Genomic DNA, 72,089 nt, shown 5'->3' on the forward strand with positions numbered 1-72,089 from the left:
ATTTGGAATTTTCTTGGTCAAAATACTGGAGTAGTTTGCCATTTTCTTCTCTAGTTTATTTGGCAGATGAGGAAACTGAGGCAAACAGTATTAATTGACTTATCCACAGTCACATAGCTAATATTGGAAGCCAGATCTGAACTGAGGTATTCCTGATTCCAGGTCCACTACTTTATCCACTGTACCAGGATACTTTGTAAATGCTTGTTAATTGACTGATGACTGATTTAGCACCTAGCATTAATGCTCTGAGATGTTCTAGTATTTTTGATCCATTGGGATTTTCTTGAGGAGACTGGAATGGCTTGCCATTTCCTTCTCCAGCCCTGGGCATAATCGCATTGTAGGATTTACATTTGTTTTAGTTGGAGCTTAAAGTGTATCTGTGCCTTAGTTTCCTTACCTATAAACGAGGCTATGGCATCATTCTTAGTCTCTTTCTATCTCCTTCCAGTTTTATGAGTCTATGAATGATTTCTAGGAATACAAATACAATGTGCGGGCGGGAATGGGCTTTTCTTCCCAGGACGCTGTCCAACGTGCACCTTTATTGGGGTGAAAGTCACCACATGATAAAGTCTGAAAGATCACGTCCTCTAGTCACTGAGACTTGTCCAAGTCAGGAAGCCTGTCTCCTGTAGCCCGTGAATGTGTGGGATCATGGGGCAATGGGGTATGTGCCTGGGCAGGAAGAAGGTGGGCTTGGCTCTGTTCCCTGAGAGGAGGAAATAGGCAACAGGGAAAGTGGTTAGACAGCTATGAGCAGAGCTGGGTTTGTGATTCAAACTTGGACAAGTTATTTTGCCTTCACAGTGCTGGGTTTCCTCGTCTCAAAGGCTATAACTGGACTCTATGTTAGATCCTCTCCAACTCTGAGATGCTTCTCTGTTTTTTGGGGCCCACTGTACAAGTAGCACCTGGCTCTGCCTTAGGGGCCAGGGTCCCATAGAGCGATCTGAGAGCCTTGAGGGGCTGGTGAGGTCCATTTGCACCAACTTTCTATCTTTTCTTCTTCCGTCTGTCAACTCCTCTCCTATTTCCCTGCCCTATCTCCTATTGCTAGGGAACGCAGTGAGCCATAGCAGAGAATATGGTGGTAATGTTGTTCATTCACTCCAGTCATATCTGACTCTTCATGACCTTATTTTGGGTTTTCTTGGTAGAGATAATGAAGTGGTTTACCATTTCCTTCTCCAGCTCATTTTACAGATGAGGAAACTGAGGCAAACAGAATTAAGTGACTTATCCAGGGTCACACAGCTAGTGAGTGTTTTAAGCTGGATTTGAACTCAGGTCATCCTGACTCCAGATCTGTTGCCTTGTCCCCTGAACCATCTTGTATCTCATGGAGAATTTGGCATATCTGTCCAATGATTCGTTTATTTATTTATCAATCAGGAGCACGATGGTGTTATCGACAAAAACCACTAGTCAGAAGAATTGTATTCGAGTCCCACTTCAATTTATGACTCTGTACAAATCCTCTGACTTCCCAGAGTCTCAGCATCCTTCTCTGTAAAATGTAGATAATAATCTATGTATCCCATTATCTCACACATCCTTGCATGTTACTTAGATAAAACCATTTTTGTGACATCATTCTGAAAGCTGTAGAGGCTTATATTAAAGTAAGGAACTTATATTTAGAAACTTACCTATGGCCAGCATCAATTAATTAATTGAGTGATTAAATATTTGGTTAAGAATCTATATAACATGCTAGCTTGGAAGCAGCTAGAGAGATTCACAGATAAAGTCCAGTCCCCAATTTTGAGTCATTTGTTTCTAATTCCAAAGGGGAGAGTCTTCTCTAACCATTGAGAAGACAAACAACATATCAATTATACCTACAAAATTATATAAAAATTTCTATATTGTCTATTAGCATTAAAGGGGACAGATTGTGAGCAGTTTCATCTGTAAAATGAGTTTTTTTTTCTTTACAAATTGACCTCTTAATGAACTGTGTTAGCTCTTTTTGATAAGGAAAGAAGAAAGGAGTGAAGTATTCATATAATGCCTGTTATGGGATGTCTATCCCAAGACACAAAGACTTCTCCTGGTTGAATGGGAGAAGGAAAACAGTGAGTCCCAGTGGCCACAAAATAGGAAGAAACAGGCACTCTAGAGTGCTTAGAGCTTGCTTAGACATCAAAAAATGCTAACATAATCCACTGCATCCTGGGTCATTGCCAGTCATCCTGTCTTTGTCCTGCCATCGAATTTCAGTGACTGGCAGAGAGAGGGTGGCTGAAGAGTTTGTGCAGCTTTGGTTTACTCTAGTTCACACACAAGTTGGGGCATTAACCTGTGATGTCATTAGTTCTCTTCAAATATGGACAAATAACCGTAGCTATGGGCCAGGTCAATGCTAAGTGCTTTACCTTTATTCTCATTTGATTCTCACCAACAACCCTGTGAGGCAAATGCTGTTATTAACCCTATTTTACAGTTGAGGAAACTGAATTAAATAGTTTAAGAGACTTCTCCACATAGTTACATAGTTCATAAAATAGGATTTGCATTCAGACCTTCCAAATTCCAAATCCAGATCTCTTACACATTCCCCTACTTCTAACTACCTAGCCATTTTTATTCTTCTTTTTCCAGTACAACAATTATTTTTCTTGACAGAGAAAACAGAAAAAAAAATCATTCAGCAGTTCTTCAGTCATTTAGTCATATCTGACTCTTTATAATCCTATAAAGAGTTTTTCTAGAAGAGATATTGATGTGGTTTGCCATTTCCTTCTCCAATAGATTAAGGCAGACAGTGGTCAAATGACTTATTCAGGTTCTGTGAGAGGCTGAATTTGAACTCAGGTCTTCCTAACTTCTGACACTGAACCATCTAGCTGCCTCCTTTCATTAATAGGTGTACCTATTTATCTAAATAGGATTTATCTAAAATTTATTTAAATTTATCTAAATTTTATTTAGATTTATCTAATTTATCTAAATTTTTATTTATTTATTTAAGTTATCTAAAAAGAAACACACAAACCTTTGTAAAAATGATTTACTAAAAACTTACTATGTAACATCAGTGGAAACAACCAATCTGTAAAATCTTTCTCAAGCTACATTTCCTTCAGCTTATATAATTTTAAAAAAAAATATTTTTTATTTTTCTCCAGTTACATTTAAAGTAATTTTTTTACATTTGTTTTTTTTTTTTTTTTAAATTTTGACTACCAGATTCTCTTCCTTACTTCCCCCACCAACCTCCATTAAGAAAGCACATGTGAAGTTATAGTTTATATCATTTAAGGGACTAAGTTTTATTTTCTTGTGCTCTCTGAGTAAAGTAGATCATTTTATTTGTGCTTCTTCAAACCCACAGAGCAGGTGTTAACAGACCTGAGTCTAACTCTGTCACTGACTGACTGACTATAGACTTTGTTCTACATGATCAACAAAATCCCTTCCATTTTAATCTCTCTGTGCCCTCCACAACTTATAGCTCCAACATTTCTGTTTAAATAGTCTGTGTTTCAGTGAAATTCCTTTCCAGCCCTAACATTCGAAGATTCTCCAAAATCTTTTTATTATTATTATTATTTATAGTCTTTTATTTACAAGATATATGCATGGGTAATTTTTCAGCATTGACATTGATTCTTCAAAATCTATAAGCTTTTTGTATGTTAGAATTCAAAATTAGACAATTTAGTGACCACTCATACATATCACACTATTCCCATTGTGTCCATGAATTTATGGATTAACATCTTTTCTTAACTCCTTGAGGTTGTTTTCATAATATAACCTTTTCTTTCCATTTAAAAATAGGTATTGATATATTTATTTTTTGACACAACCAGAAGCTTCCTAATTGTGAAGATAATTTTGATATTTCTATTCAGTTTGATTGGCATTTATTCAGTTCATTGTGATTTTGTGGGGGACACAATCAGGGTTAAGTCACTTGCTCAGGGTCACACAGTTAGCAAATGAGGCAGGGTCTGAACTCAGATCCTCCTGATTTGGGGGCAATGTTATTTATTCACTAGTTCATTGTATTTTATTAAGTATCAGTAATTGCTTTAATGATTTAAGTATGATAAAATTATGTTTAGTTGACACTGTTAGGAGTTATGGGTGTTAGAATTAATTAACTCATTGTATAGCAACAATTACGTTATTTCTATATGATTTATAAGGAAGATTTGGATTTTTTTCATTATAGAGTCATAGTTTGTTAGTTAGCTAAACCTATTGTGATTTGTGTTAGAGAGAAGTCTATTGTATTAATTAATACTACCCTTAAAAGTATAATGAGAGCTGTGTGCCAAAAATCAGTTTCCTTACATTTCTATTCATTTATGCCTGATGTCCATAACTGCTTGTGGAAAGTCCCAAAGTCATGTTGATGAGCATCACCTTTAGCTAATCATAAGAGATTCCCCGGCTTTGGAGACTGACCAATCAAAGAATTGTAATGCTTAATTCTATGTTTAGTGATCTCTCTATGTCTATAAAAAGGGCTGGAATCTACAGCAGAAGGATCCTTGGTCAAAAAGATCTTGGATCCAATTGCTTAGGGACTACCAGTCTCCTTAATAAATTGCTTATGTTCTCAGAACTCTGCTTTGATTGTCTTTTGTTGCAAATTGAATTTTTTTCAACCCACACAATAAATCCCCATACAGAGCTCCCCACAGAGAGTATTCCCTCAAAAATAGTTTATCCATGGCCAACAAAAAGAAAGGTGTGTGCTTTCACATGATCTGGGAGGGCAGACTTTTGTTGTTGACTTTCCATGTTGACTTTGTTTATATCATTGTAGTCATTATGTAGGTTATTTTGGGCTGTTCTTTTTCATTATGCATGAAGTATAATTTTTACTTTACTTTTTTTGATTTTTTGTGATATGGTTAATTTGGAAATGTTTTGCATGATTTCATATATAATTAATATTATATTATTTGCCTTTTGAGTGGGTGGGAGAGGGTCTTGAAGGAGAGAGAGAATTTTAAACTCAAAATTTAAAAGATGTTAACAATAAATTATTATTATTTTTAAAAGTGACTTCCAAATAATTGGCTGTTTGGTGGCTATCTGACAGAAAGTTGAAGGCTGTCCTGAAAGGGAAGAAGAGCTTCTGCACTGGTTAAATGCTGGTTCCATTTTTTTCCCTTAGTGGAAACTCTTTAGCGCTGTGGTAGTCTGGTGCCCTCTCGTGTCCATATTTTGGAAAGGCTTGTTGCAGTCAAGTTACATTCCTCTTAGGTTATCTAACTCCAAAGATACACCTGTTTTTAAGGATACTTCTGGGGATATGCAACCTAGATGGGAGAGTGAGATATAGTATTCAATGGAAATTCTCCCTGTATTCCTCTCCAAACGATTTTGAAAATATCAAATCAAATAAAAATTTAATAATTCAGCATAATAATAATAATAATAAAGGTCAGGGTGAGACGTTTTTCCAGCTGAGGACTTGGGACGCAGGAGAGGATGCCTGTGGCACTGGGGTAGAGGCTGCCAGGAGCAGAGTAGTGGCAACAGGGTTACTAGCAGTGGCAACAATAGAGGCTCTTGCCACCAGAAATGGTAAGGGGATTAGATAACTGGTCAGAAAGCGATTCTGAGGGACCCTGCACTGGGTGCAGGACTGAATTCTGTTTTGCATCTTCATTGCCTTTTATGCAGTTTTGGGATGCAATTCTGGAGTGGAGAAGAGTGTCTGGTCTGTCATAACAAGGGAGCAGGGGTCTTAGTTCTGGGTCACAGCTCCAGGGTGAAGAGCGCTAGTGCTTGCAGTTACAAATGAGTAAGTTCAAGTCCTACCTAGGTACCAGTCCCAGTATTGTGGTTGGAGGAATGTTTGATGTTAGTAGGAATCCTGCAAAGATGCTACCTAGGGCAAGCCGTATGATAGGGTTGATAAGGTTCTATTTAGTGGAGACATAGGGAGGAATCGAAGTTCTTTTAGGAGGGTGAAGTGGATCACTTGTATGCTGTAGATTGCATGGATGTTATGTCTATGTACGCCAACATATTATGTTTTATGTAATATATACATATTATGTATTATGTACTATATGAGAGGATTAAAGTTGTGGACACTAGAGAACAGGATCCTTTCTGCCATAAGGGCAGGAGCCAAAATACAGATCTAGAGAACAATGACCACAGCTCTCCCTAGATTACACCACCTTGGAAGCACAGAAGACTTCTAGACCCTCAGCACTAGCTGTGAAAACAGCAGGGGACAAAGCCTGAAGTTTAGAACCGTGACCTCCCCCTCCCCCCTTGTCCACTACCCCCCTCTTACCATTAAAGGTAAGCACAACTCAACTCTCACATAACATTCAAAGTTAAGAAATAGTCTGGGGAAAAAAAGAATGACCATAAAGTGCTTCTGTGGTTACAGGGAAGCTCAAACACAGAAAAACACAATAAGGTGAAAATAGCTACAAGTCAAGCCTTAAAGAAAAATGCAGATTTGAGAGAAGCCCAATAAGAATTTCTAGAGCAGCTAATGAAAAAGATAAAAAAGAACAAAAAATTAAAAATCAAAAAGAGCATTAGAAAATTTGAAAAAAACTAGAAAAATGCAAGAGAATTATGAAAAGAAAATTAACATCTTGGTGAAAGAGACATAAAAAGTTATTGAAGAAAATAGTGCCTTTAAAAAAATTGATCAAATGGCAAAAAAAAATTTTTTTTAAATATCCCAACGTCACTGAGGAAAATAATTCTTTAAATATTGAGTGGAAGCTAATTATTTCATTCAATATTAAAACTGGTGCTGGATATTATAGAAAAGTGATAAAATAGGTGTAGTCCCTATTTTTATCCCTCTAGAGAAAATAGCCAGCTTCCTGCTCCCAGGAGCTTACAATAAAAAATACATCACCACAATATGACATTATTCCAATAAGCATTTATGTGTTCATTATATACAGGGGACTATGGTTGTGTCTCTCTCTCTCTCTCTCTCTCTCTCTCTCTCTCTCTCTCTCTCTCTCTCTCTCTCTCTCTCTCTGTCTCTCTCTCTCTCTGTCTCTCTCTCTCTCTCTCTCTCTCTCTCTCTCTCTCTCTCTCTCTCTCTTTCTCTCTTCTCTCTCTCTCTCTCTCTCTCTCTCTCTCTCTCTCTCTGTCTCTGTCTCTCTCTCTCTCTCTCTCTCTCTCTCTCTCTCTCTCTTTTCTCTCTTTCTCTCTCTCTCTCTCTCTCTCTCTCTCTGTCTCTCTCTCTCTCTCTGTCTCTCTCTCTCTCTGTCTCTCTCTGTCTCTCTTTGTCTGTCTCTCTCTCTCTCTGTCTCTCTCTCTCTGTCTCTCTCTCTCTGTCTCTCTGTCTCTGTCTCTGTCTCTGTCTCTCTCTCTCTCTCAAAATATATGTCATAGGCTTTGCCTTCCAGAAAGTTATAATGTAATGGGGGGGCGTATGGTGTACATGAAGGCAACTGATAGAAGGCAGAATGTGATAAGGGAAAAGATAAAATTTAGACAAAATGCTAGAGAAAGGAATGAGCACTAACAGCTTATGGGGAAAGGCATCTTGGAGGAATTGGGCTTTCACTTAAATGTTGCCAGGTAGGGGTTGATTGAGTGCCATGCATTGTGTGGATATATGAACAAAATCTTCCTCTCTCATTCTACTGGCTCATTCCCTCATTGTCTCTCTTTCTGTGTTCAAAAGCAGTCTGGAGCATGAAGAGGCTTAGATATTACTAAATTTGCAGAAATTATCTTTAACCAATTCTTTCCCACAGGGGTTGAAAGTGAAGAAAATTTCCTCTCCCTTCAGAGCTAGTTTGTTCTTTATCTCTAACATGTTTATTGGCATGGAAGAAAATCATGGTATCTATATTCTTTAATAACAATTTCAAATAGCATAAAAACATTTACAAACTTGAATTCAGCATAAAGCAGGCCATATAGCCAAGAAAATTGTATCTCTTCTCTCTATCATCCATCTGGTCCACTGTCTGGATGGGTAATGAAGGATGTACAAAAAGTAAACAGAGTGCTATTTAAATGAGTAGTGTTCCAGGGAAGGATGGGAAAAACTGGTGTCATGCAAACTCTTCTTAGAGAAACTGAGAAAGTTGGTAAGCTAAGGAAATAAACTCTAGAATTTGTTATGAATAATTGCATAAATATACATATATTGGATTTAACATATATTTTAACATATTTAACAAGATTTGGACTACCTGGCATCTAGGGGAGTGGGTGGGGGAAGAAGGGGAAAATTTGGAACAAAAGGCTTTGCAAAGGTCAGTGTTGAAAAATTACACCCATGCATATGTTTTGTAAATAAAAAAGCTTTAATTAAAATAATAATAATAATAATTAAAATACAAACTGAACAAAATTTTTAAAAGAATTTATCATGTACATGCACATAAATAAAATAGATTAATTTCAATAGTATAATGTTACTATTTGGCAGATATTCCCCATAATTTTTAATAAACTTCTTATAATTTGTGGGGATACACTGGACTCTTCCAGTGTTGAGGATTAAATAATGGCTTTGCATTCAGGAACGTCTTCTTCTGAATCTCACCTCTGATACTTATTAACTAGTAATAATAATATCCATCATCATTATAGCTGACATTCATATTACTTTGGACACCTGACCTCACAAAATAGCTATGACAATCAAATGGCATAAGTGGTTCAGAAATATTTTGTAAATTTCTATTAATGTGAACTATGTGAAGAACATGAGCTCTGGAGTGACTTCCAAGGAAATCAACTTCCATAATTTGTTAAATGATAGGGTTGGATTATTTGGCCCCTGAGGTCCTTCACAGTCTATATTTATGAACCTATGAAATCCTCCACCTATGATGGAGGACTCCAGGCTACATCAACTTGAACATAATCTCTGTCAGGTCTGCCCAAGCTGTAAAAACTTTGGACATGTCTTCTTGGTAATAGATGGTCTTTTGGTTGGAGGAAGGAAAAAATTATGGGGAATATCTGCCAAATAGTAACATTACTATTGAAATTAATCTATTTTATTTATATGCATGTACATGATAGATTCTTTTAAAAATTTTTTGTTCAGTTTGTATTTTAATTATTATTATACTTTTAATTAAAGCTTTTTTTTTTTTTTTACAAAACATATGGATAATTTTTTTCAACACTGATCTTTGTAAAATCTTTTGTTCCAAATTTTCCCTTTCTTCCCCCACCCACTCCCCTAGATGGCAGGTAGTCCAAATCATGTTAAATATCTTAAATCTAATATATGTACACATATTTATACAATTTTTCATGATAAATTCTAGAGCTTATTTCCTTTCATATTGAATATAAGAAGGTTTATTGAAGACTAAGGATGATGGGAACTGAGAAAGTTGGGAACTCTTACTCTATACCACAGTGTCAAGTCAGAGTGTGAACAGGAGTTTATTAGTCATTTACTGTGAGCCAGACACTGTGCTAAGCTCTGCAAATACAAATACAAGCAAAACAGAAAGACAGCTCCAATCCTCAAGGAGTTTGCATTCTAATGGGGCAGACAACATATGAAAGGAAGCAGTGAAGGGATAAGGATAGAAGATGATCTGTATAGGACAAGATGGAGAATTCCCAAGGAGTGTAGCGTGCTGGGAAATAAAGAGAGGCTGTTTTTGGAATCCTTAAATGAAGGCTTTGGGAGTAACAAACCCCACCCTCCAATTAAAGGGAGAGGCCCAGGGGAGGAGGGAACATTGCTTCTCTGTTTTTGTCATTCTATCACTCTTTGTCAGCCTAGTACTTTAAAATACTTTTCCTTTAGTCTTCTGTGGTAGCCCCTGAATCTTAGTCCTACTTCTTACTTCTGCTTGCTCTGCTTCAGATGAGGGAGATGTTTCTCATTCTATGGGATGTTTGAGCTGTAGGGCATCGATATAGTCTAAATGCCTTATTCCAGTAAAAGCAAGATTTTTCACCTTTAAATATCATATCTCCCATTTTGTTGATGAGGAAAAGTAATCTCAGAGAGGTTTCGAGTGATTTTATCCAAGTTTCTTCAGCTAACAAACAAGTAACAGGACCAAGATTAGAACTCAGGAGTCAATCAGACACTCCCAATGAGTCTTTTCCCTACTTAATATTCACTTAACAAAATCCTGAGACAGGGATCCTGAGGTCTATGAATCCGGACACTGGGCAGTGCCACAGGTCCAGCTCATTCCAATCTCTTCCTTCTCGTAGAACCTTTACTAAAAGGAGGATGGACTAATTGTAGCAATATGTAATGTTAGAGCTGAAAGAGATCATTTAAAATCATGTGGTCCAACTCTTTTGTTTGATTGAATTGAATCAGAAGTTTGGCAGGAGCACGGCCGTTTTGCTGTTCCTTGCATGTGAGATACTCTGAACATTTTCACTGATTGTGTCCCATGCCCACAATGTTCTCTCTTTTTGTCATCACCTCCTGGCTTCCCTTGACTTCCCTCAAGTCTCAGCTAAAATCCTACCTTCTGCAAGAAGCTTTCCTAGTCCTTGGGCCTTCCATCTAAACCTACTTCAATTTATTCCTTATATATCTTGCTTGTACTCATTGTAGTTCCCTAGCTAGATTGTGAGTTCCTCAAGAATAGTAACTGTTTTTTTTTTGTTTGTTTGTTTTTTTGCCTTTCTTTCTATCTCCAGCTCTTAATACAGTGTCTGCCTTGCAGTAGCTTAGCTGACTGATGGATGAAGTAACTTCCAGAGAATCCCATATACTCCTGAGTTTTAGTGACTTCTTGGCTAAGATGGGATGGAGTTGTGTTAAGTTTGATTTCTCCTGGGTAATTGTGGGTTTAACAATGGAGAGGGAATGTTGTATTAAGCCCTTCCCTTTTGTAATCCATTCTCCCCACAGTTACCAAATAGACATTTTAAAAGCACAAGTCACTTCCCTTCTTAAGAAACTTCTTTATCTTCCTATCACTTCTAGGATAAACTCCTTTTAAGCATGTAATATATTTTTATTCATTTTTATTTACTCATATACTTGGGGGCTGCCTGATACTCCACGCCCCAGTGATGGTAAGATCCTTGCAGATATAACAAGATTATGTGATGATCAACTATGATGGACTTGGCTCTTTTCAACAATGAAGTGATTCAGGCTAATTCCAACAGATTTGTGATGGAGAGAGCCATCTGCCTCTAGAGATATGGCATTGGGGACTGAATATGTATCACAACATAATGTTTTCACCATTTGTTGTTGTTGTTGTTTGTTTTTTTCTTTCTCACTTTTCCGCTTTTGATCTGATTTTTCTTGTGCAGCATGATAAATGTACAAATATGTTTAATTGTACATATTTAACCTAAATTGAATTACTTTCTGTCTAGAGGAGGGGGAGAAGATGGAGAAGAATGGTGAAAAACTGGGAACCCATTTGCAATATTTGAATTTCGAAAACTATCTTTGCTTGTATTTAAAAAAAATAAAAAGCTATTATTATTTTTAAAAAAGATCCTTGTAGATTAGGACTGCTTTGTTTTTGTCTTGGTATCTTTTGCACCTCATAAGTGCCTTAATGATAGCACTGCATTAAGAACTTTGTAATTATCATTGAAAATTGAATGGATGCCCGTCTGTTGAGGAATAGCTAAATAAGCTATAGTTTATGAATGTAATAGAACATTATTATTTTATAAGAAATGATGAGCAGGTTTATTTCAGAAAAGTCTGGAAAGACTTACTTGAATTGATCCTGAGTAAAGTGATCAATTACCTAAATTGATCCTCACAACAACCTGGGAGGTAGATACTCTATTATTATTCTTATTTTGATTTTACAACTGGGAAGACTGAGGCAGATAAAGTGACTTCCTCTGAGTGATATTAGTGTCTGAGGTTAGATTCTGCTACTAGGTTGCCTTGCACATAGTAAGTGGTTATTAAATGCTTCATCATATGAATGGAAGTGGAGACCAAAAAACAAGTCTTTCCGGGGAAGGGAATAAGCATCTATATAGCGCCTACTCTTTCTCAGACAGGGTGCTAAGCGCTTTACAAATGTTATTTCCTTTGCTTCAGTGACCTCCCTACATCTTAACACTAGATGCCATGAGATAGCCATCCAGCTCTATGACCTGACTCATGGAATCAGAAGTTTTGGAACTGGAAGACAATTTAGAGCTCATCTATTCCACTTCCTTTACTTTTCAGGTGAGAAAACTGAGTCCCAGGGTCTGAGCTACATCACTTTCTCAGAGTCACACAACTAGCATCAGGGGCCACACCCCATACTCAGTTTCATGCTCTAGATGAGAAGCCCTGTACAGTCTCGTGAGAAGTCCTAGGGGAGTGACAGGGAGTGCCTGGGTCACCAGAATATCATTGTATTTATACCAACAAAATTGTATTTATAGATCAACACAGAAATATGCAGGTATATGTAACCCAGTGGATGCTGTTGAATATCTGCATATGTTGGGGGTTGGCTATATGTGTATTGTTCTAGCTATAGACCTCTCCATTTTTTCCTCCTCATGAGTGTGCTGTTATTTTTTCCAACAAATCTCATAGTTTGATCAGATCTTATATGTCATCTAGTTCAACCTGTATCAAAGCAGGAACCCCCTCTCTAGCATCCCATCCTTAACAAGTTTCCGCTTGAGGAAATGGGTTCCAATGCCTCCTCTAGTGTTCCCTTGCCCTTTGGGATAGCTTTAATTGTTAGCAAGTTTGTTCGGACATTCAACCCTATTTTGTCTCAATGCAGCTCCCACCCATCACTCTCCCTGTGGAGCCCACGACGAAGGAATCTAATCCTTCTTCCATATCATTGCCCTTCATATACTCAGAGACAATTATCATGTCATCTCTTCTCCAGGCTAAGCATCTCAAGGTCTTCCAGTTAAGCCTCACATGGCATAGTTTCCATTTAAATTTAAATTCATTTCAATTTAGTATCAATACACTGATAGGAGTTTAGTGTGTACAAAGAATTGTCTCCAGCCCATTTATAAGCCTGGTCATCCTCACAAAGTCCATCTTGAGCTCAATATGCTTCCTAAAAGATGTGCCAGGACTAAGCAGAAGACTTTAGATATGGTATTTTTTTCTCAGAGAGATTAACTTTCAGGAGTGTCAATTAGACTCAGATTGATAAGGCAGAGGATTGTGTGGCAACCCTATACCTTTTTTCTATTTATCATCTACAAGTTCTATTTGGACCACATTACCTTATTGAAATATTTGGAGAGGATGGAGACTGTCTCAACTACCTAATTTTGCTGTTGAGTTGTTTTTCAGTGATGTCTAACTCTTTGTGACCCTATTTGAGGTTTTCTTGGCAAATATATTTTATTTTCTTCATTTAGTCTCTCAATTGTCTCTCCTTGTTTTCTTGGCTCCTGTATTACAGCCATTATAATAATATTGCAGTCCTTTTTGAGCCAATTATTTTTTACCCCAACCCTTTGTTATAACATCATATGTGGCTTTTGTTTTTGTATCTATTACCTTTTGGAGACTTGAAGTGATGTGGTGTGATGTTATGGAAGGAGTCTAAGATTTGGAGTCAAAAGACATGACTTTGAATTGTCCTTTTCTACCTGATATTTGTAGGATCTTGGGCAAGACATTTCTCTCTGCCCATTATGTATAAGTTTCCTTATGTGTAAGCTAAGGGGGATTTTGTAATTGGAGCTTACTGTAAAGGGAGTTTACTATGAGAGAAGCACTGTGTTAAGCACTGGGGATAAAAAGAAATGAAAAAGCAAAACAAAACAAATTAACAAAAACCCTTCCAATAGTCCCTAGCTGACAAAGAGCTCAAAGACAGCATTCAATCCACTATGAATAATTAAAACATAGACAAAATGAATTGGAAATAATTAACAGAGAGAAGACACTAGAATTGAGGACAATCCTGAAAGGCTTCTTGTAGAAAGAGGAATTTTAGCTAGGACTTGAAGGAAGCTGACCATGGGCTATGTCAAAAAACAGTGGATCTCTCCCTCACTTAACCTTTCAGGTACTAGTACCCTTTTCCTCTCACCCAAAGAATTATCTTTTATTAATTTTCTTTATGGCCTTATTGATGTATTTGTTGTCTCTCTGGATAGAAGGTAAACTCCTTGAGGGCTGCGGTTGTTTTATTTTTTACTTTATTCAGGACCTTTCTTGAACAATGCCAGGCACCTAATAAATGGTCAATAAATACTTGTTAATTAGTTTATTGGAGGAGATTTTGAGGAGGATATGAGTTGGATCAGTAGGTTGCTGAATAGCTTCCTTACACAATATTCTTTGATCCAAGTTCTATGATTCTGGTGTCTAGATAATTTTCTCTAAGATAATTTTTGACTCTAAAATCTTGTGATTTGATGGTCTGGACTTCAAAATATTCCATAATTTCAAACCTCGTATTTCTTCCCTTTCTCATCACAGACTCATGTTCTTTCTCTCCAAGGCTCTGCTTCATGGAGACCTCCAGTTATCCAGTCTCTACTTGGACCCTGAAAAACACACACACACCCTAAAGTAGAGAGAACATTGTACTCAGAATCAGGAAGACCTGAATTAAAAACCCAACTCAAGCATGAACTATGTAATTCTAAGCAAGTTGTTTATTATCTGTTTCCTCATCTGTAAAGTGAAGATTTTAACAGATAGGGACACATACGTGCACAATGTATAGAGAGCTGAGCTGAACCTGGAGTTCAAATCCAGCCTCAGATAACTTATTAGCCGTGTGAACCTGGGAAAGTCACTCACCTACCTTTGCTTGCCTCCATTTCCTTATCTGTAAAACAAACTAGAGAAGGAAATGACAAACCACTTTAGTATCTTTGCCATCTTTGTCATAAAGAGTCAGACATGATGAAAATGACTGAACAACAAAAAATAGCACCTGCCTCCCAGGGTTGTTGTAAGGATCACATGAAATGATATTTATAAAGCTTTTTGAAAACCTTACTCTATAAATGTTAGCTAGTATCACATATAGTCATCTGTAAATATAAAAACATATGTGTGTATATATATATATATTTATATACACACACACTCACACTATATTACACATACACACATACTTTATCCAGTGTACTATTAGCCTCTACCTTTCTTCCATATATATAGTTAAGTATATCAGCTTTCCATATGAGATGTGAACAAAGGGAGGGAACTGTGCTGGAAGGGGAAGAATTACAAAAGATTTCAGGGAAAATGAATAAGAAAGGCCCTCCTGGCTGGACTTCCAAATATTTGTTACCATATTTAACTACTTTAGTGCTCTACCTCTCCCCCCATTTACCAGCACATCCTCACCACCCCATAACAAGAAAAAGTTAGCAAAACAGAAAATTAAAAATATTGAATTAATAAAGTACTTTTCTAAAATACTGAAAAATGTAGTAAATTATTTTGCAGATGTCATGAAAATGAAAAATGAAAATTTCCATTCAGAAATGAATAAAAGAGATAAAAATAAAGCGAATATTATCAAATTATTTTATTTAGTTGTAAGCCTCCCTCAAGAACCCTTAGAATAGAAATGAAATGGATATTTAAAAAAAATTCAATTAATTCTCCCTCCCTCCCCCAATCTCTCCAGTGTCCCATTTCTCTGTTACTAAGTCTAACCCATAATCACCATGGAAGGAAAGTTGTAGCTCAACTGGGACCATTTATAAAGCTTCTTCTTGATGGCCCAGCTCCTTGTGCCATCTTCCCACTTATCTTTTCTTCATTTTGGATATATATTGTCTCCACCCAATAGAATATAAATTCTTTGAGGGGAGACACTGTTAAACTTTTGTTTTGGTATTCAAAGTATTTAGTACAATGCTTAGCACATTGTAGGCTTTTAATAAATATTTTTTGCCAAATTCATTCTGTCTTTCATCCTGCTCTCATTTGTGCTTGAAGAACTCCTTATTCCTCCATGCTTCTAGCCTTATCCTTTGAAGTAGTTATTTTACACTTTTTGGGTCTCCTACCCCCCAGTTTTGATCTCTCACCTTCAATGGAAAAGTTTTCTTACCAAAAAATATTGAGTCCATACTCAGTCACTTTGATTTTCATCTATTAGTTGTGAACACTAAGATGCTAATCAATGTTTAACAACCACTGCTTTGGGAAAAAAAAAAAAAAAAAAGGTATTCACAGTACACATTAAAGTTTAATCTGAGTTATTAGCATTTTCTCAAACTTTTTTTTTTTTAAAGTTCAATCAGCAAAACAATAAATATAGCTCTGATTTCTAGTATTTGGTTAATTTCCAAGGTGTAAAATGAAATTTAACAGTTATTCAGAGCTATCATGAGCTGGCTCCAGCAAACTCCTGAATATAACCCCTTTGAGGGAAGAGTTATACTTTATTTAATTGCCTAACAGTGCTTAAAGTGCATGCTCACTTTGTGTCTGTTGATTGATTTTTCTCTCTTTTGGTAATCTCTTTCGGATCTGGTTTGAAGGGATTCTGCAGACAGGAGTGCTTCTTAAAGGTGGAGTTCAGAGGATGTTTGCTTATGTGTGTAAAAGGATCCAGGGGCACACGAGTAATATCTGACACACCCTCACTGAGAACCAGATGATGGACTTTTCACTTCCAGAGACAAGCTCTCACAGGTGAGGAGGAAACAGCGCCACCTGTTCTCCCGGTGGGAGGTGGGGCCTTTTTTCTTACTGGCCCAGTGGAAGAGTGGGTGTGGGGAAGGAGGGGGAGGCTGAGAGAAAAGCCACCTGTGTTCTCCTCTGCCTCTTACCACAGACCTGGGATAGGACGATGGTTTAGATGAGCTCTAAAGTTGTTCCTCGTTTTAACATTCCACAATTCTATGTTTTAACATGGAAAACTTTATTCTTAACATTTCCCGTTGAATGAAGAGTGTATGGGGATATATAAATAGAAAGGGAATGGAGGGATGGGTGTGTGTGGAGAGAGAGAGAGAGAGAGAGAGAGAGAGAGAGAGAGAGAGAGAGAGAGAGAGAGAGAGAGAGAGAGAGAGAGAGGGAGAGGGAGAGGGAGAGGGAGAGGGAGAGGGAGAGGGAGAGGGAGAGGGAGAGGGAGAGGGAGAGGGAGAGGGAGAGGGAGAGGGAGAGGGAGAGGGAGAGGGAGAGGGAGAGGGAGAGGGAGAGGGAGAGGGAGAGGGAGAGGGAGAGGGAGAGGGAGAGGGAGAGGGAGAGGGAGAGGGAGAGGGAGAGGGAGAGGGAGGGAGAGAGGGAGAGGGAGGGAGAGAGGGAGAGAGGGAGAGAGGGAGAGAGGGAGAGAGGGAGAGAGGGAGAGGGAGAGAGAGGGGGGGGAGGAGGGGGGAGAGGAAGAGAGGGAGAGAGGGGGAGGGGGGAGAGGAAGAGAGGGAGAGGGGGAGAGAAAGAGGGAGAGAGAGGGGGAGAGGGGGAGATTTACAAAGGGACAGAGATAGAGACACAAAGAGAAAGAAAGACCAAGACCCAGAAACAGAGATAGACAAATACACACACACACACACACACAGATAGAGAGACAGAGACAAAGAGAAAGAGACAGAAAAAGAGACATAGAGATAGATACAGAGGGACAGAGATAGAGACAGAGACAGAGAAAGAAAAACCAAGATTCAGAGACAGACAGATACATACACACAGAGACACACAGAGACAAAAAAAAGATACAGAAAGACAGAGACACAGAGACAGAGAGAAGAGAGACAGAGACGGAGAGGCAGACAGAGAGATTCCGAGAGACAGACACAGAGACCCAGAACCTTAGAGTCAGGAGGACCTAGGGTTAGTACTGATTCTGACATATTTTGGCTGGGAAAGACATTGAGTCTTTCCCTACCCTAAGTTAATTCTCTAAGAATACAGGATGAAGGGAGCAGGTGCAGAGGATGGGTAAAAAAGGTGCTATGGGAGACTTGAGGAGACATCATAAGGTTTGTAAAATAGCTGCTATGATGCTACTTTTCATTTTCCCCCTAAATTTTCTTTTTTTTAATGATTAATTCGACAAACTTCAACAAATTTGAACATTTCTACATAAAAAGGGCAGGAAAAATTGATTTATGTGTGGTAATATGAATTTGTGTTATATACAGCTTTTTAAAAAAGTACAAGTTAAATTTATTTCAGATTCAATTTTATTTTCATTGCAAATTCTTTCTTCCCTCTCCACCCATTGAGAAGTAAAGAAAAATAAAGCCCATTAGAAATAAGTATATATATATATGTATATATTGATATCATTTTTAAAATCATGAGTCCTTTGGAATTTGGAGTTAATCATTCTTTTGAACAGAATTCCTAAGTCAGAGTTGTCTTTATAGGTTTTTGTTATTGTATAATTTTTTTTGTTCTGCCAACTTTACTTTGCATCAATTCATACAAGTCTTCTCAGGTGGTAATGGTTATTGTTTTGAAATCATTTCCTATGTATTCCTTATAGCACAATTATTATTATTTCATCACTTTCATATATGATAATTTTTTCAGCCATTCCCCAATTGATGGGCATTCTCTCCATTTTCAATTCTTTGATAATCTAAAAAAACAAAACAAAACAAAAAAACAAACAAACAAACCTCAAACCCCAAACAAAAAACCTCAAATGAATATTTTATACACATGGATCCTTTCCTCTTTCCTCAATATATTCTTTTCTAGTAGGAAATAAACCTAATAGCATTTCAGGGTTCAATGGTATGCTTTATTTACGTTTTCAACTTGATTGCTTTAGGGAAATAGCTCCAAATTGTTATCCAGAATGGGTGGACCAGTTCACATCTCTACCAACAGCACATTAAAGTAATTGTTTTCCCACAGCTCTTTTAGCATTTGTCATTTTTTTTGTCACCTTAGCTTACTTGATGAGGATACCTCAGAGTTGTTTTAATTTGCTTCTCTTCATCTCACATCATTCAAACAGTATACTTCAACCTATACCACACCATGCCCCAACTATCACTGCCATTCTCTCTTATCTTCCATCTTTCCTTGTCTACTGGCTTATTCTTGTCATACAAGCACACCCATATCTGCCCCATCTTAAAAAAAACAAAAACAAAAAACAAAACCACAACACCTCACTTGATCCAATCATCACTGTTAGCTGTCATTCATCTATCTTCACTTTTTTAGCTAAACTCTTTGAGCAAATCTGCTTGCTTTCCTCTCCTTTGCTTCTAAAACTTCTACATTCTGACTTCATCATGTAGCTAAAACCCACTCTTTCTAAAGTTGCCAGAAATCTTTTACTTTCCAAGTCTAATGGCCTTTTATCAATCTTTATCTTTCTTCCAGGCTCTAACACTGTTGATCATACTCTCTCCTCTTTGGATTTTTATGACCGTGCTCTTTTGTAGCTCTTCTTTTTACCTGACAGAACCATTTCTCAGTTCTTTTTTTTTTGCCTAGATCTTTGTCCAGGTTATACTCACTAACTGTGGGTATCTTCTAAGGCTCTGTCTTTGATCCTTTTTTTCCTCTTATATTTGGCTTGGTGATTTCATGAGCTCTAATGAGTTTGTTTCATTCTTTGTATTACATGCCCAGTAGATAGAGTGCCTGTCCTGGAGTCAGGAGAACCTAACTTCAAATCTGGCTCAGACATTTACTAGCTTTGTAACCCTGAGCAAATCACTTAACCCTCTTTGCTTCAGTTTCCTCATCTATCAAATGAACTGGAGAAGGAAATGAAAAATTGCTCCAATATCTTTGCCAAGAAAACCCCAGATGGGGTCACAAAAAGTTGGACATGACTGATATAATTAAATAACAGTGTACATACTCCAAATCTAGTAGAGTTCGGGCACATAATTGGCAGTTGATAAATGATTGGTTGATTCAAATATTTGAAGATCTATTACCCAGGTAGAGGAGGGTAGTAGATTCATGTTACTTAGTCCTAGAAGGCAAGACTGGTAAACGTTCCAGATTAACATATTTCATCTTCATATGAGGAACAACTTCGAACATTTAGAATTGTCCAAAAGTAGAATGGATTGACTCAGGAGGTTCATCTGATTCAGAAGTTTCTAGGAGGTCTTCAAGTTGAGGCTCAATGCCCATTTTTGGGGAGATATTTGTAGAAGAGATTTCTCTTTAGATAGAGGTTGGACTAGTAGATAGCTACTGATATCCATTGTGATTCTATTAAGAAGCCTCCTCATCTTGTGATGAAGAAATCCATCTGCGCTCAGAGAGAGGACTGTGGGGACTCAATGTAGAGCACAACATAGTATTTTCACTTTTTTGTTGTTGTTTGCTTGCATTATGTTTTCTTTCTTATTTTTTCCTTTTTGATCTGATTTTTCTTGTGCAGCATGATAATTGTGGAAATATGTATAGAAAAATTGCACATGTTTAACATATATTGAATTACTTGCCATCTAGGAGAGGGGATGAGAGGAAGGGAAGGAAAAAAAATGGAACACAGGGTTTTGCAAGGGTGAATTGCTGAAAATTATCTATGCATATGTTTCAAAAAGAAAAAGCTTTAACTGAAAAAAGAAGCCTCCTCAAGAGCATGTTTCTTGTCTTCTCAATGGATGGGGGAAGGGACGGAAAGAAGGAGAGAATTTGGAACTGAAACCAAAATTTTTTTTAAAAGAGGGAAAAACTGAGATAGAAAACAAAAAAATTGTCATACAATCTTAAAAGGGAAATGGTGGAGGGGAGAAGAAAAAAGTAAGTATGAGGAAGTTTTTGGCCTCTAATTGCATAATGTATAAAGAAGGAAATAAAATAATTTGGTAGAGACGTTCTTTTTTATTATCATCATCTGGAGTATGGAATTCTTAGCATCCATAGCCCAGCTTCAATCATCAGCTGGACTGGGCATTCCTTGTTGGAATTCTTAGGGGTTTCCTACATTAGGGATGTAAAACTCATAGTACCTTGGCCCAGTAACAGAGGGGTGGTTGGTGAATTCTCTACTTCTGGGCAAAAGAGTTTAACTTTTTCTGGCCACTAAGGGGGCAGTAGTGAGGGGAGGTGTTTCTGAGTAGTATCTTCCTACACATGGACACACGTGGCCTGAAAGTTCTAAATATGCTTTAAGGTTGTAAAGTGCTTTCCTGAAAGCAGCCTCATGAAATCAATAATGTAAGTATTTTTATCCATATTCATATAATCCATATTATTATTATTGTTTTACTAGACTTCATTTGTACAAGCATCTCCCAGTGAAGAAATTCTATCTGCCAATGCAAATCAATACCTGTTCTCCTAGAGAGACTGAAAGAGTTGCCTGATACACTAAGAACTTTTGTGTTTCCCAGGGTCACACTACCAACAAGTGTCAGAGGGAGAAGGACTTAATCATAGGTAATCCTGACTCTGAAGTTGACTCACTATTACATGCTATTCCTTACTCAAGTTAATAGGCAAGGAAACTGAGGTTCAGAAAAATTTGGTTACTTCCGTAAGGTTACACATCTAGCAAATGGTCAAGCTTATGCTTGAATCCAGGCTTGTCACCTTGAGTAAGTGACTTAAATGTTTCATGCCTCAGTTTCCTTATTTATACTAAAAGGGGATTGGATATGATAGCCTCTTGGGTCACTTCTATTTCTAAAATCCATAGTTCTGGGCACAGTGAAAATGGGCTGTCTTGTGAAGAAAGTGTTTCCCTCTCATCTTCTCATTTATGGAGCTGTTGGATCAGAAGTTGAAGACCTAATCAGAGGTGTTATAGAGGAGACCCTATCAGATAGAGAGGAAGATGCTTTCCAAGTCTAAGATCCCATTGTCCCATGAACTAGTTAAGTCACTTCTGACCAGGAAGAAGCCTGCAAGGGAGGCAAACCTTGGTTGTGTCATAGGTGGGGTTATCCTATGAGTCAAAGTTTGTGCCATGCAGATGTACAGAGTGACAGGTGCAGCATCTGCCACTGGTCCCCATAAAATTTGGGGGGAGGTGGAAGGACAAGAAGTATCTTTCCTTCCTCATACTAGTGCTACAATCAGTTTCTCTGTCATTCCAAGATCTCTATTAAGAAAGGAGATAGGAGGATTACTTTATCCCTTACTACCTTACCAATACTCCAGTTCCCCCTTACACATGGGCTACAGATTAAGCCCACTTCAATAGAGAAGACCTAGGTTTCTGAAGGTTTGAATACTGTCAGTGACTCCTTGGTTTGATCTTATCCCCATCTAAACTCTGTTTCTCAGGATGGGGAACTTTGTTTTCCCCACTTTTTAATATTCCATGTATAGAGAAACCCAGAGTAGTCTCCTTTCAATTATCATCCTCTATATTTAAGCTATCCCCTGTTATATTTTATCTTACTCTGCTTTCTCCCTAGCCTGCTGACATATTTGTATCTTTTGCCTACCTTTTTCAAGGTACCTCTCCCCAAGCCCCTCAAGTTTCCAAATTCTAGAACCATAATAAATTAAATACTGCTGTTGTTGCTAGAAAGAATTTGTTGAATACTCTGCTTATCTTAAGTGACTCCATTTAACATTCCAGTATATTTCCAAATGAAAATAGCCCTGCCAGGCTTCTACTTCCTCCATATGGTATCATCCTTCATTAGAACCTAAGTTCTTTGAATCAAGTCAAGTATTGCCTTCATTTTGTATTTGTATTCTCAGCCTTTGATTAGGATAGTGTTTTGCACATAGCAAATATTTAATAAATGCTTTTTTGTTCATTCATTCATTCATATATCCATTTATTTACGATCAATGGCTCTAAGAGCCAGGAGTGGATATTCTGTTTGGTGGATTCTCTGGAATTAAAGTCAATTAGATGTTTCAATGTGGGTATCCTATGAACACCTTGAAATCAACATGTACAAGCCCAAACTCATCATCTTCCTCATTCCTACTCTAGTTCATCCTCCTGATGTCTTTATTTCTGGCCAAAACATGATTGTTCTTCATCAGCCAACATTTAAATTATCTATTATTTTTGCCTCTCTCTTTCCATATTCAATCAATCATTACTTGTGCCAATTCTTCCATCACAATATCTTTTCACTTCAAATCACTTCCTCTATATTCCTGCTGCTACCTCTCTAGTAAAGGCACTTATTACTTAAAATCTAAAATAGAGAAATTACTTCTTCACTGATCTCCCTAATCACTGATCAGAGAGTGATGGAATCTCAAAATAATAAAGATCTTCAAAGATCATGTAACTAATCTGTACTTGAGCATGAATCTACCCTAAATTTCCATATAAAGTGGTGATATAGTCTACATTCATAAATAGGCACGCAATACCATTTTTTGAAGCTTTCTCCTTAAGACATCTTTCTTGATTTGGAGCCAAGATTTACCTACCTCACATTTTTACCTAATTTTTTTTTCTGGGAACAAGCTTTCCATATGAAAGACATTCAAATCTTTGAAAGCACCATGGCCTTTTCTCTTTCAGACTAACTATTCCAGTCTCTTCCCAAGTCTCCAGTCCATCTAACACTTGTGCTTGGTTAGTCTTCCTAATAGACCACTTTTATGAAGTCATTTCCTTGCTATTAATTCTTTAATGGCTGTCTATAGAATAAAACTCAAATCCATTACTGTGATGTTCAAAGCCTTCCACTATTGACTATAATGTATTTTAAAATTTTATTCATCTAGGTACTGCTTCCCTCCATGAACTCTCCAGTCAGGCTGGTCTATTCACTCTTTCCAAAACATGTTGCATACATAGTTCACACAATTATTCTGCCTCCCAATGCAAATGTCTTCCCTCTCATTTTTTTTCCTAACTAAATTCTACATCCAGGGGAAGTCATACTGCTTCATTCCATGAAGCCTCTTATGATGACAATGACTCTCTGTCCCTCCTCTGCGTTCTTAATTGATTACTTAAATCAGAACATGTATTTTTAGTTAGTTTTTCATGTGTAAATACTTTTCATATCTGCAAACTAGACCAGGCAGAACTTATGATTTTTTTTGTCTCACTATCTGCTGAAACCCAAACATAGTGAACACAGAATATCTACCTTTTGGATGTTTATTGATTTATTAATCCCAATTTACTTACCCAGATAGCTGAGTTCAGGGCAGTCAGGCTAACAGAAAGAAGATGCTGCTCCAAAAAGAGAATGATGGAGATTAAATGCAAACCAACATGTGCTATGTCACTTCATTTTTGGTTCTATTTTTCCTATGGTTTTTCCCTTTTGCTCTTATTTTTCTCTCCCAACAAAATTCATAAAGAAATATGTACTAAAAAGTTAATATACATTTATCATCAGAAAAAATAAAACAATTAATTAAAAATTAAAGAAAAAAAAAAGAAGATGCTGGGGAGATCAGTTCCAGTTTGCTCTGGAAATGTAGATATGGGTATGGGAAAGGAGAGATTGATAGAACCTCAAGGTTTTCAAAATAAAATAATATAGTCAACCTTGTTCCCTTTCTTTACCCCACTATACAAACCCCCCCCAATGCTGCCTAGCATTCTAACTTTTAGAAGTTACTATCTTCCCCAAGCTGGGGACCACAATAAATGCCTGTTGCCCCTAAGCTCACTTCATGGCTCAATTTTAAATGCTACCAACTATTTCATAATTCTCCCAGTTGTTAGTTAATCCCTACTCTAAATTTTCTTTATTATATTATATATGTGTCACATACATGTATATATGTAGACACATTTATGCAGATGGACATATATGTATACATACATATGCATACACATTCACCTGTATACATGGTTGTTTCTCTATAATAAGATATAAGCTCCTTGAAGGCAGAGACTGACATTCTGGTTTTTTTGGTCTTGTATCCCTAGTACTTAGCACAGTACCTGGCATATAATAGGTGCTTAATAAAATGTGTTTAAATGAATTGAATTCTCCAATATAAGTATACTGGAGAAAGAGACAAAATGAGAGTCTAATCAAATACCTTGCATCATTCCACAGCGATCATTTCATATTAACCATTGAAGATGATGGCAATGATGATCTTTGTCTCTTCATTTCTTATGTAAGAATGCCTATAGAGGAAGAAAATTGGAAGGTGTTCTGATGGCAGTAAATCATTCACCTGCTATCAGAAATAGATAAAAAATCTAGTTAATCAGAGAGCTGAGTCTGAGAAAAGGAGTCCACTGAGAATATTTGGGAAGCTCATGTCAGAAAAAGAAGCGGAATTCTGTTTTTCAGAGAACTGAGTGCTGTCTCATAATGAAGATTTTTTCCCCTGCTAATTAAAACCTATTACTAGTGCTTCTAGATTCCAAGGCCATCTGAATTCTGACCCTAATACAGATCTTTCTTCCGTCTTTCTTTTTATCTGTTGAAGATACTCATCCTTCCATGATTTGCAACCTGGTATTATCCTCAACCCTATACTCTCCCTCACTTCCATCTATCCATTCAATTGCCAAATCTTGGTCTTTGGTGTAGTTTAATTAGACCAAACAATCATTGAAACAAGGAGAAAGGGGAACAGGGGAAGGAAGACACAGATACCAAACATTTATTAAAACAGTTGCTTATGTGTGTGTGCTGGGAAGGGGAGGAAAGAGACCTCAGAAGGCTGAGTAAAATCCTTGGGGGTGGGGAAGATCATAAGAATTACCAGAGTAAGATGAGGGAAGGAACATTGTTCTTGTAGGGGCCATTTATCCCAATGAAGTCTCCTTACAAAGATTAGAGATATCCCCTTGCTGCCTTTAACTTAGAATTATCACATTTTAGAGCAGAAAGACACCTTCCTGATCAGGGATTCTTTTCTATGTCCTAGACACTTTGGTGTCAGCTGGTGAAGCTGATGTACCCTTTTTCAGAATAATGTTTTCAAACGTACACAGTAAAATACATAGGGAACATATATAACTATGAATTATAACTGAATACAGTTAACAAAATAGTTTAAAAATAGTCCAACAAATTCACAAACTCCAAGTTAGAAACTCTTATTACAAAATGAAGAGATTGAGAGAGAAGTGACATGACCTCACCAAAGTCACACAGTGGCAGGGCCAGGATGAGAAACTCTCTAGTTTCCTGATTGTGGACCAATCATATTTCATTGCTCATGAATGTCCTCTCATGAAACCTATTATGAATCATTTCTATAACCATTCTTGAACCTGTTTCTATTTAGAGGCTTCATTGTTCCTTGAGGGGTAGCTAGGTCCCTGGATTCAGGAAGGCTCATCTTCATGAGTTCAAAGCCAGCCTCAGATCTCACTAGCTGACCTTGGGCAAGTCATTTTTTAAAAAATTAATTTTATAATTATAACATTTTTTGACAGTACATATGCATAGGTAATTTTTTACAACATTATCCCTTGTACTCCCTTCTGTTCCGAATTTTTCCCCTCCTTCCCTCCACCCCCTCCCCTAGATGGCAGGCATTCCCATACATATTAAATATGTTATAGTATATCCTAGGTACAATATATATGTGCAGAAACGAATTTTGTTGTTGTTGTTGTTGTTGTTATTGCAAAGGAAGAATTGGATTTGGAAGGTAAAAATAACTTGGGGAGAAAAACAAAAAATTCTAACAGTTTACACTCATTTCCCAGTGTTTCTTCTCTGGGTATAGCTAATTCTGTCCATCATTGATCAATTGGAATTGGATTAGCTCTTCTCTGTGTTGAAGATATCTACTTCCATCAGAATACATCCTCATATAGTATTGTTGTTGAAATGTATAATGATCTCCTAGTTCTGCTCATTTCACTCAGTATCAGTTGATGTAAGTCTCTCCAAGTTGGGCAAGTCATTTAACTCTGCCTCAGTTTCTCATCTGTAAAATGAGCTAGAGAAAAATTGGCAAATCACTCCAGTATCTTTGCTAAGAAAAAACCCAACTCAAATGTGGTCACAAAGAGTCATATATAACTGAAAAATGACTGAAGAATAAAAATTGTTTCCAGTAGTAATACAGACTACTAGATAGTCTAGTGTTGGACTTCTTTATTGGAAAATGAGTAGATGTCCATCAATTGGGGAATGGCTGAATAGTTACAGTATATGCAAGTAATGGAATATTTTTATTCCATAAAAAACAGAACAACCTGATTTTAGAAAGCCCTGGAAAGATTTACACAAATTGATGCTGAGTGAAACAAGCAGAACCAGGAAAACACGGTACATAAGAACAGCAACATTGTTTGATGATCAACCATAAAAGACTTGGTTCTTCTCTGGTTCAATGATATGAGGAAATCCCAATTAAGTTTGGATGGAAAACACCATCTGCATCCAGAAAGAGAACTATGGAAACTAAATATAGATCAACACATGCTATGTTCATTTTTATTTCTTTTTTCTTCTATTTTTTTTCTCTTGTGATTTTTATCCTGGGTTCTGATTTTTCTCTCCCAATAAAATCCATAAGGAAAATTGTGGTTTTTTAAAAAATGAATGTTTTTTTGTGTTTTTTTTTTAATGAATCAGAAAAATAGAAAATGATTTTTTTTTTGTCTTCTAGCATTAAAGAGAGAAGAAGGGAGAAACTCTTTGTCCTTGAATGCATGAGTTTAGTCCATGTTCAGCCACATCATGATTTTCAGAATTTAAGAGGCTTGGTTATATTTTCCAGCCCATCCCTTCTTTCTGCAGTCTTCTCCCCAAATTCAAGTTTTTCCCATTTATCTACTTCTGTTTCTTTCCTATGGTATTCCTCTTCTCTTCCATACTATTTCTTCTTGCTCTCAAATGATCCTTGCTTAGACTTTCCCATTCTCCATAGAGAGCTCAGTCTACCTAGCCACTTTTGTACTTCAAAAAGATAAAGGACATTGGAGCATTAAGATATAATAGATTTGTAATCAGAGAAATTAATTCCAATCTTGACCCTTCTACTTCCACTAATTGTTGTGTGACTTTGGAAAAGCTGTTTCTTTTTTTCTGGGCTTCAGGATACTCATTCATTTGTACAATGAAGGATTGGACTAGATAACCCCAAAAGTGACTTCTCAGGATTCTATGGAAGAGCTTGATTCTCTAATCAGGACCTAATCAGGTATTTCCCCATCATGAGCTCACTACATTGCAATGCTTCATTGCCCACAGGCCCTCCACCTTTATTATAATCACCTCCTTGGGAACCAAAAAGTCTGGGTTACTTTATAGAGGGAGATAAAGATAAACACCTTTCTTGGTAACTTGCCAGCTCTAGATCATGGAGCTTAATGGTTTTCACACTCAGAGAGCAAAAAAGAAATTTGACAAATCTGTCAAAAAATTACAGATACTTTGAGCCTGGTTGTCCTTGAAGGTCCAGGCATGGAGCTCATGTGAAATAAAAATGAGAGAATTTCTGGGTTTAATGGAATCCAATAGATTGTCAGTTACATATTGGGTGGATCATTCCTGTCCCCCTTCAAAGTTCTGCTATTCCTATTTTTTACTCAAGTACTCAAACCCCCCTACTCCCAGGGAAACCTGCTCAAATCCCCTTAAAGATAGTCAGCCCCCACCCTATGATTCATTATTGACCAGGATACCTGGACCATCCCAGATGCCAAGCCTCTAAGTCAAAAGCCATGGGTGGGTTTGGAAATCCAAGGAACCCAGGCATTGTAAACTACTAGGAGGTGGGAGCCAGGGCGCTGCCATCCTGAAGTTGGGTGAAGGAAATAAAGCCAAGAGGGAGGCTGCCAGTCCTGACGGGGTGAGTAAAGCCAGAAATTTGAGGAAGGATTGTGGATATTGTTGTCACTGGGAATTAATTAGGACACCCCAATCCTGGGCCACCTCATTGCTTTGGGCAGGACTCAAAGACCCTATAAAAGAAGAGCTGGCTTAGAGCACTCCAACTCATCTGACTTCTGATCCATCTTGCTGGTGAACTTGGGTAAGTCTGAGAATTTCATATTTCAGGGAACAGAGATCTCTCATTGCTTCTCTCTGCTTCCCCCTTTCTTTACTTTCTGTTTCATGCTGACTGAACATACCTGGGTATGGTAGCTAGTCAAATGGGGTTGGCTTTGCCTTTGGGATCATCTCCCTCCCTCTCTCCTTAGACCCCAGGGACTTAATTTTTTTTTTCATCTGAACTGGTATCCACAACCATCAATATTTTCAGGGACTTTGGTCCAAGCCAACTCATGCCAGATAATTTCTTTGGCTACAAATGAATTAAGATGAAAGAACAGCATCTACAAGGAGAATTATAACTTTCTTACCATGGTCTAGATCTCTTGAAGAACTTGTGAGCAGGAAGAGGTTGTTTCCCACAAGATGTGGGGATTCAACTGACACTTGGTATTCTGGGGGGGCAACTTTTAGTCAGGGATATAAAGAAAGAGTAGGGTAGAAGGTAGGTTAGGAAACTGGAATAAATGAGGGCCAAGGACAGAAAATCAAACTGCCATATTGACTCTGAGATGCAAAAGTGGTAAGGAAAAACAGGAATTAATATAAGACAACTAGTAGAGCCATTTAACCTGGGATCCATGAATGTATTAAAATTTTTTAGATGGTCATTCTTCAATATAATTATTTTCCTTTGTAATCTTATGTATTTTATTTTATTCTGAAAAGTAATCCATAGACTTCATGAGAATGCCCTAGGAATCCATGACACCCCAGAAAGCTGAGAGCTACTTTTCAAAGGCTAGATAGTATGTTGGAAAAATCATTGAATTAAGTCAGGAGACCCTGGCCCTGTTGTTGGTGTAGACACACACTGGTTGTACAACATCCCCTTGCCATCTTTGGACCTCAGTCTTTTCATCAGGAAATTGAGGGGATCTGACTTAGTCATTCTTTAAGGTCATACCCAAATCTCAAATTCTGTGCTCTATGCCTTTGTTTAGAAAGCAGTTAAGTTGCTGACAGAGGCAACTATATGTTCTACAAATTTTATCCTTTGACCCAGTTTCCTTCATGTCTGTCTCCCTCTCTTGTTCTTAAAGTTACAGACTCTCCCAGAATGTCTCAGCAACAGCAGCAACAGTGTTGCCCCCCAAAGCAGCAGTGCTGCCCCCCACAGCAGCAATGTTGTCCTCCACAGCAGCAGACCAAGCAGCCCTGCCAACCTCCTCCTAAGTGCGCTCCCAAGTGTGCACCCCCTCCCTGCCAGCAGAAGTGTCCACCTGCCCAGAAGTGCCAGAAATCAAAGCAGAAGTGAGTTCATCCTTCACTCCTGAAGGGAAAACAGAGAGCATCTCAACCCCAAGGCTTAACTGCTCTTTCTCCCAGCCAGCCAGGTACTCACCTGGCTCAGGCCCCAGCATGCCTGCTCATCACTGCTTTTGAGTTTCTGAAAGCAGCGCCAAGGTGGCGGCTTCCTCAATCTTCACCTGCTATTACAGTGGCACAAAATCCCTGACAAGGATCACCTTTGTTGGGAGCGTCTAGTCATCACCACTGACATGTATCTACATCTTTTGTCTGGCTTCTTGGAATCCCTGGGCACTATGCCTGGATGCTCTCTACCATCAATCTTTGTTTTCTGATCCATTAAAAATATAATTGCTCTAGCACTAATTTCTATGCCTCCAGTTTTATTTTAAATTTTCCTATGATCCTTAAAGGTTATTCATACCATATTTTTGCATAATTTCTAACAAAAGCCACTCTTCTTCTAGGTAGATATTAGAGAGTGAAAACAGTAGATAATTTTATATACAGATATTTAAAGAATCATGGGACTGTGGATTTAGAACTGTAAGGTACCTCAAAGGTGTTCTAGCCCAATTTTCCCATTTTACAGATAAGGAAACTGAGACATACAGAGCTAAAATAACTTGCATGCTATAAGATTGGAGAATTGGGAGTGGGAAGGAGTCGGGGAGCATATCATAAGTATAAGTCCATACCAGTGCTTTCAGAGAAGGAGTAGATGATCAATATACCAACACTTAAGAAAAACACATATATAGAGAGAGATAGGAAAGAAGGAGAGTCATGTCATAGAATCAGAGACATATGGAATGCAGATGCTAAAAAGGACTTTCAAAATCATCAGAATCATCCAGAATTTTGCATAACTTCATATGTGCTTGCTTTAAAGAGTGGCCATAGGAAGAGAATCTGGATCTCAAAGTTTTAAAAACAAATGTAAAAAATTGTTTTATGTGTAATTGGGGGAAAAATAAAATATTAAATTAAAAAAATCTTCCAGGTCAACTATTTCATTCTACAAAAGGGGAAACTGAGATCCAGAGTTCAAGCCTTTCTTGAAGTCATCAGTTACATTATCTGCTTCTTCTTCTGCCTTGGAAATTAATTCGTTTGTTATGCACCCAAGTTCTAAAGAGCTGAGCAAATATAAAGGCAATAATCAGAAATGTAGAATGTCCCATTACCAACACGTGCCTCCCATTAGGGTTTCTATTTCCACACAAGAGGTAAGTAGCCTAGATAACATGGTATATTGGAATGAGAAAAATATTGGTTCAAGTCCCAGTCATAGAATTTATGAGTTGTGGGAATTGTCCCCCCATTTCCCACAAATCTGCTCTTTTCACAAAGAGAGGAATTTGAATAGTCTCTCTCTCTTCTAATCCCAATCCCAAGTAGGAGAGCTAACGGTAAAATACATGATTAAATATTCTTGGGAAGGGGATGTGGGGTGGAAAGGCAAAGACTGGAGAGACCCAAAACTCCACTGAGTAGCCCTCAAACAGTTGAGAGGTGGGGAGGTGGCAGAATGGATAGAGAGCTGGAAGACCTGAAGTTGTACCTTTCCTCAGACACTTACTAGCTGTGTGAACCTGGACAAATTACTTAATCTTGTTTCTTCAGTTTTAGTGGGGATAAGAAGAGCACCCATCCCCAGTATTATTCTTAGTATAAACTACTACTACTACTACTACTACTACTACTACTACTACTACTACTACTACTACTACTACTACTACTACTCACTGGGTCCCTGGGTAATTCCATTCTCCAATAGCCCAATACCTTTCATGTTATCTTTTTAGCCATTCCTTTTTTGCTGCTCCATCTGTGGTCAAAGTCACATGCTATAGTGAAAGAGACCCTGACTTTGAAGCCATGTCAGTCAGTCAACAAGCACTTACTTATTAAGCTCTTCCCATCTACCAGGTATGCTAAGGGACACAATGACAGATGAAAATGTGATCTCTGACCTCAAAGAACATGCATTCTAATGAGTGAGACTACATTTAAATAACCAGGTATTTACAAGATATATGCAATGTTAATAGAAGGCTATCTCAGAGGGAAGGCATCGGCAATGGAGGGAATGGCCTCCTGAAGAGTCATGTGAGGAACACCAAGGAAGCTGGGGTAATTAGATGGTAAGAGTGTGTGAAAGGGAGTAAAATGCAAGAGGCTGAAAAGGTAGGAAGGGGTTCAGGCTGGGAAGGTCTTAAAAGCTAATCACATTTCAGTCACTTACTGTGTGGATCTCCTTGATCTCAGGCTAGTTACTTCAAATGTCTTGGTCTCCTCATCTGTAGAGTGGTAATAATAATCTCTCACTATCTATATTGCATGGTTGTTTTGAAGATCAACTGAGAAGATATATGTGAAATCATTTTGTAACCACAGAGCACTAAGTTAATATGAGCTATTATTTGTTATTCATCATAAATATGTAGTAGTCGAGTAGTAGCATGGATTGTTTGTCTTTCATTTTCAAAGAGGACCAATGATATCATAGGTTGATGTCTAGACTTGTGGGTGAATTGGATTTTAGTGAAGCAATTGCATAAACTCATTAGTCTTACTCTCTTACAGAGTCATGTAGTGAACAGAGTTAGCATAAAAGCCAGGAAGAACTGGGTTCATATTCTACCTTTGATACCCAGTGGTTAACTCTGAGCATGCCATTGAACATTTTAGTGTTTGGGGCAATTTTCTCAAAATATAAATTACCAATTGCCCATCCAAATTATTAGGGAGGTTTTCTCACCTAGGAGTTCCCTGTCCTACTGAAATCATAAATCTGGTTTTTGTCCCTAAATGAGTAGTTATTGAACACCATTTATGCACTCAAGTTGAGTGAGGCATTATGGGAGATTTTACAGTTTAGAAGGGAAAACAAAACTGACACAGGCAAGACAATAGGAAATAATTTTATACTGTATATAATTAAGGGATAAATTGTGTGACACAGCCCCTAAGTGCTGTGAGATTTCAGAGTTGAGTTTCATGAGGGCTGGGACAGTTTGGGAAAGATTCACAAAAGCTGACAGAAGAAGGTCAGGTTTAAGCTGGCTTAGAATTTGGATAAACAAGAAGAGAAAAGGACATTGCAAACTATGTGAATGAGGGCAGGGAGGAAAGATCTTAACTTTAGAGCTGAAGAGAGTCTTAAAATTCATCTAGTTCAATCTCCTCATTTTATAAAGGAAAAAACTGTGTTCCAAAGATGGAAACTGCTCTGAATAAATTCACACTATAAAGTCACACCTATTTGAAATCAGGTCTTTTAACTTTAAAACTGGGGTTCATTATCATATACTACAAGGGAATACTTTTTTTGTATATCCTTTCTTTTATTTATTTACCCCCATTAAAAAGTATTTTTTCAATTATATGTAAATATTGTTTTCAACATTCATTTTTGTAAGATTATAAAATCCAGATTTTTCTCTCTCCTTCACTTCCCTCCTTCCTCCCCCAGACAGCAAGCCATATGATATAGATTATACAGATATAATTATGTTAAACATATTTCCATATTTCTCATGTTGTGAAAGAAGAATCTACAAAAAAGGGAAAACCTATGACAAAGAAAAACTAAAAAACAAATTTAAAAAAGTGAAAATAGCATGCTTTGATCTGAATTTAGTCTCCATAGTTCTTTCTCTGTATGTGAATGGCATTTTCTATCACAAGTCTTTTAAAATTGTGTAGAACACTGTATTGCTGAGTAGAGCTGCGTCTATCATTGTTGATCATCATGTAATGTTGCTATTACTGTGTACAATGTTCTTCTGGTTCTTCTCACTTCATTCAGCATCACTTCATGTAAATCTTTCTAGGTTTTTCTGAAATCTACCTGCTCATCATTTCTTATAGAACAATGGCAAGGGAATACATCTTTTGTGACACATTGAGGAGACTGGCCTGACTAGAGTGGAGGGTATGTTCTAGGGAGTAGTGAGAAGTAAGGATTTAAGATGTTATTTTGAGTATTCCCTTTTGCCCACTCTTTCCTCAATCAGAAAGGCTTGGGTTGGTCAATCAGAATTTAGGGAAACCATTCAGAAGAAAGCTACAAAAATATTAGCTGTTACATAAAGAAACAGAAATTCTCTAGAGTTTTTCTAGATGCTATAAACAAGGAAGATGACTGGCACATACATACATAGATTCTTGTGTTCCATACCCAGAAGCAGCTCACTTATTACATTGTTTAGAAACTCCCCTATCCAAGAAGTCTTCTTTATTTATCTCTCTCCAATCTTCACCTCCAACACCTGATTCCAAGCCCTTCTTTATTCCTTAAAGCCATCGAAACTTATGTCCACATTAGTGTGCACTTTGTCATATATAGGTTTGTTAATTTCCTTTAGTCTTTCTAGGTGTGGAGGTTCCATATGTTTAGTTTAGTTAGACTTTGAGCTCTTTGAGGCTGGGAACCATGCCTTTCATATGTTCTTCTTACCCAAGTCCTAGCACAGACCCTGCTATTGAATGGCATGATCAATTGTTCTAGATTTCAGGATTTTTAAAAAATTAATTTTTATAATTATAACATTTTCTTTGACAGTAGATGTGCATAGTTAATTTTTTTTTTACAACATTATCCCTTGTATTCTCTTCTGTTCCAAGTTTTTCCCCTCCTTCCCTCCACCCCTTCCCCTAGATGGCAGGCATTCCCATACATATTAAATATCTTATAGTATATCCTAAGGATTTTTTTTTAAACTTCAGAATTAAAATACTGGGTATTTAATGGGTTCACTGAATTGATTTGAATCTATCACACATCCTCCTTAAATTCCCACATCATGGTGAAGTAGAAACTTCAAATTGATAGAATGGGTTAGCTGTAAAGCAACGTTACTACTCTGTATCAATAGTTCTTCCAAAACACCAGGATGCCAATAGCTGATATTATAATAGTTCTATACAAAGTACAAAGCATTTTAAAAAGCCTAACAAGCTTGTGAGGTTAATAGTATGTAGAACCACAGAATCTCCGAATTGGAAGGGACCTCATTGGTTATGCAGTCTGGCCCATGCTTGATCCCCTTTAAAAATATTTCAGCTTCCTTTATGTATTATATATCCGAAGAATGGCTTACCAATGACAAACCAAAAATAATGCTTATTCCCATCAGGTTCTTTACTTTATATCATTAAAGTAATGGGAGGTGATTCATGGGAGGTGATTCACATACTGAAATTAAGTAAATGCTTTCTTACCCCCCTTTTACAGACGAGGCAACTAAGCTCTCTAAAGTGGAATCATTATAGCCCAATGTTATAGCTAGTAAGTGTGGATGTAGGATTTGAACCAAACTCCTAGCTTACATTCTAATATTCTGTTTTACACCCACACACCCACCCACCCACACACACACCCACACACCCACACACCCACACACCGTATCACACCATATGTGATGAAAAAGTTCAAATTTTATTTGCCCATTTCCAACGCACACAGCTCCCTTAACTACTAGAAGAGTTAACCTATGACTCTCAAGAATCTTCCAGACTCTGTGTGTGTTTGCATGTAGGTTTGACCCAGTTTGTTCAGTCCTGCCCTGTCTAGCAGTTGTTTGTACATGTGATAGCTGCCTGGCATTCCTCAAGTTATCACTGTTGTCCTTCATCAAAGAAGTATCTAACCCTCTACATGTCAGGGCATGTGGCAAAAAACAACTGGATCACATCAATGCTGTGTGTGTGTTGTGTGTGTGTATGTGTAGTTTTTGTAGTCTTTTGTGTATGTGTGAAAAGGTTTTCTGATAGAATCCAAGTTCATGTAATTATGATAATTAAATCCTGATTTCTTATAAGTTTCATAAAAATGCAGAATCTTAAAAGTGGAAAGGATCTCCTTGGTCATGGAGTCTAACCCCTGCCAAAGAAGGAATTTTTTTAATGACATTTGCTATAAGTGGTTATGTAGACTCTCCTGAAAGATTTCCAGTGACAAAAGTCTTCCCTTATTAGCAAGGGGAGTAATGGGAAGTGTAGTTTTTCTCAGCCAGAAAGAGGGAATGAAGGATCATGGAATAGGGAAACACCAATAATTTTGAGAGTCTAAGGCTTTGGATTTGGGGATCTGAGGGCTGGCACTAGTGCCAACAGCCAGATAATTGAAATGATTATGCTGCTATACTGCTACACTGAACTGAATATAATTATGAGCAATTGTAGTCTCACCTAACTCAATGAATTGCTTTTAGGAGAGCTTTCTCTGTTCAGATTTGCTGCTACATTGGGACCAGGGAAAGTCATACTCTCTTTATTTCCTCCCTTCTCTGCCTTGCCATTGCTTGACAAACTATAGCATCATTAATTCACCAGATACATACTAGCTGTGTGATCCTGAGCAAATCATTTAACTCTATTTGCTTCAGTTTTCTCATCTGTAGAATGAGTTGGAGAAGGAAATGGCAAACTACCCTAGTGTCTTTGCCAAGAAAATCCCAAGTGAGATTAAATGTGTACCAAAGCATAGTATTTTCATCTTTTTGTTGTTTGTTTCTTTTCTCCTTTTGATCTGATTTTTCTTATGCAAAATGACAAATATGGAAATATGTTTAGAAGAATTGCATATGTTTAACCTATATTAAGTTGCTTGGTATCTTGGGCAGGAAGTAGGAGAGTGGAAAAAATTTGGAACACAAGATTTTGCAAAGGTGAATGTTGAAAACTATCTTTGCATGTATTTGTAAAAAATAAAATACAATTGAAAGAAAAAAATCCCAAATGGGATCACAGAGATTCAGACATGACTGAAAAATTATCTAATCCATCTAATTTAACTCCCATTTTACAGATCAGGAGATAGCTTGAAAACATAAATGGTTTGTCTAGAGATACTCAGCTACTAATACAGATAGTAGTCAGGGTATGGATTCAAATGTAGGTCCTTTTCCCACAAAGCCAATATACCTTCATATTTTCAAGTTGTCTCATATAAATAGCTGCCTTCTTTTCAATGGACAAATATCTTAAGTGTATGGGGTGTTTAAGGAAGACTAGACCCTCTGATATAAGGACTTGCTAACCCCTTTTCAAGGCTTCTCATCCACCTTTGATATTGATTTGTAACTCAAATCTCACCCGTGGCTCCAAGAAGCTGTGGTTCTTGCAGCAGCCATCCCTCAGTAAACCTTCTTGTTGAATGAACTAGATCAGGTTACCCTCAACGGACAGATCTTAAGACCATTATTAAGTCAAGGGTATGTCTACATGTATGTGAAGACGTCTTCCTACAGAATGGATAGATGCAAATAATTTGTTTCAATGCCCACGAAAGTGGTTGAAGAAGGAATTGTGGAGCATTTATAGCTTGGTCAGACTTTGAAGATGACAAGGTCATCCACTTCACCTCAGGCCATCACTAGTCATTCTGACTTTTGTCTTGGCTCTGATTAATCTGGAAAAGAGAGTAAGGCTAATGGCTTTGTGCAATCTTGCCTCACTTAAATCCAATTCACACACAAGTCAAGATGTCACTCTGTGATATTATTAGTCCTCTTCAAAAACAAAGGACAAATGATAATAATTAGACTATATAGTACATAGAAATATAGATTTAAAAGTTGGAAAGCTCTGGGTTCAAATTCCACCTCAGACACTATTAATTGTGTGCCCTTGGATAGACTGATAACATCTGATATTGTGTATGTTTTTAATCATATGCAAAAAAGTTTTTCTGAAAGAATCCCAATTTCTGGCATTTTGAGTATTTATTCCAGATTTTTCATAGATACCATAAAAATACAGCATCTCAGAGCTGGTAGAGTCCTTCTTGGCTTTAATTCCCTGGATTCACAGCTAGAGTTCACTTCTCTCTCACTCAGTTTTCATTTGCAACATGAATATGATAACAGTAGCAACATTTCCCTTAGAAAGTTGTGAGGAACAAATGAGATATTTTATTGAAAACCACAAGTCACTACTTAAATGTTGTATTATCATTGCTCTTATGATTATTGTTGTTACCATCTTGACCTAGAGCATTAGATACTCTGCATATGATAATATTTGTTACACTGTCTATAGGACTTTAGTTGGAAAAAATTCTAATTGATAGTTTAGGGACACCTGTGGGATAATTGCAGACTCTACCAGATTGTCTGAGATTCTAAGATCTCACTCCAGATCACCTTCAGGAAATATTTGACAGGTAAGGAAACTGAAGCAAGCAGTTAAATGATTTGTCCAGGGTCACATAGCTAGTAAGTGCCTGAGATCAGGTTTGAACTCAAGAAGAGGAATCTTCCTCTACTACCACTACTCTATCTACAGAACTAGCAATTGCCCTTTTGAAATAAAAAAAAATAAATAAACAAATGTGACACTTTTTCACCTAAGAAATTTTTTACACAATCCCAGATTTATAGGTATATAAAATAAGTACATAAATCAAACATTTACTGATAATAAATCATAAAGAAATTTATTTTAAAACAATTCTTTGGCATATATATGTATATATATAATTTTATATTTATTAAAGACAAAAGCAAAGTTGCATGCTTTGGACATGCTTGTTTATTTTTACATAAAGAATCAATTTTTGGCATAATATATGATACCTTTTATTGTTGCCGAATTTTTTGAAACTCCCCACATTCAGTTATGTGACCCTACATGGAGTGCAACCCATAGCTTAAGAAACTTTGTTCTAACCCAATAATGTTGTTTATAGATGAGGAAATTAAAGCTATCCTGGAGAGAAAAAGAGATTTGTCTAGAGTCACAAGGGTAATTGGTGGTAGAACTGAATATAAAGCTAGGTTTGGTTTTGGATTTGTTTATTTTTTTTATTCTTATATCATTCTTATATCATAACTTATTCAGCCATTCCCCAACTGATGGGCATCCACTCAGTTTCCAATTTTTTACTATTACAAAAAAGGGCTGCGACAAACATTTTTTTTTTGCACATGTGGGTCCTTTTTCCCTTTTTCATGAATTTTTTTGGGATACAGATCCAGTAGAGATATTACTGGATCAAAGAGCATGCAGTTTGATAGTCCTTTAGGCATAGTTCCAAATTAATAATGTTCTAAAACATCTACCATATGCCAGGGACTATGTTAAGCACTGGGGATATAAAGAAAGACAAACACCCCCTCCCCCAAACTAAACAACTTTTGTTCTCAAGGAACTCGTAGTTTCAAGGGGGGAACTCTAAAGTTCTGGGGAAAAGGCATTAAGGTCAAGGAGTATCAACTTCTTATAAAAGATGGAACTTTAGTAGAAATTTGAAGGAAGTTACTGATGTGTGTGAGAATTATGGTTCATAGATTGTTTGAACAGACTTCAAAGAGATTATCTTATATTCACAAAAGAATATATTAATGCCATAGCTGATACCATTGTTGTACAAAAAGGCTTACGATATGGCATAATCCTTTTCATTATATCAGAAGTATTCTTCTTCGTAGGCTTCTTCGGAGCCTTTTATCATTCTAGCCTATCTCCTGCCTTGGAACTAGGAGGTTGCTGACCTCCCGTAGGAATTAAACCACTAAATCCCCTAGAAGTTCCTCTGCTTAATACAGCCATTCTCTTGGCTTCTGGGGTTTCTATTACATGAGCCCACCATAGCCTTATAGAAGGTAACCGAAAACAAATAATTCAAGCCCTCTCTATTACTATTGCCTTAGGCCTGTACTTCACCGCCCTACAGGCAATAGAATATTATGAAGCACCCTTCACTATCTCAGATGGAATCTCCCGCTCTACATTCTTTGTAGCAACAGGTTTGCAATGTCTAGCAATTAGAAGAAATTGGGGAGTTTTTTTATACTGAAAATTTGGGGCTTCAGTCTGCAGACTAACAGTGCAAAATAGGTAAATTATAAAAGAGAGGTGAGGAAGGAGCCAGGAAGGATTATTATTTAAAGGAAGGAGATAAACAAGAAGTCATGATATAGCTTTTACTGAAAGATAAAAAAGTTAAGATGGGGATTTTACAATAGCAACAGATAAGAGGTTTTATTGCTCTACCTTCCTTAACTAGATATGCAGTTTTGAGTAGACCCTGTGCTCTGACCCATCATATTCCCCCTTTCTGTTTTTTAGGGAGAGGAACTTCTGAGGGCAAGGGCTGGGAACCCATCACCAGGAAGTAGAGATGAAGAGAAAGAGAGTTCTAGGCATGAGGAAAAGCCAGTACAAATTTACTTATTTATTTTTGGCAGGAGACAATTAGAGGTTAGTAACTTGCTCAGAGTCATACATCTAGGCAAGACTTGAACTCAGGACCTTCTGCCTCCAGGGCAGGTCTGTTTCCACTGTAGTGAATGACAATTTAGAGTGAGGGGAATGGGGATTTTGAGGAACAAGAAGGTCAATGTTTCTAGATCATGGAATATATGGAATAAGGCATAAAAAGGTTGGAAAGGTGGTGGGGTTGGGGAGGGGCAGGAGGGAGAGTTGGGCTTAGTTATGAAGGGCTTTCAAAGTCAAGAAGAGGATTTTATATTTGATCTGTCACTTTTTTATATATGTCACATTTTATATTTGCTCTGTCACTCACTGCTTTATGGTGATGCTGATGATAAATATGATGATGATTAATTATAATAAAGTATTATGGTAATGACAAGGAATTATGATGGTGATGACTGACTTTATTAGCTACATTCATGTTGCTATCCCTCACTGTAATGAATTCACTGTTGCTTTGTGTCTTAATAGACAAAGTTTTATGTAACTTTTTAGTTAGCCAACATTTCTACTAGGAAGATAATGATATCTTGGATATCCAGAAACTATCCATGTGACCTTTGTGGAACTTGTAGGGATTTTAAAAAAGAAGTCAAAGCTTTTAGGCATGCAAATCCATGAGGTAAGGGTAGGGTATTAATTATCCACAGACTTCCTCCCCAGGGGCTACCATCACCTTCTGTCCATAGTGAGTATTTAATAAGTAGTTGTTAAGTGAATAATCAGAAAAGTGGATGATTTAATAAGGAATGAATGAAGTATTTATTAAGCATTAGCCATATGCAAACACTACATTCAACTGGGTATACACATAAGAAATTCAGAGTTTACATTCTAGCAAAGAGGTAAGATAGATGGAAGGTTTCAGATACAGATCAGTTGGAAAAGTTCCATGGTCCTTAGAGATGGAGCAACAAGCAGATGGCAATGCTTCTTTAATGATAAAATAGGAAACAGAGTTCTCTTTTTTATTAATTTTATAATTATAACTTTTTTTGACAGTACATATGCATGGGTAATTTTTACATTATCCCTTGCACTCACTTCTGTTCTGAATTTTCCCCTTCTTCCCTCCACCCCCGCTCCTAGATGGCAGGCATTCCTATACATGTTAAATGTGTTATAGTATATCCTAGATACAATATGTGTGCAGAACTGAATTTCTTGTTGCACAGGAAGAATTGGATTCAGAAGGTAAAAATAACCTGGGAAAAAAACAAAAATGCAAACTCTTTACACTCATTTCCCAGTGTTCCTTTTCTGGGTGTAGCTGATTCTGTCCATCACTGATCAATTGGAACTGAATTGGATCTTCTCTTTGTTGAAGATATCCACTTCCATCAGAATACATCCTCAACAGTATCATTATTGAAATGTATAATGATCTCCTGGTAACAGAGATCTCTTAAAAGAAATGTGCTAAGGAACCAACTCTTGATTTTGATCATGAGGAATAAAGTTCTGAAAAAGGACAAAGAGGAAAGGAAGATCATGACTTGTTCCCTATTTGACCAAAGGGAAAATTTCATAATCAACAACAGAAGCAGCAACTGTACAAGGCAGAAATGAATAAGAAGATGAGGGTTGGAAGGAATAGCCACAGTCAGTCTCTGTGCCTGATACACAGCAGGCATTAGATGTCTGCTTGAAGGGATAAAAGAATGATGATTCCTGACTGAATTTAAACAAACAAAAAAAGGAAATATGTCTATGCACAAAGAACACAAAAAGAATTCCCTGTGAAATGCTGAATCATTTTATACTTCTTGTTTTTTTGTTTTACAAAGTATTTTAAAATGCTACACAATACTTTCAAAACTGTCTCATGTATCTGTGCTTCCTTTGGAAATAAATCCCTTCAGTGAAATTAACAACAACAACCAAAAAACTCAAAATGTTCCCTTTTCTCTTTTTGGCATCACTTGCTAAATCCCACCTATAGAAAGGAAGAAGAGGGGAAAACTTTAAAACAAGTAACTATGCCCCAAAATGTATACTTTTACATTTTGTATCATCACTTCTCTGTCAGAAAGTGGGTAAAATGTTTCATCATGGTTCTCTAAAAAACATAATTATCATCTCATAGTTCATCATTACAGTCCCCTAGAACTTCAAAGTTATTTTTGTTTGTAATATTGCTGATCTTATATAAAATAATTCTTTGTTCTACTACCCAGGATCCTCTGAAAACATTTCTTCTATCATTTATTCTAGCATAATAATATTTCATTGTATTCATATGTTACAAATTTATTGAGTACTCCTCAATTAGCTAAGAGGCAATCTTAGGCACAGCATTAGATTCTCTTTTCTTTTTCTTTCTTTCCTTTTCTTTTAGTCTCCCCTTCAGGATCAGGAAATTTGTTGTGTAACTCTAAACCTAGGTTGGGTGGTAAAACAAATAGAATATTGGAACTGGAATAATAAAGACTTAGTTCAGGTCCGGGCTCAGACACTTACTAGCTATGTAATGCTGTGCCAAGTCTCTTAATCTCAATTTTCTCAGTCGTACAATGGGGATACTAACAATACTTACCTCACCAGGGTATTAGGAGGATTGAATAAGGGAATGTTTTAGCTTTCTGTTAGTATAGTTTCTGGCACATAATAGATGCTTAATAGATACTTACTTCTTTTCCTGCTTGTGACTATTCCATTGTCTACATTATCCTCCCTCTTAACCCACTTCTTCCTTCCTATCCTTCTTACTTGTTTTCCTGTTTTATGTGTTTCTATACCAAATTCAATGTATGCTTCTTTGTTCAGTTCAGATGATGCTCATTTCCCCACCCCTTCCTCCATGTTTTTATCCTCCTTATATACCCCAGTTATGAAATTTTGATCTTTCCTCCTTTATTTTACATACTAGTCTATTCTTTTTATCTTCCCTTCTCTTTTTCCTCTTAAGTCTCTCAGAATAGAACAAATCCACTCCAAGGGACCTCTACTTTTTATATTTTACTCCCTCAATAGTTTTTGAAGTTTAGCTTTTTATGAAAAATTATTCTTGGTTGTAACCTATTTATCTTCTCTCTTGGATTGTTATTTCCCAATATCTTTTACCTCTTTTCATTTTTAATAGAAACGGCCAGGTTTTGTGTGTTACTGACTAGCTCCTTGGTCTTGAATAGCTTCTTGTTACATGCTTTTGATATGTGTCCTTTGATACGGAAGTTCTGGATACCATCTGGATACCAGGGACTTTTTCTTTTGAGATTTCTTTCAGGAGCACATTAGTGGATACTTTCTATTTTTACTTTGCTCTCTGGTTCTAATAAATGTGAGCAGTTTTCATTTATGCTTTCTTGAAAGATTGTCTAGATTTTTTTTTTTTTTAATTAAAAATGATTTTTAATGATAGGATTGGATTGGGGCAACAATGCCTCCTAGTGGTATAACAATTTCATTGTCATGTCCACCATAAAAAGGCTACATTAAAAAATTTTTTTTGGTTTGTTTTGGGGGAGGGAGAGTTGAAAACTTGAAACCCAGAACCCACTTCTCAGGTGAGGTACGATATTTTCTTGTATGTTTTCTTTTGGTTTGCATAGGGAACAATGTTTACAGTTGTGTGTATAGTGGGTGGGAGAGGGAATATAACAAGAAGTGTATTTTTTAGATAATTTTAAAATGGTTAACAATTTTATAAATCACTCCAAGGATTCTGTAGCTGCAGATTCTCACTGTGAATCCCTTGCTTGCCTATGCACAAGTGCATTTAGAATATAAAATATTCAGGTTTAGTACTTTTGCTTGTTAGTTATTGTTTCATATGTATAACATTTTGGTTGTGATATTAAGTGATGGAAGAGTACAGTGGATGTGAACATGGGAAGTAATTTTAATAATGCATAATTGGTCACAAAGCTAAAGTTGCAGTAACCAAATTTTGCTGATTTATTTAAACACTGTCTCATTGCTTTATATGCATTTTAATATTTGAGTGTAAAGATATTTTTAGGAGTATTTTCAACATTCATGTTGGTAAGACTTTGTATTCTAAATTTTTCTCCCTCTCTCCCTATCTTCCTCTCCTTAAGACAGCAAATGATCTCATATAGGTTAAATATGTGCGAGATTGTAAAGATTGTATGTATTTCCAACATGGAGCTACTGACCAAACTAATGTTACAACTACTTTGAGGTGGCCAAATATAAAACAAAAGCCTTAATTAAAGTGGTTCAATTTTGTATAACAGCATCAGCAGTTCAATAAATCTGGATTGCCATGCCAAAAAGCAAACAAACAAACAAATAAATAAAAGACTTTTTCAAGTCACAGACTCTCTAAAATTAGCAGGCAGGTTTTAATCTCTGAGGTACTACAGATACAAAATAAACATGAAAAAAAAATAAGCTGCTATTAAGCAGCTTACATTGTTTCAGAAGGGAGAGAAATGAGCATTTATTTACTGTCATCTATGTGCCAGGCACTGTACTAAGTACTTTATGAATATTATTTGATTCTCACAATAATCTAGGCCAAGGTAGGTGCTCTTATTATTCCCTATTTACTGATGGGGAAAATGAGGCAAATAAAGATTAAATAAAGGTGTCCACAGTCACATAGCTAGTAATTGTTTGAGGGTTTATTTGGATTCAAGTCCTTCTTATTCTAAACTCACTAATCTTTCTACTGTGCTAGCTTAACAGTCTATTAGGGAGAAATAATGTGTGCATAAATATAAATATAAAACATCAGGTAAATACAGGTAAACTTTCCAGAAAGAACCAATTAAAAGGAAAATAAGGGAAGAACTATTGGAGGTGACCCTTAAACTTGGTTTTGAATGGAGCAAAGAGTATCCAGAGGAGGAGGTAAGTAAAGAGAACATTACAGACAGAGAAGAAGTCCTATGCAAAAACATGGAGGCAAGAGACAGAATACCTGTATGGGAAAGACTAAGCAGGACAATTTGGCTAGAATACAGAATAAGTGAAAGGGAATATTGGAAAATGAGTCTGGATGTATCAGAGGCAGATTGTGAAGGACTTTTGAGAGAAATCTGCAAGACTTAGCAAATAGTTTGTATATGAGGTGTTTTTTTCTCAAGAGGAAAAATAAATGGATATGATGAGACTACCCTGGAGACATCTGATCCTTTAAGCAGAAGCACAATATGCAGAAAGCTGAAGGGTGAGTTGGAGATGACTGGGTTAAAATCCTGCTTTTGACATTTATTAATCATGTTATCTTGGGTAAGTGAGCAAATCTCTACAAGCCCAAGCATTTCCCTAGGGCTTATCTACTAAGTCATAGATAGATTGCTATCTGCATTGGTATAGGGAGTTCCTTTCACTAAACTCAAATATTAGGCTTTTTTAGATGCCTGGGCTGGGCAAGAAGTTTCTATCCTCTATTTCTTCACTAGGCAGTAAGTGAGTGGAAGGAAAACCTAATAACATCCACAGGGATATTATAAAAGTGATTCATGATAAGGTACAAATTGAACTCTGGATGACTTCTGAGTTTCCTCCCAACTCTGAGATTTTGTGATTCTGAGGCAGCTTTAGTTGCTCTCACATTTATAGCACCAAATACTTGTATTGTTAAATATTTCTTGGGGTCTTTTTCTTAAGTTGAGTCAGTAGAGGTAGGGAGGAGGAGCTCAAGAGAGAACCCTCCTTTCTTTTCATTGATTGGCTGAACTGACCATCAATAGTGGATTACTATCAGATTGAGAATTGACAACTCCACTAGATAATGGCATTGGGGTTATTTGTGAGGTTCTATTAATATAAAATTCCTGGTTATTTTCCTCGCTAGGACATGGCACTATCAAGACAGTCTATTACAAAAGTCCTGAAGACTGGAGAAAGACACAATTATATAGTGGAAAGCTCATTGGATCAGAAGTCATGAGTTTTGGGCTCACACCTTGGTTCTGTCAATTATTACCCATGTGATCTTGATGAGGGTTGGGGTCCCTTTAAGATTCTTTTCTAATTGCCCAACTCATGAGTAACCTTGATTCACAAATCCTGGTCAAAAGCACCCTTTGAATATCCGGGCCCAGCCCCCCACTCTCAGCTCAGCTTCCCCCAGCCCTCACCTGATCTGAGCTAACTGAAAAGCCCGCCGAGAACTTAGGGTACCACCCACCATCTTTTGGGTATAAAAGAGGTGAGCTGGAACGCCCTCATTGCAGGAGCCCTCCCAGCCAACACATGGTAGCCTTCCAGCCATGTAAGGGTCCCTGCTGGCCTAGCAGCCACCTTCGGCCCTGGTGTCTTTCTAACTTAAATTTACTTCCAAATTCCTACAATAAACCTTTTATTTATCAATCTAGGTTTTCAGGCCTGTAAATTCATTTTATAGGAGACACTGCACCTCATGGGATTATTTATGTGCCGAGAAATGGGGTTCCCCCTTTCCTTTCCCTCATTAGTCTTAATAGAAAACCTAATCTCCCTAGCTGTTTCCTTAATTGTAAAAATGAAATTAGATGATACATCTAGGCTGGTCAGTCAATAGACATTTATTAAGCATCTACTAAAAATAAAAAGTAAAAGATGAGGTCAACCTCAAAAAGCTCTAACAGGAAGACAAAAAACAAAAGTATGTACAAATAAACTATTGTTGTTATTGTTGTTTAGTCATTTTGTGTCAGACTTCTTGATCACTTTTTTTGGGTTTTCTTGGTAAAGATACTGGAGTGGCTTGCCATTTCCTTCTCCAGATTATTTTAGGTGAAGAAACTGCAGGATTAAGTGACTTGACCAGCCTCACACAACCTGTGTCTGAAACTGGATTTGAACTTAGAAAGATGAATCTTCCTGATTCTAGGCCTCTTCCATCTATCCATTGCCTAACCCAGCAAAGGAAACTATGAAGAAAGGAAAGGTGCCCCTTCCAGCTCTAATTTAATAAAACATATGAAGAAAGTGAGGAAGGACTGCTTAGGAGAGTAAATGTAGTAATATGAGCCTATTACAAAAGAGCTCTGTGAGAGGGAATCTGGGGAACCAGATGCAAGGTTTTTACTGTTAAGGATGTTAGTAGTCCCCTAGGCTACATCAAGATCTGATCTTAAGAAGATCAAAGGATCATAGATCTAGAGCTAAAAAAGACCTTAAAAGTTCTCTTCTCTTCAACTTTCTAATTTCACATTTAAGAAAATGAAGCCTTAAGAGGATAGAGACTTTAAGATCATTTGGGTAATTAGTAGCAGAGATAAAATTAGTATTCTACTCCCTCTTCTTCCTCTCTCTTTCCCTCCTTTCTTCCTTTCTTCCCTCCTCTCCACCCTCTCTCTCTCCTAATCCCCTCTCCCCCCCACCCCCGTGTGTGTGTGTGTGTGTGTGTGTGTGTGTGTGTGTGTGTGTGTGTGTAATTTTTAAACCTTTGTTATTATACTTAGCATTTTCCATAAGCTTAAAGTTCATCCTGGGATTTAGCCTTTCTTGACACTATTCTTATAGTTCTATGTCATTATTTTATGTTTTTCCTTTATTATCCAACCTTCTTTCCATCTTTTGTGTAGATCATCATAGAGTTGTCTGCACAGCTCAGATTAGTCTCTTTCTTGACTTCTCCCTTTATTTCCTCACTAGGATGATTAGAAGATTAGTAATCATATTCTCAGAATCCAGTTGTCCAGAGCCTCCTGATTTCCTTGAGCAGCAGTCTTCCCTGTTAGTGTTTCATGTGATAAGATCACAGGTTCAAACTCTACATCAGCCACTTTCTAATTGTGAGGCTTTGGACAAGGCATATGACCTTTCTATATTTCAGTTTCTTAAGTTTACAAAATATGAAAAGAGTAGTTGGACACAATAATCTCTGAGGTCCCTTCTAGTTCTTTACCTCTTCTCTTTGATATCCTGAACTCCTAGAAATCTACTTCCTTAAAGTACCCAGTTGACTTTGCCCAAGTTTACCATCCTTGACTATCTAATACAAGCTCTGAGATGAGTCACTTTTTCTCAACATTTCTGTGATTTTCACTTCACCAGTATGGGTGGTTATCATTCAGTCTTTCCCAATATTTCATTCATATTTCAAAGGATGAAACTGCTAGCAAAGCAAAGCAAGAATTTATTAAGTGTCTTTCTTTTAGCTGAATGAGAATTTTCAGATTCAAGATTGTTGAAGTACTACATCATTTTTGGGCTGTGGTAGCCATTCCTTCCATTTAATTGGACAACCTGAGGGCTATAAAAATAAAGGAGTGGACTTAATGGTCTCTGAAGTCCATCCCAGAGCTAAATTTGTGATCTATATATTTTATTTTTAACTAAATATTGTTGGTACCTGTTGCTTTTACAGTGCCTTAATTTCTGAATATATCCCACTCACCCCTCTACACAATGATTCATACCCGAGTTTAAAAGTGAAAAAAAAAAAGCTCAATAGTATATTGGATAATATAGAATTGAATCTAACATTATATGCGGTATGTCCTCAATAGTACCTACTTATACAAAGAAAGGAGGAACATACTTGACCAGGTTTTGGTGTCGTCATTGTGTAGAGCTTAGCACAGCGTTTGGCACATTATTGATGATTGATAAATGTTTATTGACTGACTTAGTTATTATGTCCATTGTTTTCCTTGTTCTTTTCACTTAGCACTAATTGAGGTATTCCTATTCTTTATTGAATTAATTTCTGACAATGAAGCATTTTCTTGGTACTTTCAGGTATCATAATATATTTAGCCATACCTGTTTTGTCTTTGCTACTTCAAAAAATTATTGCAATGGATATGTCGTTTTGTATCAAAGCTTTCTTTCTGTCTTTGCTTTCCTTTGGATATGTGGCAGGTACTTTTTTTTCTCCCTCCCCCCCTCAGCATACCCCCCTCCCAAATACATGCAAAGATAGTTTTCAATATTCACCTTTGCAAAACCTTGTGTTCCAAATTTTTCTTTCTGCCTATCCCTGTCCCATTCATGTTTAACCTATATTAGATTGCTTGCTGTCTTGGGGCGGGAGTGGCAGAAAGGGAAGGAGAACAAATTTTGGAACACAAAGTTTTGCAAGAGTGAATGTTGAAAACTATCTTTGCATATTTTTTTGAAAATAAAAGCTATTATTAAAAATGTGCAATTCTTTTAAATATATTTCCATATTTGTCATGCTTTGTAAGAACAATCAGATCAAAAGAGCATGAGTTAAAAAAAAAAAAAACAACAAGGAAACAAACAACAACAAAAAGGTGAAAACACTATGCTTTGATCATATAGTTCTCTCTGGATGTGGATAGCACTTTTATCACAAGTCAATCAGAATTGCTTTAAATGGATGCATTATTGAGAAGAGCCAAGCCCATCATAGTTGATTATCATGTAATCTTGTTATAACTATGTACAATGTTCTCCAGGCTCTGCTCACTCTACTCAGCATCAGATCAGGTAAGTCTTTCCCAGGCTCTTCTGAAATCAGCTTGCTCATCATTTCTTACAAAACAGCAATATTCCATTATATTCATATACTATAATTTATTTGGCCATTCCCCAACTGAAGGATATTCACTCAATTTCTAATTCCTTGTGGTGGCATATAATTTCTAGAATAGGAGTCTTTTTGCCTTTATTTTGCCAATATTGAGAATCAAGAAACCTGGGGTTTATGCAAAGCTCTATGATCATCTCTGTGACCCTTGGCAAGGTTGCCTCATATCACATTTTGTTTCTATAAAATAAAGGAGCTGGACTGATGACAGAATCATATATGAACATGGAGTTGGAAAGGATCTTTGAGATAAGCTAGTCCAACAGCCTCATTTTATACAATAATAATATTAGCATTTAGATAGCCCTTACTATTTGCCAAGTACTGTACTAAGTATTTTACAAATATGTCATTTGATCTTCTTCACAACAATTCTGTGAAGTAGCTGCTGCTATTATTCCCATTTTACATTTTATAGTTAAGAAAACTGGACTAAATAAAAGATTAATGATTTGTCCAAGTCACACAGTTAATAAGTATTTGAGGCTGGATTTGAACTCAGATCTTCTCAACTTCAGATCTAGTGATCCATCCACTATACCACTCAGCAGCTCTGAGGAACAAAAAAGAAATTGAGGTACAGAGAGGGAAAGTAATTAGTCCAAAGTAATATGAGCAGTAAGTAGCAGTCAGGACTTGAATCCAGGCCCTGTGACTTTGCATTATGTATTCTTCTTCTTCTTCTTCTTCTTCTTCTTCTTCTTCTTCTTCTTCTTCTTCTTCTTCTTCTTCTTCTTCTTCTTCTTCTTCTTCTTCTTCTTCTTCTTCTTCTTCTTCTTCTTCTTCTTCTTCTTTTTAATTTTGGAAGCCAATCTGAGTTAATTTGTCCAGGGTCACATGGCTAGTAAATGTCTGAGGCTGAAATTTAACTCAGATCCTCCTGAGTCCAGATCCATCACTTTATCATTCAGCTGCTCGACAAGCATTCTTTCTACTGTACTGATTAGATGACCTCTAGGCTCAAAACTAAAGAATATCTTTTTTTTATTGCCATCTCCTGCCCCTAGCACAGTAGAGAGGGAAGTGGATATAGAAACAGAAGGACCTGAATTCAAATCTTCCCTTGGTTACTTTTTTATTATGAAATTCTTGGCAAAGACTTGACTTCTCTGTCTGCGGGTAAGTTTCATTATCTACAATATAGGAGACATTGATGATGAGATTAAAAATCTGCTTGATCTGAGTGAGCCCTATAAAATTATGCAAAATCACCAACAAAATATCTCTTTTGATCTACAAACCCAAATGATCTTGCATCCTCTGGAGCAAGATAAGCTTTCTTGGAGGAAGTCATGACCCGAAAGATTTCACATCCACTCACCAAACTTCCCTTAGACTCATGCATAATATGGGTCTTCAGAAAATGACCCTTTGCAGATCACTTCTCTCTTGAGAATGATATGCCCTCCAAGAGAATCCCTCTTGGTGTTTCTTTAACAATAAAGTTTCTTTTGCCATTGCCTTTGGGTTTAGTGAAATTCCTTTGCCCGAGCCCTCGCCTTGGAGAACACTGAAGCTCACACCTTCCTGCCTAACCTCTTTTTCAGTACTCTCAGCCCTCATCAATGAGAGTCAGGATTCAATAGTTTCAGAGGTATCTTCCAGTTCTAAACTATGATTTCACATTTCTATAAGTTCCATCCCAAGTTCTTTTCAGAGCTGCTCATCCATCTTTGGTGTCTCACCTGTGGCTCCCAGAAGCTGTAGCATGTACAGTGGCCATGCCCCAATAAACCATCATTTCAGCAGACAAGCTGAACTTTACAAATATTATTTCATTTGATCCTCACAACAACATAAGGATTGTTGTGAGGTAGATATTATTATTCCCATTGTACAGTTGAGGAAACTGAGGCAGCCAGAGATTAAATGACTTGTCCAGTGCCATCTAGCTAGCAAGTGTCTAAGGCCAAGTTTGAACTCAGATCTTTTGAACTTTGGTTCAATGTTCTCTAACCACTATATCACCTATCAACCTTATAGGATGCAGACAGAAAATGGAAATTGCTTGTTTAAACAGAGTAAGATCATTGTGGTTTTTTTTTTTTTTTTTCCATTTTCAATGAGTTAGTAGAGTTGAAAGACTTGGATTTTAGTTTAGGTTCGTTTAGTTTAGTTACTCTAGGACTAGAGTAACTAGATCCAAATTCTAGTCCCCTCTCTGATGCCATCTTTCTTTGTGACTTTTCCTTAGCTTCCTGTACATGTTTCCATATCTATTAAAGGACTTCAACTCAATGGTCTCTGAGATTCCTGCTAGCCAAGGTAATCTTGCGTGCCATTGGAATTGGAGAGGACCTTCGAGACATATAGAGAGACAGAAAGAAAATAAAGTAATTACTTACTTTATTTCAACAAGTTTATGTTCTTATAGAGGAAGGCAACAGACCAAGGGGAGCTGGAAAGGAAGAGGATGGTAAGATATGATTGACAACATGGAGATGGCTGGGAAGTGGAACATAGGCTGGGTCTAGGCGAGATAAGGAGAAATGTCATCTGTCAGGGTCCCAGTATCAAGGGACCAACAAAACCCAAGACTTCCACTGTCAGGGACACAGGGATAATTATTCCGTCTTCACTTTCCCCTACTCTTGTAGAAGAACAAAATCCTCAAAAATGAGAACTCATGGCAGAATCACAAGTAGTCTAAGGCTAAGGGACCCATTTGTGTCATGATTAAGGCTCAGGGCTTACAGGATCTGCTTGAGTAAATATATCCCATGCCTTACAGAAAACAATCAGCATTGGAACCATGAGCTCAGCAGAGGGCACTCTTCACTTTAGCTGCCCAATAGGCTGGTTTATGATGGAAAAGGCAAGAGGGACTATCTATGGTCAGGATGAGGAATATGGCAGCATATTTACCTTTCTAAGTAAAGACCTCAGAAAGGAGTCAGCTGGCCATTTTCCAAGGGTAAATTATATACTTTGAAGTTTATTTCTATCAAATGCAAGATCTTCCCCCTCTCTTTTATTCCTTTTTTGATTTTTATTCTCCTCTCCTGCCCTCAGTTGCAGAGCCGTGTGTGTGTGTGTATGTATCTGTATGTACACATGCATGCATATATGTGGCTGCATGTACATAGCACTTATACATAAGATATATATGTATCTATGGACACATGTATGTATATACATACATATATGTATATTTTTACATGTTGTCCTTTCTTTTAGAAGGAAGCAGGAGGGCAGGAGGACAAGCAAGGGTACCTTGCCTGGTACTTAGCACAGTGCCTGGCATAGAGAGTCAATTCCTTGACTTACCTCACTTATCTAAACCAATCATCCCATTTTACACATGAGAAAAGTGAAACTCAGAGAGAAGTAGTGATTTGTATAAAATCACAAAGATATAGCAGCAGGGTTACTATCAGGAAAAGCTAGTTTTTGGTATAATATCATCTAAACCCAAAGATAAAAGGGGTCTTCCAAACCTGTTTACCCATAGTCAATGTCATAATGCTCTCTGATTGATAGACATTAGTAGACAATCAGAATGAATAACAGTTGATCAATATATAAGGAAAGCACTTATTAAGCAACTCTTATGCATCAGCAAGTATCATGCTAGGCACAGGAAGACAAGTTTAAAGAATGAAATAATTCCTATTCTCAATGAGCTTGCATTCTAATGGATGAGACAAGAAGTATATATAAAAAAGATGTAGCATAAATTGGGACAGCTAAGTGACATTGTGGATAGAGCACTGGCTCTGTAGTCAGGAGGACTTGAGTTCAAATCATATTTCACCTCAGACACTTACTAGCTATGAGACTTTGGGCAAGTCACTTAACCCAGTTTGCCTCAGTTTCCTTATCTGAAAAATGAGCTGGAGATGGAAATTCCAGTATCAACTATCATGGAATCATGAAGAATTAAACAGACATGAAAACAAATGAACATTCACAAAAGCAAAAATTAAAGTTCATAAATACACACATACACAGAGTAGTAAATTCAAGATATTATGAATAGTTGGAGGAACAGAGTATTTTGGCTGCATAAGAGAACATACATTCTGCAATGAGTAAGGATCCATAAGGGGAAGGGAGCAGGAGGCCCAATTTTGCCCTATGTAAGGAAGATCTTAACAATTAGGCCTCTTTCCTTCCTCAATTTACCTTTTAGAAAGATTATTTGTAGACCTTATATTCCTCTCTAGTAGATTCAGTAGATTATAAGTGTCCTGAGAGTAGTTTATAGTTTTTGTCTTTTTATCTCCAGCATCTTAACAAGGCTTACATATAGTAGGTAGTTTAAAAATTGGGTACTTGTAAGTAGTTTGGAGGCTGTAGAGACTAAAACCTGAGATGAGGGGGCAGCTAGGTGGCGCAGTGGATGAGAGCACCAGCCCTGAAATCAGGAGGACCTGAGTTAAAATTTGACCTCAGATACTTAACAGTTTCTAGCTGTGTGACCCTGGGCAAGTCATTTAGCCCCAATTGCCTCAGCAAAAAAACCCCCAAAAATAAAAACCAAAACCAAACCTGAGATGAGAAGGGTGTGATCAGTCACCAAGGACAGCAACTCATGGAGAAGAGATGGGGGAGTCTTAGGAGTGGGGAAGAAAGGATAAATCTCAGCAATGATATTGCCCCCCCCCCCCAGACAAAACCTAGTGTGCTAGTTTTATGGTCTAACTCTGGCTATTACCCAAGTGGCATGTAATGAGTGAGACTGCTCATTTTTCTGGGAGCCCTTGTATGAGTGTAACCTGGCTAACTGTTGCTAAGGTAGCCTCTGTGGTCCAGGATCATTGCCTCTGTGGTTGAGTTAGCATGTTGCTTGGACTCAATTTGCTCTTATTTATTGTGTTTGCTAATTTATCTGTTTAATTTCAGATCCCCCAGCTGCCCAGGCCAACTGCCCTGGCCTAGAGGCAGGGGTGTGCCTACGAGTCACTCTCCAACTCAATTGATTATGCAGTTGGAGTCGCTGGCAGGTGATCCAAAGCAATAAGTAAACAAAATAAATAAATAAACAAATATTTACTCAACTAGGTAAGCGAAGAGGTATTTTTCCAGGCCCATATTAACTTTCTTAATGACATATGCCTTTGGCTGATATACAACTGAACTTGTATGATTAAAGTTCAGACAAGCTGAGCAGGAAATATTCAAGTAGCAACTAGAAATAGTCATGGCAGAAGCATGAGAAACAAACATTTGCCCCAGTAACCTACAGTGGGCAAAAGCAACCAATAAACGTGTTTATAGAATTCTTACTTTGTGAGTGGTAGATTGGGAAAAGCCCTGTCTTTGAAGTTAGGGGACCTGGCTTTGAATTCTACCTCTAATTCTTAAAGCCAACAATGCATTAGGGAATTAGCTTCTCATGATTAAAATGAAGGATTAGATTTAAACGGGTCTTGGGGGCCCTTCACACTCTAGAATTATGACTCTATGAACGAGTCACCATTTGAGTGTTGCCAGGTACAAAGACAGAAGCAAAACAGTCAGTTGCTGTCTTAAGGAGGAAAGCAGGGAGCATTGATTAAAGAAAATGGTCAAATGGGAGTTGACAACACAAAAATATCTATAAAATTCTACATATAATATTAAATAAAATGAATAAAAGGGAGTTTGGAAGAACTTAAGGAATAAATTTTCCAAGAGAGGAAAGGGAACAGTCAGTCCCTTTGCTTCCACCCCCAGGTTTACAGATCAAAGCCAAATGACTGCTCCCTTATTCCCTGGAAAGAGAAGATATAGGAACCTTGATTTCCCCTATTTCTGTTTTAATCTGCTTTGTATTTAGTTATCTGTGGCAATGATTTTATCTCCATTGAATTACAAGCATTTCCAGAACCAGCTCTGTGAGATCTCGTCCCCTCCCCACCCACAACAGTGTCACATACATACTGGAAGTTGAAATGGAAAAGCTGAATCTGAGCTGCAACCTGGGTTCAAATCCTGATTCTATCACTTACTACCTGAATCACTTTGGATGACTTGGGTCTTGGTTTCTCTGGATCTTGGTTTCTTCCTTTTATAAAATGAGAAGATTATAATGGTCAGTCAATAAGCATTTATTAAATGTCTATAATGTTTTAAGCACTATGTTAAGAATTATACCAAAAGAGATATTAAAAAAGGTATACCACAGTTCCTGACCTCAAGGAGCTTACAATTGAATGAGAAAGACAACATGCAAATAACTACATACAAAAAATATTGTGTGTGTGTGCCTAGAAGATGTGTCCTGATTTTACATTAAGTTTTTAACATTGTATTAAGGAAGTTTCTCTCTGACTCTGTCTCTTTCAAGTAGTCCAATAGTTATTAAATTATCTCTACTGGATTTTCCAATTTTCTTCTGTATTTCATTCTTTTGGTTTTTAAAATTTTTTCTTGATATCTCATGGAATCATTAACTTCTTGCCCAATTCTAAGTTTTAAGGAATTATCTCTCTCTTGTGTGTATAGATGAATATAAGTACAAATACACCAATGTATTGGAGGTAATCAACAAAAAGAAGGTACTAGCATTAAAGGGAATAGGAAAAGCTCTTTGTAGAAGATATATTTTAACTAGGATGAAGCCAAGAAAGTTTAGTAGATAGCTTGAACCCTTTGAAAGATGGTTTTTCTCCAAAAGGATTCAGAAATCACTAAATGGGAACTATTGGATGAGATGATTTCTGAGCTTTCTTCTAGCTCTTAATACATGATCATATGTACAACCAACATTCACCAGTTAACACCTCACAAAACTCCCCTGAAGTAAGACTCTAATTCATCCCACCAAATTTTCTCTCACCTTTCCTTGCCTCCATTTCCCTCATTCTCCAGTCAGTTTCGCTGGACTGAGATTATTTCCTATATCCTTCTCCACAGAGCTTGTGGTGAGCCTTGAGCCCACACCCTTCTTTATTCTGGCTCACCAAACAATGCCTGGATCTTTCTTTCCTAAATAGTGTAGCATAAGATCATAGAATTAGAGCTGGAAGTATATGTCTGGGGAGGGGGTGTCTTAGGTTTAGCAAATCAGTGATTTGGATTTGAAAGGGATCTTGGAGATCTGTTCAACCATTTTATTTTACAGAAGAGGAAATAAATTTCAAAGTAAAGGGATTTGCCCAAAGTTACAGATAGTGAGTGGCAGAAACAATGTTTGAACCCAGGTTCAAATATTACACTGGTTCTCTGGGAAGTCTCTGATTCATATTAAATCCTCTTTTTCTTTCTTCCTTTCCCCCCTCAGGTCAGTTCCTGAAACTAGCACAATTAATGTGGGCTGGGACAGATTGTCTATTCTTTTAGTGTCCCCAAAAGCAATTAACTTAGCCTGGCTAAGGTTCCCCTCCCAGAAGCCATCAGACAAAAGTGACTAGAAGATGTGTTGGGATTTTGCATGAAATGATTAATATTATGTTTAGGAAGGTCCCCTCCCTATGTGTAGAGAGCTTAGCCAGCAGGTTAGCCCACTGTCACAGGGCGGGTCCCCAAGTTTCTCAAGCTTTTGACTCAGCCCCAGCAATGAGCATTTTTTAATGCCCTCCCCTTCCTGGCTCATCTTAGATTTATCTGTTTTCTCTTGATGCTGGGCTGGAAGTTTGGAATAGCTAAAAACATTAGTTGGTTTCAACTAACTAATTGTGTGTTCATTAACACATACAGACACAGAAATAGACAGTTACAAACACAGACATACAGTCACACACACACACAAGAATTTTGAGAATAGGAAGACAGATTCAGGATTCTAAGTTTAGTCCTACAGAGATTATAAGATCTCCTATACAGGCTCAAATCTGGAAGGAAGCTTAGAAGCCCAAGTTTAAAATCTTCATTTTGCCAGTGAGAAAAGTAAGATGCAGAGAGATTAAATGATTTAACCAGGATGGCTTACCCAGGTGACTATGGCCTCTCCAGTGTGATCTGAGAAATCACTGGGAAGTGTCCATTCCTTATCCCATCCAATTCCCCCAGAGTCCACTAATACCTTATGGGTCTGGGTAGAAGCTTCTGCTTTCCAAAGACTATTTTTAAAAAGAGTAATACCACAGGAGTAATCAATTAACACAAACTAATTATCAGAAAATTCCTAAATTGGGGGTTTGATTGGATGACCTATTTATCCTGACTAATTCAGAGGTTCTATAGTTCAGTCAGTGGTTACTTGGATGACTGTGGGTATAAGGAAGGGAAATGAGGGAAGGGCTCAAATAACCTGCTAGCTCTATGGATTCCAGTTAAGCTAGTGGAAGAAGTGAAGGTTTGGATGGAAGTCAAGAGAGCTTGATTTTAGTCTTAGACCTGCTATTTAAGAGATTAAATCATTGGTTAGTTCTCTTTTAAATGAGGATAATGGTTACCTGTCCTGCCTATGTTCCCAGGGCATTGTGAGAATCATCTATGAAAATGTGGACTAGGAAAAAGGAGAATCAATAGTGCAGAGTACAGTAAATAGGCTAATAGGACCAGCTTCAAGCCTTTCTGCTTATTGTCTGTTTCAAGCCATTTTGGTCTGTAAACCTCATTTGTGAAGTGGGAATGATAATACTTAGGCTTCCTCATATCACTCACAGAAAGATTGGAAAAGTTGAAAGAAAGAAAACAGGGAATAAAATCTTCTGTAAAGCATTGTTGCCTCAATGTGAACTAGTCCTATGGACACGTGAGTTCTATTGCCATTGATACAGCTTAACTTTTGGTGAGCAGGCAATACTACTCCCAGAGGGAGGAAAACAACTCATAGCTCTGGATGGCTTAGAATGCAGATTTTTCTGATGTGGAGACAGAGAAGTCATAAGATCATGGGATCATGGATTAAGACTTGGAAGGGACCTCAGAGATCATGTCATACAATGGTTTTCATTTAGTGGTTTAAGAAAGCCTTGGGAGGATGGGATTCACAAAATGACCCAAGGGTTCTTTCTAAAAATTCTTCAATTTTTAAAGTAGTAAATAACTGGCAGAATACATTTTTAATATTTACAATATAAAAGTACCCAGGGGGTTCACAACACATTCTTTTTTTTTTTTTTTTTTTTTGGTTCAAGAGACAAAAAAAAAATTAGGAACAATTAATCTTGTTTGGTGCCTTATAGTAACTAGGAAAAAAATTAAAATGATTTCCTAAGGCCACACATAATTTGGAAAAGTGGATTTGGTACTCAGGTTCTCCAAATACAATTCTCTTTCCACGAGTCACATTAATTTGGGTGATTAAATTTTAATCCCCTCTCTCCCCCAAACCTTGAGTAAAACACTAGAGACCAGTTAAGTCAGTGAAAAGAATGAGAACATTGAGGAAGAACATTAACTCCAATTAGGCTGCCATTGAGATGATACAACTGAAATATCTCGACTACTGGGAGGCCACTTTCCTTCAAATGCATTATTTCCATCCAGGGGCCCAGGCTGGTGTGGAGGTGTCTATATTAAAGGTGGAATGAGGAAACCTGAACCCAGAAGGCTTTGTCTGAACATTAATTGAGCAAAAGAGGAGGAGATGGCCTGAAGGGTTTGTTTTCAAGTTGGGCTACCCAGGAAAAAGGAAGTGGGCACAGTTGGACTGTAACTGCAAAAGAAGAGTTCCTAATCTTTTTATTTATTATTATTATTATTATTTCATCACAGGTTTTTTTCTCTTCTAAGCAAAGCCATTTTACTCTGCTCTGGAAATAGCAGTTTTCTAATGAAATTGTGCTGAGACTCTCTGGAGATGTCCCAAGGTACACACTTCTATTCAACCTCAACTATGGAATATAAGCTCCCCGAGGAAGGCCACTGGTGTTTTATATATTGTATCTGCAAGCATAGTGCCTAGCCTAGAATGGATATTTAGTAAATGCTTGTTAATTACTATATGGATAATCCTTGATTCCCAAGCTGTAGCAGGTCAAAGCAATTACATAGAGCAGATCTTCTTAAAGTTTTTCCACTTGCAGTTCCTTTTTAGTGAAGATCCTGGGTATAAAACAGGTATGCAGATCACTGAAAATACATCATAATTTCATGATCCTTACATTCAATTATATGACCCCACATGGGATCAAGACTCATACTTTAAAAAAGCTTTAACACAGAGGATAATAATTTTTATTCTGCCTAACTGATAAAGGAGATAATAACGTTAATAAATAATAATGATAACTTTTCAATTAATCAACTAGCATTTATTAAGTGTCTACCATGTGCCAGGCAATATGGACAATGCTGAGGATGCAAAGAAAGGGAAAAAAAAACAGTCCTTACTTTCAAGAAGCCCACAATCTAATGGGAGGAGGAAAACAATATTGTGTAAAAGCAAAAAATATATAGGATAAATCAAGGGTAGTGTAAGAGGGAAGGAATTAACTAAGTGGTTCAGTGGATAGAGCACTGGGCTTAGAATCAGGAAGACTCATCTATTTGAGTTCAATTCTGACTTCAGATATTTACTAACTATGTGACCCTGGACCAGTCCCATAATCCTGTTTGCTTCAGTTTTCTTTTTTATAAAATGAACTGGAGAATGAAATGACAAACCACCACTTTTGCCAAGAAAATCCCAAATAAGGTCATGACAAGTTGGACATGACTGAAAGGACTGGACAGCAAAAAGAAAAAGGGATGATGCTAAGATTAAGAGGGATTAATAAAAGTTTCTTGCTGAGACTTGAAAGAAGCCAGGGAAGCCATGAGGCAGAGGTGATGAGAAAGACCATTCTAGGTATGGAGGACAGACATGAAAACATTGAGCCAGTATCACTGGATCTTAGGAGATTTTAGGAGAATAAGGTGTAAGAAGGAGCTGAGTTTTAAAGGTCTGTAAAAGAACTATACTGGGAATAGAATTATGTTATTTCACCTCCTGCCTAAAAACCTAAATTATGCCCTCATTATAGTCCCCCTATCCAAGAATGGTTCTATTTCCAGGATAGTTTTGGATAAGAATGGAGTCAGAGTGATGGGCACCTGGATATTGTTTTTCTTTTCTATCCTTCATTGTGTCACAATGGTATGTAACGATGGTTAGAGCTTCAAGGTTTTTAAAACCCAATTTCTAGTCCTAATGGCAGGGAAGGGGGGTGGCTATGACCCCAACATATTCAGTGCCCAACAGTATAGTGGAGGCAATGCTTGTTGATAGAGCTCTGGTCTTAGAAAACCTGAATTCAAGCTTGAGACACTTAAAACTTGTGTAACCTTAGGCAGTTCTTTAATCTCTATCTGCCTCAGTTTTTTCAACTTTAAAATGGGGGTTATAATAGCATATATTTCCCAGGGTTGTTGGGACAATCAAGTGACATATTGTATTTTTTTTAGATAATGGGGGTCAAATGATCTGCCTAGGGTCACATAGCAAATAAACATCTGAGGTTGTATTTTAATTCAGGTCTTCCTGACCCTAGAGCCAGGACTCTATCCACTGTACCACCTATGACATAATATTTTAAAAATTGATTACACTTTAGGCACATTGGTGCTTAATAAATGTCTGTTCCCTTCCTTCTCATCCTTTTTCTTCCCTTCCCCTTTCTTCCAATTCCATCCCTGAAACTTCCTGTGTGATCCTGTCTCTCTGCCTTTTTTTTTTCTTCCTGCAACTGGGGTTGTGACTTGCACCTCAGTTTCCTTACCTCTGAAATGAGCAGGGTAGCCGTATGATCTCTGTTCATTTCTAACATTTGACAATTCTTTATGATTCAGATCAGTAGGTTGATTATCAAGAGATTGAGATGACAGCAATTCCTTCCTTCCTAATTGTAAAAGAATTATAAACCTAGGATCTCTCCTGTACAGGGCATCTTCTGGATTTTGCTCCATCCAGAGCTGGACAATTTATGCCAGGCAGAGCCTAGCTTAAGGGAAAAGAATCTATCTATATAGTACCTATTATGTGCCAGGTAAGGGCAGCTAGGTGACACAGTGGATAGAGAATCAGAACTGGAGATAGAAAGACTCCTCTTTCTGCCTTCAAATCAGCCCTCGGACACTTCCAAGATGTGTGATCTTGGGCAAGTCACTTAACTCTGTTTGTCTCAGTTTCCTCATTTGTAAAATGAGCTAGAGAAGGAAATGGCAAACCACTCCAGTATTTCTGCCAAAAAAACCCCAAATGGGATTACAAAGAGTTGGGCATGCCTGAAAAAATGACTAAGCAACTAAAATGTGCCAAATACTATGCTAAGTGCCTTACAAATATTATTTCCTTTGATCCTTAAAACTCTTATTAATGTCTTCATTGTATACTTGAGGAAAACTAAAACCATGAAAGAGACTTGTTCCTGCTTGGGTATAAACTGGGGCTTTTCCAGTACAAGGCACATGTAATAATAACTACATTATGGAAGAACCAGTCAGGGCTTCCTTTACATTGCCTATGTCCACAGCAGTTACAGAACTTCCAAAATAATTTGGGAGTGGACGGTATGGGTTTGAATCTTTTTATAATTTTCTAGCTGTGACACCTTTGATGAGAAGTCATCTCATTTCTCCAACCTTCCTTCTACAGTGAACGTAAAGATCATGATTTATTTCATCTATATAGATAATCATCAGTGGGTAAATAATGCAAATCTGTCCCCTTTTGCTCATATGTAAAAAGGGAATAATAGCATTTTTTCCTATCTCCTTTCTTACAGGCCTTCTGTGAAGCTCAATTGAAACAATATTGGTGGGGCAGCTAGTTGGCGCAGTGGACAGAGCATCAGCCCTGAATTCAGGAGGACACCAGTTCAAATCTGGTCTCAGACACTTAACACTTCCTAGCTGTGTGACCCTGGGCAAGTCACTTAACCCCAGCCTCAGAAAAATTAAAAAATAAAAATAAATAAATAAAAAGAAACATTATTGGTAAAGTACGTTGTAGGCAGGTAGGTGTCAGAGTAGACACAGTACTGTGTCTGATGTTCAAATGTGACCTCAGACATTTGCCAGCTATGTGACCCTGTAAAGACCTTTAATCTCTATCTACTATTATCTCTATTAATTATTCTTAATGTTAAGCACAAACAAATTTATAAAACACTTTGCAAAGCTCTAAGCACTATATAAGTTATTATTATTATGATTAAGTACAAAGTGTTCCATATTTATAAAGCACTTTGCAAAACTTTAAGCACTATATGAAAGTTAGCTATTATTATTAGCATTAAGAACAAAGTATTACATATTTATAAAGCACTTTACAAAACTTTAAGCATTATGTGAAAGTTAACTAGTATTATTAGTATTAAGCACTAAGTATTTATATGGATATGTTATTACTATGATTTAAAAGGTCAATTTTCTCTTCTTCCAGATCCCCCACTCTGAGATTTATCTCACCAGATGTGGCTAAGGTAGAGAAGAACCAAGTTCTTTATCTTTAAAATGGAGATAATAAAAAGGATGTTGTGAGGATTAAATCAGATAATATTTATAAAGTACTTTACAAACTTTTAAACACCATATAGGAGCTATTTATTAGTAGTAATATTGAGCCCAAAATGCTAGCTAATTTTAAAGCACTTTGCAATCCTTCAAGCACTATATGAAAATTAGCTATTATTAGTAGTAATAAACATAAAATGCTATATGGGTATAAGTTATTACTATGACTTAGAAGCTCCTTCACTTGATTTTTCTCCTCCTCCAGGTCCCCCCACCCTGGGACTATCTCACCAGATGTGTTTAGGTGGAGAAGGACCAGGTATGCTAAAAGCACCTAGTGGGTGGTTTCCATCAAAATAGGCTAGAAAAACTAGTCCCTGGAGGAAGTGCAGGTGGGAGAAATTGGCAAGGTACTCATGGGGACGTAGTAGTCATGGCCCATGCCAATGCCCCGAGGCAGTTGGGGGGACTGTATAAAGCTTCCCCAGGTCTGGAGCTGAGCAATCTGCTCCCTGATTCTTCCTTACTCATCCTACCTGCTGCTTTAGGTAAGTCGGGGTTGGGGCCCCTCAAGCCAACTCTTGTTGGTTTTATATTTTTCTGTCATTCAGGGAAACTGAGGATATCTTTAAGTCTCTTGACTATTCTAGAAATAGTGGTCTGAGGGCTAATTATTTAATTTGGATTACCATTTGCCTTGATAATTTCAGGCAGGGATTAAGGATGCTGGCCTATAGCTAGGCAGATGTTGCAGTGTCCTGCACCTCACCCAGATAGAACCATGGAGGCAGAGGATGGTGGAGGTGAAAGGCACTTTGTAGATCTTGTAGCCCAATGCTTGCTGTGTCTTTCTGGACAAGTCACTTTTTTCTGGACATGTCCATCTCCTCATCTGTAAAGTGATTAGGTTGAATGATGCTTATGATGTCTTCTAGCTTGAACAGCTGTCTCTAAGACTGAAGGTAGGACAGAAAGGGATTTAGAAATCAGATATATTGGCTCCCAGGACAGTATTCTTTCCAATACATCCTTGTAATACCTTGAAATATGCTTTGGTTACTCAAAGCACCTTCAAATGCATGATCTTATTGCTCCTCACAGCTTCTTTAAGCATTAAACATGGATGATATAATTATCTCTATTGGACATACAGGGAAAAATTAGTTGTAGAGGTGTTGAGTTCTCCCTTATAGGTCTTCAAGAAGAAACTGGCTCTCTGTTTGATGGGCAACTTATAGAGGGTGGGGGAAGCTAGGTGGTGCAGTGGATAGAGCACTGGTCCTGGATTCAGGAGTTTAAATTGGTTTGAGATGCTTGACATAATGGGACAAATCACATAGTCCTAATTGCCTAAAAACAAAATAAAACACAAATCTTACAAAGGAGAATTCTTGCTTAGGTTGGACTAGATGATATCTGAAATCTTTTCCAGCTCTGAGGGTCTATCACAGACTGTCTGCCTAAGGTCTCAGAGTGAGTGAGTCAGGACCAGTCCCCAGGACTTGTAAACCCTCATCTACTATTTCTCTCTTGCTGCTATTCAATTGTGTCCATCTTCATGACTTCGTTTGAGGTTTTTTTGGCTAACAATTTTGGAGTGATTTTCCATCTCCTTATTCAGCTCATTTTACAGACAGGAACACTGAAGTAAACAGGGTTAAGTGACTTTCCCAGATACTAAGTATCTGAGACTAGATTTGAACTTAGGAAGATGAGACTTTGTGACAGAGTGAAGTATTTTTCTCTATTTCTCCCTACTCTAGAAAAAAGCCCCAAACCAGGAGATCAAAATTTCAGGCTCCTGATAATAATAATTAGCATATATATAGTGCTTTAAGCTTTATAAAGTACTTTAAATACATTATCATTTTTATAATACATGATTTTTAGAAAAAGCTAGGGGCAGCTAGGTGGCGCAGTGGAGAGAGCACCAGCCCTTAAGTAAAGAGGACCTGAGTTCAAATCTTCACTCAGATACTTAACACTTCCTAGCTGTGTGACCCTGGACAAGTCACTTGACCCTACTTGCCTCAGCCAAAAAAAAAAAAAAAAAAAAAGAAAAAGAAAAAAAAAGAAAAAAAAGAAAAAAAGAAAAAAAAAAAAAAGAAAAGAAAAGAAAGAAAGAAAAACTTTGTGAGATGCTATGATGATTCATTGCAGATCAGAAAAAATGAGCCTGAGAGAGTGCAGTGCCTTGTCCAGGGTCAGACAGCTGACAAGTATCTGAGGCAGAATTTAAATTCAGGTTTTTCTGACTCAATCCAATGCTGGATCCACTGTGCCACCTAGCTACCTAAACTGACTAAGCACCTAGCTGAAAAGATGAGAAAGGACAGAAACCTCTGAAATGGAATGGATTTTAGAGGCCATCTAGTTTAACCTCTTTGTGAATAGGACCCTCTAACAATATGCCTGGTGATATCTTTGCTTGAGGATTCCTAGAGCTCCTAAGGTTAAGGAATATATCATATTTTAAGGCAGCCATGCTGGGGAGAAGAGAAAATGGTCCTGAATTAGGGACCATGACTGGATTAACCATTAACCATTCACCACCCAATAAGGACTAATTGAACAGCATAGAATGGAAACTGTGCTGACTTTGGAGACAGAAAATTTATTTTTGGATTCTTGCTCTTCTTGTGTAGTCTTGGGAAAATTAGCTCACCTCCACAAGCCTCAGCAACAACATGAGAGTATTGGATGAGATGATCTCTAAGCTATTTTTTCAGATTTAATAATAATTTGTTCTTCTTCAATCATTTGTCAGATGTGACTCTTTGTGACTGCTTTGGGGATCTTCTTGGCAAATATACTGGAGTGGTTTGCCATTTCCTTCTCTAACTCATTTTATAGATAAGGAAACTGAGACAGATAGGGTGAAGTGACTTGCCCAGATCACACATCTAGTAAGTATCTGGATTTGAAGTCCAAGCCTGGCATTCTATCCACTGTGCCACGTAGCTAGGTGCCCTTTAATAATAATAGCTAGTATTTATATAATGCTATATGGTTTGCAAAGTGCTTTACATATATTGTCTCATTTGATTTTTGTAACAACCTGGGAAGTAGGTTGCAAGTACACATGCAAATGTATAGGAAGCAACAAGTTGCAGTTGAAAAATGATTACAGAAATTGGAATCCAAAGATTTGTGTTCAAGGTCTGGTTCTGCCGCTGACTTTGATTTTTGGCAAGTCATTTTCTTGCTTTGTACTTCAGTGCCCTCATCTTTAAAATGAGGGGTAGGTAAGCGGGCTAACTTTTATAATAGCAGAACACTGTGATACTGTCTTTCCAATGGGTTCTGGGGTAGTGCCTAACATCACCTGTGTCTTTATTTCTTTCAAGCTCATCCCATTAGAGAACAATGTCATCCCAGCAGCAGCAGCAGCAGCAATGCCCCTCCCAGCAGCCTCAGCAGCAGCAGGTGAAACAACCTTGCCAGCCACCTCCAGTCAAGTGCCAGGAGCCATGTGCTCCTAAAACAAAAGATCCCTGTGCTCCTCAAACCAAAAACCCGTGCCCACCCAAGGGCACAGTGGTACCAGACCAGCAGAAATGCCCACCAGACCAGCAGAAATGCCCACCAGCTCAGCAGAAGTGCCCACCTGCACAGCAGCCCAAACAGAAGTAAAGAGCACTGGAACCTACACCTATGCCTTCTCTGTGGGAACCATCCTTGCAGAGATTCCTCATCCTCCTATTTCCTTTAGACCCTCCCATTCCCTGTACTAGGAAGCCAGTGGCTCCAACAGGTTTCCCTACTTTAGTCCCAGCCCTGCCTAAGCCCCAGGTGGGATAGTAAATCTGCTTACTCCATATTCTTTGAGACACTGAGCCCTGACTAGGAAGAGGAGAGCTGACTCAGCTTGACTTTCACCATCTTCTCCTTTCTCTTTTCTGCTCACTGTTACAATCCAGGCTCAAATAGCCCAGCTCAGAGAGCACAATGGTTTGGTCAGTCTCAAATTCCATCGCCCTGATGGGAGATGGAAGATCTAATATACAATGCTCCAGAGGGTCCCCTTTCCCTAATCCAACCCACAGCATCCTTGCTACCCTGACCTTTGCCTCCCAATAAAACTGATGTCACATGTTACTACCTGTCATCTGGCCTGTTCCTCACCTATATTCTGTACATCATTCTTGTGTGAACCTGGGGGAGAATGAGTATGCTGGAGGTGAAGGGAATACCATAGAAAGGAGAGAAGAAGGATATGTTATGTTAGGAAAGGCCTCCAAAGGATTAGGAATTTGGAAGCTCTTGGTAGGGAACATATGTGTGTGTTGAGAAATGAGGAGGACGCTGATGGGAAAATGGGATCTCTATGAGTGTGTGATTTGGGAGATAGGGAAGTTTTACAATGCAACTATCTGTGTTAATGAATGGGGCTAGAACAAGTGCTGCTACAGGGAGTGTGGTGGATTGAATTTGTATTTCCTATAGACAGGGCTTGCAAAAAAAAAAATTAAAAAAATTGTATGGTATAAGGAATGCCAGATAAATAATAGCTTCTACCATTTTTAGATTAACTCCTCCCTTCAGCAATATATAACTTTAGAGAGTTGCCAAGGCACTGAGAAGGTCAATGATTTATCCAGGATCACTATAGCATAATAATATGACTTTGAACCCAAGTCCAAATCAGCTCTGTATTCACTCTGCCAATAAATCTGACAGAAAATAGCACAAAAATTCAAAAGTAATTCAGAGTCATTTACCACGAGACCTTCAAATTAAAGCAAGTGAAAATGGACAAACAAAAAATGAAAGCATCCGCTATTTATTTCTGGTCACTTTGGATGCCATGCCACAAGAGAATCAGGAAGGAAATTGTGACTTTGGGACCCTAGCTTTGGTCCTTATGGCTCTCCCAGGCTGCTTCTCTTCTGTAGTGTATAGAAGTGTTTTACTCCAATGGAGAGGAAAGTAAATTATAGGTATCCAGCTTAGTCTGCCTTGAAAGAGCTTAACACAAATTTTGCACTTATTAGATAATAGTCCAGGTAGTAGAGTCAGGAAGAGCTAAACATAACATGATTAGATGTACATTGGGGGAACAAATTACTTAACTTTTTTGTGCTCTATATGCTTTGTAAGACTTTAAGTTGTGGAAAATTTATCTCTGTGTACTGGTGATGGAAGTTTGTACACTGGGAGTTTCCTGCATGGAAAAAAAATCTCACATCTGAACCAGAATCTAAAACATTTATAATACCTACCTTAAACTTTGTAAGAATACACACAAATGAGCTGATATAGTGTGAACTAAAAGTCTTAGTTCCATTTTAAATGATTGCCTTAAAAAGTACAAAGACTTTTGAGATACTCTGTGTAAAGTTCTCTGCAAACTTTAAAGGGCTGTATAATGCATTAAACTATTCTTATTTTTCTGTTAGGCCCTCATCTGACTATCTTTTAATTCTACTTAGGAACACTCTGTGCAGGGAAGGTGTCTGTTGAGATCTAGTAGTGGGTCATATTGCCAAAGACACTATTAGGACAAGGATATTTCGTGGTTGGCTTTGGTATGGTCCTGATTGGTTGAATATACAGATGTAATGAACAATGTATGGAGGACAGAGAATAAGGAGAAGAAAGACATTATGATCAAGGATAACAGCCATACTTGACTCCTGTGCTTTCCATCATTTGATTTGTGGCAGTTGAATGGTGTGCCATTCAGCATTGTACTACAGGATATTGAAGAGCATCCCTGTTCATTACTGAGATACATGGGACAGATAAATTTCTGAAACTCTGTAGCCAATCATCCTGTAGTCCTGTTTGCCTATACAGCTGCAATCAAGAGAATCATTCACTGGGAACTTCTTCAGAGCTCCCCTGGCCCTACAATGACTTAAATTGCCTATGCTACATTCCCACTTGGCTGGGAGATAGGAGATATAGGACATGATACTACACTTTCTGGGTGGATTTTTAGGTACTCAGAAATCTGAAGAAATAGGAAATAGATTCTAACCTGAAAGAGGTTAGGAAAGGAGGAGGGGATTATTGCCATAAAGATTGGAACTCAGGATTAGAATATTTCATTCTATCATAGCTAGGCATTGGAAATAGAATTGTGAAAGGGAAGCCCTAGATGAAAAGACTCCTTTTACCATTGTAAATTGGTATCTTCTCTGCAACTCATAATCTTAGAAAGTTGCCTAGAATACTGAATACTAGAATACACATAGCTACAATGTTGCAGAGGTAAAACCTAGATCTTTATGTCTTCTAGATCAGTTTTCTATCAACTATACTATGTTGACTCATTCATGGACCATCCTATAACATATATGACAAATGCTTTTACCAAACTAATTAAACTGTTTTCATTAGACTGCAAGCTTCTTAAGAGCAGGAACTGTTTTTTTTTTTTTTTTTTTTTTTTTTTTTTTTGCTTTTTTTTTGTATTTTCAGAACTTAGCACATACTAAATACTTAATAAATGCTGGTTGACTGTTTAATTACAAATTTGAACAATTATGACAGTTTGGATCTATCAGAAGCTGTTTTTAGTGGGTAAGGGAGAACCAAGCAGTAGTATCCCTGCATATAGAGCATGGAATAAATAACTATTTGACTTATAAAGTACTTCAAATCTAGAATGCTCTTCTGGGTTCTTGTGATTCAATGGGGACAATGACTTATTATTTTGGGGGCTGTCCTGCCATATGTGAGATTAAATATCAGAATAGTTATGCTTACTTGCTGAAGGCATTCCTTGTATTTAGCTCAAGATCAAAATAGCTCTTTCCACAATTCCACAATTGTCCCCATTGAATCATAAGAGGACCTGAGTTCAAATTTGGTCTCAGACACTTAACACTTCCTAGGTGTTCGACCCTGGGCAAGTCACTTAACCCCAGCCTCAGGGAAAAAAAAAAAAAAAGAAATTGTTCTTTTGTTCTCTGTTGTGCACCTTTTTTATTTTATTCTTTCCCCCCTCCCTTTTATCTCCTCCCACCCTCAAGTAGGCTATAATTAATAAAGGACATACTTATGTATATATATGTACATATATACATACACATACACATACATCCATACACATCCATACATACACATACCTCCCCATATACCCCCCACACATATCTTTCCTAACCCTGCTAACCCTTTGCTTTAATTCTGTTCCTAACTTGTTTTGCTATTACTTAACCTCCCTCCCTTCCTTATCTTCTTCCCTCATTGTTTGATACTCCATGCATCTATCCTTACCCTCTTGGTTCTTAGATTTTAGAGGGTGCCATACACTTCATCACAGATATGTAGTGTTGTCTATTTAACCCATTCCTGATATAACTAAGTTTTCAGAACTATGAGCCCCACCTCTCCTCTAATGCCTTTGTGTCTGTTCTTCCTTTGCACCTCATTTGTATGACATAATTACTATTTTTTCCTTAATTTTGCCCCAATCTTTCTTTTGAGCTATTGTATTGTTAATGTTAAATTTCCCATGTAAAACAAAAACAAAAACAAAAACAAACAATTTATCTATGTTGAATTTCTCAAAAATTGCTCTTTGATGCTGGCTCTTATATGTTAACTTTTCTATTAAGTTTGGGTTTGGTTAATAGAAAGTTCTGAAAATCTGAAAGTTTATTGAATGTCCATTTTTTCTCATTCACTATTGTAGATGATTTTGCTGAATATGAAATTTTTGGCCCAGACCTAGTTCTTTTAATTGTTTGTGATCTTTATTATGGCTACTGGTAAGTCCTGTACAATTTTAATTGTAGCTCTAGTGTATTTGAATTTTTTTTTCTTGTTTGTTGCAAAATGTTCTCTTTGATCTGGGGGTTTTGAAATTTGGCAACAATGTTCCTATGTGTTTTTTCAAAATGGATCTCATTGAGGTGATGATTGATGGATTTTTTTTCTATTTCTACTTTCATCTTAAGTTATATCACTCCAGAACAATTTTTTTTTTTTGGAATTATTTCTTGCATTATTGTGTCAAAGTCCTTTTTTTTTTTTTTTTTTTGGTCACAACTTTCAGGCACTCCAATTATTCTTATATTTTCTCTTCTTGATTTCATTTTTTTTAAAAGAAAATTCCTTTTATTTTTTCATTCTTTACAATCTGTTTTATTTCTTGATTTCTCATAGTTTCACTGGCTTCTCCTTGCCCAATTCTAACTTTCAAAGAGTTATTTTCATATTTGAGACTCTATCTCCTTTTCTGGTTGGTTAATTTTTTTTTCAAGATTTTCTTTTCTTTTCTTTTTTTTTTTTTTCTTGGATGGCTTTTATTTTAGGTTTTTTTTTTTTTTTAAAGTTTTTCCTCAATTCTTCAAATTCTTCAAAGATTTAAAAATTCTTTTTAAAGTTTTTCTATGAATTCTTTGACCATTTCACATTACTCTTTGGGGTGGAAGCTTTTTTTTTTTTTTACTTCAATGTCCTCCTCTGAAGATGATTCTTGGTCTTCCCTGTTCCCATATTATGTTTCTATGATGGGATTCTTTCTTCTTTGCTGGCTTAATTTTTTTTTTTTTCAATAAGAAGTATTAGTGTAAGCACCTTTAATTTTGAAGTGAAGGGGATGGTGTCTCTGGCTTTACTTTAGTTCTCTCCTCTGACCAAAAGCTCCATCCTCCAGGGAATGCCTGCAGCCAGCAATGTCCTTACCCCATTGCACTCATGATGTGCGGGTTCCTTCTCACCCAGAGTCACATTTCAGCAGCACAACAGGGCCTGCATTCCCAATCATCAGAGGTTCACTCTATTTTCCCAGCCTCAGATTCCAACTGGACAATTAGAGTTGGGGGTATGTATGTGTGTGAAAGTTTCTGTGGTTCCTGCTGAGGTTCCAGCCATACCCAGATTAATCAAGGGCTCCCCACTTGATGTTTCTGTGGAGCTAGCCTGGAAGTATTTCCACTTCAGAAGGCTTAATTCTAGCCTTGGGTCTTTCTTCATATCTCTAGGGTTGTATAAGGAGGACCCCTGCTGTAGCCCACATCTTCTTGATTTTTCTTGAATCTATGTTCTCCCTGAGGTGCAAATTTTCCACTGAGGGGGGAAATCAGTAGAGTTTGAAATTTATCAATCTACTCTATCATCTTCCCAGAATCCTCCCTCCACATACTTTATTTTTGGTGCAGTTGCCTTTTTTAGAAATGGATAAACTATTCTACTATTA

The 72,089-nt window shown here is 37.4% G+C and overlaps 1 protein-coding gene and 1 long non-coding RNA gene across 2 annotated transcripts; one reads left to right on the top strand and one right to left on the bottom strand.

Annotated features, from left to right (window-relative positions):
• Positions 1-18,047: 18,047 nt before the first annotated feature.
• On the bottom strand, positions 18,048-32,369 carry LOC141539372 (uncharacterized). Its single transcript, XR_012481283.1, has 4 exons — positions 32,195-32,369; positions 24,764-24,854; positions 23,895-23,939; positions 18,048-18,431 (listed from the first exon to the last, which is right to left on the bottom strand). It is a non-coding gene; the product is annotated as an uncharacterized LOC141539372 (long non-coding RNA).
• Positions 32,370-63,387: 31,018 nt separating this feature from the next.
• Positions 63,388-67,036, top strand: SPRR4 (small proline rich protein 4). The gene is made up of 2 exons (XM_074262086.1): positions 63,388-63,486; positions 66,286-67,036. The coding sequence occupies exon 2, from the start codon at positions 66,305-66,307 to the stop codon at positions 66,569-66,571; it is 267 nt and encodes an 88-aa protein (XP_074118187.1). The 5' UTR covers positions 63,388-63,486; positions 66,286-66,304; the 3' UTR covers positions 66,572-67,036.
• Positions 67,037-72,089: the final 5,053 nt, after the last annotated feature.

This window comes from Sminthopsis crassicaudata, chromosome 4 (assembly GCF_048593235.1).
Source record: "Sminthopsis crassicaudata isolate SCR6 chromosome 4, ASM4859323v1, whole genome shotgun sequence".
NCBI lineage: Eukaryota > Metazoa > Chordata > Mammalia > Dasyuromorphia > Dasyuridae > Sminthopsis > Sminthopsis crassicaudata.

Bases quoted from the DNA above. Each gene is read 5' to 3' on its own strand.
- SPRR4 (XM_074262086.1), top strand. From the start codon at position 66,305: ATGTCATCCCAGCAGCAGCAGCAGCAGCAATGCCCCTCCCAGCAGCCT.